Here is a 65555-nt window from a genome sequence, read left to right as displayed (position 1 = left end):
TTTCTCAACAGTCACCTCAACCTGCAGCCTGGGCCAGCTGTCCCTCGGCTTCTCCTTGTCACAGGTGCGCCCTGCCCGCTGCCCCCGACAGCTGGGAGCTGGCTTTCCATCGGAGTCTACCCTCGCTTGCAGAGCTCCTCTTGTGTCCCTGGGCGGTGGTCTCAGCTAACAACCACAGGAAAAGGACACTATCTTTCTCCTTCATCTCCATCAGTGATGGGGAGAACCGTGTGGCTGGGCTGTGGAGCCTGGGGCCACCCTTTCACAGAGCGCAAGGCAGCCGTCTCGCCAGAGGGCACCGCTGGGCCGCTGCGGGGCTGCGGTCCCACCCGCATCCGCACCCAGGCCTGAGCAGGGTCAACAGCCAGTCCTCGTGGACGAGAGGGGGGAAGGGGAGGAAAGAAGTGGGGAGGGGGAGGCAGGGGGGAAGGGGGAAATGAAAAAAAAAACAGAGGAAAGAAAGGAGGATTCGGGATCGGGTGATGCTCTCAGCTCGGGGATATCGCCTGTGCCTTCTCCGCAGACATCCATTCGCGGTTGGCGCAGCCGCTCATCTGAAGACACATTGAGCTCTCTGGGGCACCGAGCTTCCCGTCTTGCACTAGCTTCTTGAACTCGCCAAGTTTCGTGATCCTTGCAGCACTAAGTTCTCACACCTTGAGGGTGAAGTCCTCCTCTTCAGAACTCCTGACGAGGCTGCGACACCAATAATCCCATCCACACTCCTCCCGGAGAAGGGAGAAGAGATGGTTTAAGGACATTTTCCCGAGTGTGCAAACGGTGTTTCCATTTCTATCTCTGGGGGAATTTTTGTCACTTGACCACATACAGAGACCTTCAAAGGAGTCTGAAAATTATGATTTCTTTTTTTAAAACTGAAGTAGAGTTGATTTACAATATTGTGTTAGTTTCAGGCATACAGCATAGTGATTCCGTTTACTGGGCTTTTTCCTTACAGATTATATTTCATTCTGGGTTATTACAAGATATTGGGTATAATTCCCCATGCTGCACAGTAATTTCTCATTGCTTATCCATTTTATGTTCGGTAGTTTGTGTCTGTTAACCCCATATGCCTAATTTGCATCCCCCTTTTTGGTAACCATAAATCTGTTTTCTATGTGAGTCTCTTTCTGTTTTGTATATAGTTTCATTTCTATTATTTTTTAGATTCCACATGTAAGTGATATCATGTAGTATTTGTCATATAGTGTTTGTCTTTCTCTGTCTTAAACTGGGTGTACTGAGACTTGTATTTGAGATTCAGATTCTAAAGGTGAGGTGAGACTAGTTCAGAAAGAGCAGTCTTAAACACGCCCAGCAAAGAGCATTCCTTACATCATATGTTCTGGTTACCTATGGCTGCGTGTTAAACCATCTCAAAGCAATAATCCTCTCTGTGTTCAGGATCTATGGGTCAGGACTTTAGTTAGGACTCAGCTGAGTGATGCTTCTGCTCCTAGGTTTGACTGGGGTCACGCAGTGGCATTCAGCTCGCAGCAGCCAGTCCCTAGTCTGAGAAGGCTTTTTCCACGTGCCCGAGACTCTGGTGGGCACAATACGAAGGTTGGCTGAGTGGGCGTGCTGTCCCTCCCCATGCATTCTCAGGGCTTCTCCACACAGTCTCCCCGGCAGGTAGCTGCTCTCCTACCTGGTGGCTTAGACGCCCAGAGCGGGCGATCCTTGCAAAAGGGGAAACTGTCGGGCTCTTAGCAATCAGACTTTGAAACTGACATGACAAGCCTTCAAATGCAAGAGAGGAGAAACGGCATACAGACGCCCCGTCCTGCTGGAGGGATGGCCAGACAACCGTGGCCATCCTAAACCCGCCCTGCAGGTGGGAGGCTCAGCAGGGTCCTTGTGCTCACTCTTATGAAATCTGAATCACAGTGCTCAAACTGTAAAAGTAAATAAATAAAATTTTAAACCTCAGGTTTAAGAAATACCCTGGAGAGTTTTCCTAGATACAGATGACTTATAAAAAGCTAAGCTATTGGTTGTATCTACATTGAAGGATTTTTCACAATTTAAATTTTAGGTTCTGGAAGTAATTACCAAAGTTTAAAAATATTTAGTGTCCTTTTGAATACAAATAGGCTGTTATCTTCCTCTTGAGTTAGTCTGAGTGAAAAAAAATCTAGGGTCACACCTTTCATAATATAGTTTGGATACCAAGCAACTGGACGTTTGGGGTATATGTTGTGTGTATTTCTAGTTTAGGAAGAGATTAAAAGGACAGGTGAGTTGTCGCACATCAGTGTGTCATTCCTTCTGGGATGAAAATGAAATTTTAGACTTCTAATTTGGTGTTAGATGCAGAAAATAAAATAACCTCAGAATAAACATAGAAGGCTGACCAAGTGTCATCCAAGACCATTACAGCTCCAGAGACACCCCATAAACCATATAATCTTCTTTAGCTAAATACACACCAAAAGAGTTCATTCTTTGCTGACTGGACAAGTCTTTTATTACTTTGTAAGTAATAAAATAAGAAAGAGACCACTTCTGAAAGTTTTATTTGGAGATCCTGAATTTATCTTTAAACTTCCATTCTTAATTAGAGGTCACCTGTACTCTCCAATATTCCACTCCTTAATTTTACTTTGAAATAATTTTAGACTTTCAAAAAGGGTAAAATATTACAAATATTGTCCATATAGCCTTTACCCAGCTCCTCCAAAGACGAATGTCTTATAAAGTCATGGTGCAGTCATCAAGCCCTGGGAAGTTAACAGTAACAAGACGTCACTAACTAACCTACAGGCTTTATTCAAGTTTCACCCTTCATTCCACCAGTGTCCCTTCTCTGGTCCAGGACACACACTGGGTTTAGTCATCAGCTGTCCTCCGTGTCCTCCAATCTGTGGCGGTTCCCAGCCCTCCTGTCCTTCACGAACTTGACACTTTGGAAGAAGAAAGGCCATTTTGTCTATTTTCCCTCATTTGGGTTTGTCTGACTTTTCCTCAGTTTTATGTTTAAATTGTCTTTTTTTTTTTTTTTTTGCAAAAACACCAGAGAAATGGCTCTGTGCCCTCCTCAGTGCCTTATATTGAGGCGTATATGACATTAATATGTCTCATTATTGGTGGTGTTAAATGAAAACTTGACTAAAATTATATCCAGTAGGTTTTTTCACTATAAAATTAGCTTTTCTATTTATAATTATAAAGTATTTTGGGGGGAGACACAAACATGTGCAAATATCCTTCTTCCCATTATACAGAAGTTTTGGCCACAAATTTTGGCATCCATTGATGGTTTTTTTCCTGCAGAAGTTATTACAGTGGTATATGCCAAAAAAGATTTTCTACTTCCATTATTTTTATATATGTATTAATTGGAAATATTACTAATTGCTTAAAGGAATTCTGGATTTTATTTCCCACCCTACTGTGGCTTGATGATAACAATGATTATATACGAAAATAATACTGAGTTTTAGGTTTTGTTTCCCCTCTGTTTTGGGGTAGCTATTATTAGCCTTACTTTGATCTATCTGTTATTAAGGCCATTTTGTAGGGAAGTATTAAGGCTATTCCATCTTCTTTCTACCTGTCTTTTCCTCTTTGTCTCTAAAACTTAATTTTTTAAAACCATACTACCTTTTTATTTTCCACTTTTTTTCTCTATCATCTATTTCATGTGGAAGATATTAACCATAATGTAGAAGCTTTGGATGTGATATCATTTGAAGAGAAATAAATTAATTAATAGAAGAGAAGAAAACAGTATTTTATGTTGGTTTCATTTTTTGAGCCAGAAAATTGACACATTAGCGAGATGAGAGAAAGCAGCTTGGCATGACCAGAATGATCAATAACTTCCACAGCCCCTAGGAAACAGGTCGGAGGCAAAATTCAAACAAACCAAGGGGCCAGTAGGAAAGAAATTAAGTACACAAGTTCAAAACAGAATAACTGGCCCCTGGAGGATTTTTAAAACAGTAGAATTTTAACTGAATCTTGAAATGTTTCTGACATTCTTTGAACAAGAGGAGACGTAGCCCTCAGGCCACAGACGGAGTGTTTTGGGGAGACTGGGAGACGTCCGTCTGGAATTCCACTGCCAAGAGCAGAGTGAGGCCGGGGTGCTTGTGAAGACGTGGATCTGGCTTGACTGGGACTCAAAGGATGGTGGTGGAAGAATGGTTTCAATTAAAAGAGGAAAAAGACCTGTAAAGTATGTTTATTTTCATCTGAAGAAGAGTTGAGGACATGTATCTAACTAACTAACTAACTAACAAACTAACTAACTAACTCACTAAATAAATAAATAGAACAACAACAACAACAACAACAAAAGCAATGAATATATGTATGTTCACGTATAGCTGAAAATTTGTGCTCTACCCTGGAAATTGACACAACATTGTAAACTGATTATAACAAGAAAAAAGAAAGAAAGAAAAGAAAAGAAAAAAGACAGGACAGGACATGTGTCACATGATGGTATCACCAGTCAAGCTCATCTCAAGGGAGAAAACAAACAATTTTGAGGAAGCAGTCCTTCTGTATCATCATTTTTTCATGGGTAGATGGTAGGAATGATTTATTTTATAATCTTTCTGATGAAGGCAAACAGCTCATAAGCTAAGTCATAGCTGAATGTTTGCCCCATTCTTCACCTCAACATACTTCTGGTCATCCATCTGCACAATCTAAAACACAAATGATTGGCACACAAACTGGCCCCCCTCTGCAAAGAGTTCCAGGCTCCCAGGATAAACTTCAGCCCACACAAGGGTGGTGGATGCAGGAAGTCTCAGCTCCTGAAGCCTGCTGCTCCAGTGCCTTCAAACTGTGCAGCTCTCAGTGGACCAGCCCTGACCCAGCCTTGGGTAGGAGAGACCAGCAAGCTCTGGGAGGAAGAAAGGGGGCTTTGGATCGTGCTCTCAACCATGTGCATTTTATTTTATTTTTGCTAGCATATTCAAAATTATTGAAACTTCAACTGAGAAGAAATTATATTATATAGTGGTCCATTTTACCATAAATAATGCAAAAATAGACTACAGCACAGAAATGAGATAATTCATGGACAAATTTAAAATGTCTCCTGAGTTCCAACTCAACTTTGTTTGAGTGTGACCCTAAACTTCACATTTATGAAGCTGACATCACTTTCTTCCATAAACTTATCTTCCCTTACCCAACTTCTTATTTTTTATTAATTGTATGGATCTTAAGTTTTAGAGTGTTCTGAGCGTTAGAGTCAACTTCAATTATTCTTTCTCCATGATACTCCACTTTTCACTGGTCACAAAGTTCTGTCAGTTCTTCATTTAAAATATATTTCAGATTATGTTTTATGTAAGATTGCATTGAAAGAAAGTGTTGCTGTTTTTCAATTAGCAATAATCATGCCTTGGATAAACCTCACCGGCTATGATACTGCCACTGTGCAAAGCTTAAGTGTTGCTGTTTTTAAAAGTCTGTAAATGGTGGTATAATAGAAGGGGTGATTGGCTTTGGAGTCAGCCTCCAAGGCACATCATAGCTCTACTACTTTGGACAAATTAATATTTTAATGTCTTCATCCTTTAAATGAAGATAACTTCTTTGTAACATTGTTGTGGATTAAGGTAATTTGCAAATTGAATGGCATTTAGTAGAAGTTCAATATATTTAATTTTTGTTCTGACTTTCCTAAAGAGCACAGACTGGCAAATACTCATTTTTTTCTTCCAGTTTTATTGAGTTATAATTTACACTATATAAGGTTAAGATGTACAGCATAATGATTTGACTTCAATATATCATGAAGTGATCACCACAGCAAGTTTAGTGAACATGTATTATCTCATATAGATACAAAATTAAAGAAATAGAAATTTTTTTTTCCTTGTGAGAACTCTTAGGATTTACTCTCTTAACAACTTTTATTATATAACATACAGCAGTGTTAATTATACTTATCATGTTGTACATTACATCCCTAGTACCTATAACTGGACATTTATACCTTTTGAATGCCTTTATCCAATTTCCCCTCTTCTCACTCTCCACCTCTGGTAACCATAAATCTGATCTTTTTTTCTATGAGTTTGTTTTTGAAGTATAATTGACCTACAACACTTTGTGAGTTCCTGTTGAAAAACATAGTGATTCAATATTTCTACATATTTCAAAATGATCACCATGGTAAGTCTGGTTTCCATCTGTCACCAAACAGGTATCAGCTAATTACTAACTATATTCGCCACACTGTACATTTCATACCCATGACTCATTTATTTTGCAACTGCAAGTTTGTACCTCTTAATCTCCCTCACTTATTTCTCTCCTCCCTTTATCCCCCTCCCTTTTGGTAACCTTCTGTTTGTTCTTTGTATCTATGACTCTGTTACTGTCTTGTTATGTTCATTCATTTGTTTGTTAGATTCCACATGAAAGTAAAATCAAATAGTATTTGTCTTTTTCTCTCTGATGTATTTCACCTAACCTAATACCTTTCAGGTCCGTCCATGTTGTCTCAAATGGCAAGATTTCATTCTTTTTTATAGCTGAGTAGTATTTCATTGCACATATGTGCCACATCTTCTTTATCCATTCATCTATTGATGGCCATTTAGGTTGCTCCCATATCTTGGCTATTATAAATAATGCTGCCATGAATGTTGGGGTGCATGTATCTTTTTGAATTAGTATTTCTGTTTTCTTCAGATAAATACCCAGGAATAGAATTACTGGATCCTATGATAGTTCTTTTTTTAATTTTTGAAGAACCTCCATGTTTTTCTTAGTGACTGCACCAATATACATTCTCACCACTGCTCGAGGGTTCCCTTTCCTCCACATGCTTGCCAACACTTGTTATTTCTTGTCTCTTTGACAACAGCCATTCTGACAGTTGTGAGATAAATAGCTCATTGTGGTTTTGATTTGCATTTCCCTGATGATTAGTGATATTGGAAGTCTTTTCATGTGATATTGGCCATCTGTATGTTTCCTTGGGAAAAATATCTATTCATATCCTCTGCCCATTTTTTAATTGGGTTTTTTGTTTGTTTGTTTGTTTTGATGTTAAATTGTGTGAGTTCTTTGTATGTTTTGGATATTAATCTTTAATTGGATATAGCATTTGCAAATATCTCCTCCCATTTAGTAGGTGTGCTTTTAATTTTGTTGATAGTTTCCTTTGCTGTGCAAAAGCTTTTCAGTTTGATGTAATCTCAATTGTTTATTTTTGCTTTTGTTTCCCTTGCCAGGGGAAACATAATCTAGAAAAATATTAATTAGACTAATGTCAAAGAGATACTGCCTATGTTTTCTTCTAGAAGTTTTATGATTTCAAGTCTTACATTTAAGTCTTTAAATCATTTTAAATTTATTTTTCTGCATGGCATGAGAAAATAGTCCAGTTTATTTATTTATTTATTTATTTTTGCATGTAGCTGTCCTGTTTTCCCAGCACTATTTATTGAAGAGGCCGTCCATTGCCCAGTGTATATTCTTGCCTCCTTTGTTGTAGACTAATTGCCCATGTAAATGTGGGTTCACTTCTGGGCTTTCTGCTCTGTCCCTTTGATCTGTGTGTCTGTTTGGGGCCAGCACTATGCTGTAGCTTTGTAGTGTGATTTGAAATCAGGGAGCATGATACCTCCAGCTTTTTCTTCTTTCTCAAAACTTTTGGCTACAAAGATCTTTTCTGTTTCCACGCAAATTTTGTAATTTTTGTTCTACTTCTGTGAAAAATGCTATTGGTATTTTGATAGAGATTGCACTACAGGATCTGTAGATTACCTTGAGTGGTGTGGGAAAATAACAGTACTAATTCTTCCAGTCCGTGAGTGTGTTACATCTTTCCAACTATTTCTGTTGTCTTCAGGTTCTTTCATAAGCGTCTTACACTTTTCTGTGTACAGGTCTTTTACCGCCTTAGATTTATTCCTGGGTATTCTTTTTGCTGCAACTCTAAAAGAGATTGTTTTCTTAATTTCTCTTTCTAATAGTTTGTTGTTAGTGTATAGAAATACAACAGATTTCTATATGTTGATTTTGTATCCTGCAACTTTTCTGAATTCATTGATGAGTTCTGGTAGTTTTCTGAATGTATTTTTAGGATTTTCTATGTATATATTATGTCATCTGTCAACAGTGACAGTTTTACTTCTTTCTTTCCAATTTGGATTCCTTTTATTCTTTTCCTTGTCTGGTTGCTGTGGCTAGGACTTAAATAGTATGTTAAATAAAAGTAGTGAGATTGGGCATCCTTGTCTTGTTCCTGATCTAAGAGGAAATGCTATTAGCTTTTCATGATTGAGTATGATGCTAGCTGTGGGCTTGTCATAAATGGTCTTCATTATGTTGAGGTGTGTTCCCTCTGTACCCACTTTGTTGAGAGTTTTTATCATAAAAAGGATGTTAAATTTTGTCAAAACCTTTTTCTGCATCTATTGAGATGACTATTTTATTTTTTTATTTTATTTTTATTCATCAGGTTGTTAATATGGTGTATCACATTGACTGATTTGCAGATACTCAACCATCCTTGCATCCCTGGATAAACCCCACGTGATCATGGTGTCTGATCTTTTTACTGTATTTAATATTTTGTTGAGGATTATTGCATCTGTCTTCATCAGTGATATTGACCTGTTTTTTTTTTTTCTGATATTTTCATTGGGTTTTGTGTCAGGGTGATGCTGGCTTCTTAGAATGTGTTCAGAAGTGTTCCTTCCTGTGCAGGTTCTGAAATGGTTTGAAAAGGATAGGTGTTAACCTCTCCAAATATTTGGTAGAATTCACTTGTGAAAGTCTTTTGGTCCTGGACTTTTGTTTGTTAGGAGTTTTTTGTTTTTGTTTTTGTTTTTGTTTTTCAGGTTTTTTTTTTTTTTTTACTAATTCAGTTTCATTAGTTATAATTGATCTGTCCATATTTTTCTCCTGGTTCAGTTTTGGGAGATTGCACATTTCTAGAAATGTTTTCATTTCTTCTAGGTTGTCCATGTTATTGGTATATAGTTGTCGGCAGGAGTTTCTTGTGATCCTTTGTATTTCTGTGGTGTTGTAATTTCCTTTTCATTTCTGACTTTATTGATTTGGGCTCCCTCTTTCTCTCTCTCTCTCTTTCTTTTTTTTGATAATTCTGGCTAAAGGTTTATCAGTTTTGTTTATCTTCTCAAAGAACCAGCTCTTAGTTTCATTGATTTTTTTTTCCATTTTTCTAGTCTTTATTTTGTTTCTGCTCTGTAAATACTAAATTTTTTTTAATCTCCTCAAGTATATCTTCCCAGCTTTAAGGAGGTGTTAAAATTCAAACTTTGTATTTCTTGAGTACTTATTAATTGACATTCTGATTAAACATTAACAATGTTCTTTGGCTGGTCATTTTTATACTTACCATCAGTTGTATAAGCTGCTTTTATTTTCTAGTTACTACTGAGTCTTCTGCATTTCTCTCCCTGCTCAGAATATCAAAATCACAGGTATCAAAATCTTGGCATATCACTTTTGGAATGTTTTACATTCCTGTTTAGGATATTATTAATATTTTATTTTTAACTTTTTTATTGAGTTACAGTCATTTTACAATGTTGTGTCAAATTGTTTATACTTTAAACAGAAGCTTTTGTTTTTATTTTTGTCCTTGGGTCATTTGGTCTCTGTTGCAAAGATTCAGTGTTAGTGGGAAGCAGGCATTTCTTCACTATTATAGTCTTCTGTCCCTAGTTTTAATGAACAACCAAAATATTTTATTGGCTAAGATTCAAGAAATGAATATATAACTGAGTTTGCTTGTGAATAAGTCAGTTAAAATATTTGCATTTTTGTTGTTCCACTTCTAAAAATCTGAATAGATGTCATTTCCTATTTCAGATGTTTGAAGCAAGACATGGTAGGCATTTGTTATTTGGAAATTTCAAGAGTAAGCCCTGAAATCGTCTCTTTGCAGAAATCTAGAATTGAGAATGTATTTCCCGAATACATATACTTGTTAGTGCCTTGGTTCCTTATTTTGACAACTTTATAGTAGGACTACTGCATTGACCAGAAAAGAATAAGCTGTTTGTTTGGGGGATTTTCTGGTGAATATACTTCTGCAGTGAATCTGCCTAGAGTAAAAGAATGTATAGGTCTCATTTTATTTACAAAACACTGTTAGGTGTAAATGGGACTTTCCAATTGGTTTGACAGTTGTTCAGAACATAAATATTCAGTGTATATAAATTAATTGTTTAAATATTTGACCTTCAAAGTTGTACTCAAACACCTTGATAAAATATTATTAAATAGCAGTTAAAATCACCTAATTCAGGGATCAACAGACTTCTCCTGTAAAGAATCAGACAGTAAATATTTTAGGTATTGTGGGCCATACGCTCTCTGTTGCAAAGACCCAGCTGTGCTATTATAGTGCAAAAGCAGCCAAAGACAGTACATAAACAAATGAGAGTGACACTCAATAAAAGTTTATTTAGAAAAACAAGCAAGAGACTATAATTTGCCAATGAGTTTCAGTTTTAAAATACACTATATATGGGAACTCTGTACTTTCTGTTCAATTTTTCTGTAAACCTAAAACTACTCAAAAAAAAAAAGTATTACTATTTTTAAAAAGTCCCAGAAAATAAAAATAATTGGGAATCAAGATTAAAACTTCCATGGCATTGCTTGGTTTTCACTGAATGATAATCTACTGGATGATTAACTCACAAGTCCTGACTGGCACATATGCTCTCAGAGGGTCTCATACTATTCTGTTTTACAGGGATCATTTTTAGGACTTACTTTATTCATTGATTAAAACAAACAAAAAATTGTGACATACTGTTTCCTTATGAACCATAGCATCAATGCCCAGAGCACCTTCTTTGATGCATGGGGGACTTGTTAGAGAAATTGATCATTTAAAATATGTCCTTGGTTGAACAGAAAATCATTCCTGAAGAGTTTTTAATTATACTGCTATTCTCCAGTCATTTATATGTTAATTACTTTGAGTTTCGACCCTACAGTATCTATTTTCTTCTATTCTATGAATATAGCAAGGAGTATGTGTTTCAGTAAGTCAGCTAAAATATTTACAGTCATTGGCTGTAATACCTAGATAACTCATTTGACAATTAATTTGAAAAATTCATTTAAACTAATGTGTTGTAGCTGAACTAACTTTTGAAACTTAAATATGACTATAATATATGTATTTACTTTTAACCTTTCTATTGTGACATACAGCACATACAGAAATGTGCATGAGACAGAGATGTCCAGTTTAACAAGTTATCATGAAGCAAACAGTGGAACTAGCAGGCAAGTCAGGATATGGAGCATAGCCACCATCTCAGAGACTTCTTGTATGCCCCAGTCCAACCATAACTCCTTCCCTAAATCCTAGGGCTAACTACAGTTGTGATTTTTATAGTAGCCCTTTCCTTTTCTTTATATGTGTACAGCTCTAAACAGTATAGTTTAATTTTGCCTCTTTTTAAATTTTAAATTTGGACTCATATAGTATGAATCCTTCAGTTTATGAGTAATCCTTTGTACTGTATTCATTTTAGCTATTCAACAGTATAAATGGCCATGGTAGACTGAAATGATGAAATACTGAGCTGTGTTCAAGGCTGTGTTCAGTAGAACTGCTCCCATGAGTGACCTGTCAAATTGTTGGTGTCTCTTCCTGCCCTTTAATTGCATTTTCTACCATGCAGGACACTGTTGCAGGCACCTAATGATGACCAGGGTGGGTGGTGAAAGGCGCACCTTTCACCTTTTATCACCCTAAGTTTTACGGTGATAGGATTGACTTTGTTGTGTTAAAGACTGGTTATAAAGATCTTAAAAATGTGAATGTTGTATACATATAGTAGATACACATAGCACACGTACAAACTTGTGTTTCTGACTGAAGAAACACTTTAATAACCAAAACATTTGATTTTACATAAAAAATATTTTGTTTTTCAGGTGAAATTTCCACCGACAATGGAAATCATAACTGCTGAGCAACTGATGGAATATTTAGGTTAGTGTTGAAAAGTGAATGATTTTTAGATCTTTTAATATAAAACAAAGTTTTCAAAACTTACAAATATATTATCAAATTTCACCTTTTGAAGTGCTATTATGTGAGCTATTTTTAAATTATAATTTTTAATCTCTTACTTTAAAAAATTTATCAGTATATTAATGTCTTGGATGTTCAAGCCTTCTTTCTGACCAGCATTAAAATTTTGTAATGTAAATATGGAGACTGGTGACATCTGGAAAGTAACAAGATATGTATTAATTCCAATAAATTGCAGAATGGAAAATGGCACAGAAACTCTAACACTTCATGCAGAAAGTGTTTAAAAATATTCAGTAGACTTGAATTAAAACCCGGGAAGCACTTTAGAACAGTGCTACCCTAAATATAATTCACTGATCTCTGCCTGTCTATAAAATGCTAGTTACTAGTCTGCAGTGAGACAGAGGCTTGTATTAGAATGTAGAGCATTTAAATTAGTAAGCACACTATTTAGTCCATCTGAAATTTTTTCAGAGCAAAATTTTCTTGATGAAGGAAACAGTATATTAAATTGCATTCTTACAAAAGCTTCTTATTTCAAAACAGACCAGTAATGCACAGTTTGCAGACCAGTTGCATTGAGTAGAACTTGTTTACGGAGCAGGTAGTTATATATCACACTGAAATATTTTATGATTTAGCAAATAAAAATTTTTATGTTAATACTGTTACCAAATAGGAAATCTTAATCCATATTTACAGCTTTTTTAGTAATTAAATTTTTATTTAAAAAAATCTCTTTAGTTGATTAGTTTGTCTGTGCCATTCCAGACAACTAGCTAACTGATTTTTTGTGAGACGTAGGTCTAGTGAAGTAATTAAGATTGCATCTTTTCAAAGACCTTTTTCTTTATGTAAGTAATATCATTTAATCCCATTCACCAGCCAGGGAAACTCATAGTTAACTGTTGACTATTTTGAATACCTAGATATCTGGAAATAGAATTTCTGTTTATAACCTTTTTAGTCTAGCTTGGTGGTGATTCTTTTTTCTTTCTCCCTTCCTTCCTTCCTACTTTCCTACCTTCCTTCCTTTTTTCTTTTTTCTTTTCTTTCTTTTCTTTTCTTTCTTTCTTTCTTTCTTTTTTCTTTTCTTTCTTTTCTTTTCTTTCTTTCTTTCTTCCTTCCTTCCTTCCTTTCTTTCTTTCTTTCTTTCTTTCTTTCTTTCTTTCTTTCTTTCTTTCTTTCTTTCTTTCTTTCTTTCTTTCTTTCTTTTTCTTCTTTCTTTTTTGCATCTAGCAGAAAACAAATAATTTATTTTTTTGTTTTCAGTTTATAACCTTTAAAGTTTCTTAATTTAACTAGGGCAAACATATTTACATAAAGCCACCAGAACAAGGATCACTTAAAGAGCTGGATGTAAAAAATATGATTGCAGTATACTACAAATATGGAATCTTTTTATATGAACTACAAAAAGCAGCATTTATGTTTATAGAGTTCAGTGCGATTGTTTACATTAAAAAATCCTGTAAATTAAGAAGGCAACAACGTGACAGAAGAAAATACAACCGCTGGACACACGAGCTCCTCTCTGGGGAAGCACGTGGGCAACTCTGTCCTGCAGAGCTTCTATTCATGACACGATCTTCTTTTCTGGGATATGCAGGTGTCTCTTCTGGGGTGACGGACACGAGGACAACAGTGCCAAATGTGTGACTCTTTGTGTGGGAAGTGGATCGAATGACAGCCTGAGTGGCATCTAATTCCAGGTCAGACCCCCTTTCCAACTCACTCTGGATAAATAAGGTCACCAAGGTCAAAGACACTGAGAAGACAGGACAAGATAGACAACCCACCAGCCAGAAAGGAGAAAAATGTTTTAAAATTTATAGCTAGAAGTGCAGAGTATAAAAAGTAGATGGAGGAGGGGAATATTTCAACTTGACAGTTGGGCGGTGTTGCTGCAGAGGGGCGGGTAGCACTTCCTGGTGCGCTGTAGCTTAGGAACACAGGCGAGGGAGGGGCAAACAGAAAGGGGAAAGGGAACAAAATCCCTTTTGGGGATAGCAGTAGATTTTAGAGTGAACCCTTTAGAGTAAACCCAAAGCAAACCTCAAATCTAAAACCACCCCTGCAAGTCATAATTCAATTCTTTGGCTGTCAGACAGCCCATCCCAGCTTTTACTTGCTGGTATTAATGGCTCAACACTCCCAAAGGAAGAGTTATGGGCCACCTTCCCTGGCCCTACCTGGACTTCTATCCCTCAGCTCATGTGCCCTGGCTGGGGTGGTGTTGCAGGTCCTGACCTGAGAAGATGGGGCGAAGCAGTGGGTGAAGGTGGGGGTGGTGGCAGCTGCTGCGGCAGGCCACGAGGCAAGCAGGGCCAGGTAGAGTGCAGCAGGTGGGACGGGGTGGAAGGTGAAAGGCCCAGGATGGACCGCTGTGGCGGGAAAGATGTGGATGGGATGGCTAGTGAGAAAGGTGGCAGGGTGGCCAGGGATGATTGCGTGAGTAAGGTGGGACAAGGAAATGAGGATCAGGTGAGGATGGGGAGTATGATGTACTGGGGCAAGGGCTGGGGTGAGGGTAGGGGTGGATGCCGATGGCGGCGGCAGCTGCTGCGGCGTGATGCTGTAAGACACAGGCTGAGCGGCTGTGCCGGAGGTGGCAGAGGCTGTGGCTGGCTGCTGAGTGTGGACGGGCTGCCAGGCTGGAGCGGCTGGGCCGGGGCAGCAGAGGCTGGGCAGGCATTTGCTCGCTGGGCCAGCAGCTGCTCTGGGTGTGTGCTGTGCGGCCTGCTGGAGCTTGCTGTGATTCTCCAGCCCCTGGGGAGCTAGGGAAGCACCTCGGTCCATCAGCTGAGTCAGTCCTAGGCTTCCCCCCGACCCCGGAGGTGCATAACTGGGGAAGTGCTCCAGGTCTGACGCTGTAGGCAGCAAGCCGGGTTCCACAGGGCCTGGTTGGCTGCCACTCTCCGAGGACTCGAGGGTGTCCCCAGCACTGGCGTCAGGGAGAAGTTATGGGTGATGGTTGGGTCCCCAGGATAGCAGTCAGAGTGCACTGGGGAGCCTAGCGGAGCCACAGGGTGATTAGCAGTGGCTTCTTCAGACTCTGGCTCTTCTGGGGGCAGGTCTGATAAGGGGCTGGCTGTTTCCTCTGAGGGGAGCTGATGTCCAGATGGGGCATCTCTGCTCCCTGGAGGCCCTTCTCCTGCCTCTGACTGTTCTTGCTCTTCCCCCTTTCTCAGCCAGACTCTTCACATTTCTTGGGGCTAGGCTTTCAGGAAGCTGGGAGCTTTCCTATTGGTGGAAGAACAGGCTTACTGCTAAGAGAAGGTGGGAGCTTGGGCCCAAACTGACCTTGTGGAGAGTCCTTGAGCTTCAGCCAGCTTTACTAGGGGTGGCCAGCATCTCCTCACTCACACTGGGTTTCCTCTCCACTTTCCTCGACTGAATCTTCTCCAGTAGTTTGGCAGTGACAGTTCTTGTCTTCAGGGCTGCAGTCACCTTCTGACCCTTTTCCTGCACCGATGTTGCTGTTCTGGGAAGGTGGGCCTACCCCTCTGCCATCTTCTTCTTCTCCCCGGGGCCTTCTCCCCAACCCGATCGAAAACAGTGGGGCGACCGGGAGCGGTAGATTTTAAAGCGAATGAAGTCTCGACAACCAGACCGCCTGTCCTCGGGGCTCTCGTGACCCCATGATCCCTTCCTGGAGCCTGACCTCTGGGAGGGGCTCCAGGTGTGCGGCCGCGGCCCCTGCTGCAGCTCCGGCTCCGCCGCCGGCTGTGGGACCTCGATCGCCCCTTCGTGCGACTCTGAGACAGGCACCGGGACTGGCCGCAGCTGGGGCTGTGGTCATCACAAGAAGATGAGTATTTGTGCGCTTTGGACCGGTGCTTGGAATTGGCGTAGTCTGAGTCATCCGAGTCATGGGAGCTATTGGAGTGCCTTGGTGATCGGTCACTATAGCCACTGTAGCTGTCACCAGAGGAACTGCGAGGCCTACTCTGGCAGCTCTGGTCTGAAGACGCGTCTGAGCTACTTGAGTAAGAAGGCCGGGGAGGAGCGGTGTGAGGAGCGGCGCCGACCAGGCCGTGAGCGGCTGCGGGAGTGCTCGCTGCCCGGCTCCTCCACCCCCTGCTCCCCCCTCCTCCCTCCTCCTCACTGTACTGGGGTGGGGACTTCAGGTGCAGCCGGCGTGACGAAGCACCATCACTATCCTCATCTCCTTTGCTGGGTCGACTCCGATGGCTGGAGCGGCTGCTCCGTTTGGTGCTAGCTCCTCGCTGGCAGGATGAAGCTGGAGGCTCATCTTTGTGTTTCCTCTCACCGTGATCTTGGGAGGTGCCACCGGCCCCAACTTCATCCTTCTTGCCGCTATTTCCTTCTTCAGCTAGAAGGGGTCTCCGCTGGGAACCGTCCTGAGCTCGCCGCGTCTTCGTGGTGGTGCAGGGCTACCACTCCCAGCGGTTCTGGTTTAGGCCCCAGCTCAGAAGCTTCTGGGGCTGATGACTTATTTTTCTTTTGTTTTCATTTCTTGCGCTTCTTAGACTGCTCCCCAGACTCTGCCTTAGAGCTTTTCTCTTCTGGGTCAGCTTTGTGTTTCCATTTGTGTTTGCTGGATTTTTTGTGTTGCTTTTTCGTTTTGTGTCTGTGGGACTTACCAGATCATTCTTTCTTGCTAGGAAGGCTTCTCCATGTGTCTTCTGTCTCTGACCCATGGCTGCCTCTGGATTCTTGCTTATTCAGGCTGCTACAGGCAGACCCTGAAGCAGGGGCATCCAATCCACCTCCTGAAGAATGCTCTACATTATCCCCCTCTTCCTTGCTTTTATTTGGCTCACCAGGATCACAGCCTTGGAGACGGTCCTTTGAGGAGCCTCCTATGTCCTTTGGCTTTTCTGTCCCTTTAGCTCTGGCATCGTTGTTCTTTGAAAGCTTAAAGTCAAAGTACAAAGAGTTACAACTGTATGAAATGGAGGGTTCTGCCTTCGTGAAAATTAATAGTTCTGATGGCCAGTGGAGGGCAGTGCTTTCATCTTTGCTCAAAACTGGAAAGAAGGGACCAGTAGGATGTTTAGGCCCCTCCCGGCTTTCTTTCCCTGGTGGAGGGGCCTGAGGGGGTTCTTTAGAAGGGTTAGACTCTCTGAATCCTTCTGACTGACTTTCTAAGCTTTGTTCACTTTCATCCCCTCCTGAGGTCGTCTTTGTCTCAGCTTTGCTCCTACGCTCTGAGGGCTCAGCCACACTGGTTTCCGTCGGTCTTTTCTAATCCTTGGCTTGCTGCCAGCTTGACGCAGCCCTTAGGCTTGGGAGAACTACTTGTTTTGCTCTCTGGGGGATTCTTTGGGTGTGTACTATTATCACCTTCCCTTTGTTCACTGGCTGTCATGAAGAGTAGGAAAGGAAGATTAGGTTTTACTTCACACTGTGCTGGGGGGATGTAGTGGTAGTATTCTGGCTCTGCAGCCCCAGCTCCTTCTTCTTACTTCATTCTTTTTAACTTAGATAATGTTGAGACAAGGGACCCTCCATCCTGAGGGTGTTCATCCTCTTTTTTACCATCAAGATTACTGCTACCATCAGAATCTCCCACCTTCTGAAGTCCTTAGTCAGAAGCCTTCTCAGCAGCTTTTGTTCCATCTTCAGAGGCCCCTTCCTCTGCCTGGTCACTGAAAACTGATGCTATTGATTCAAGTTTGACAGGACCCTTCTTGGCAAAGGAAAATGACAGCCCCAGTTTTTGCAGTGGGGTCCCCAGATTATTCTTAATGCCAAAGCTGATGCCTTGAGAGGCTAGCCAGTGAGCCTGTGCCAGTCCAGTGGTATTAGTGATTTGTATTGCAGTGAAAGGGCCTCCTTTATCTGTGGAGAATTCAGATCCCAGGCCGCAAGTAGCGGGCCACTTCCAGGTGCACATTCAGCTTGTTTTCTTTGCTCTGCCAGCTCATGGAGCCACCGTAGGGCTTTCTCCTGTTTCCCCTCATCCTTGCGGGATTTTGAAGATACATTTCAAGCAAACTCTCTCTGCTTAAGATCCTTCCATCTCTGCTTGTGTGCATGACCATAGGAGTTGATATGGTTGTCAAATTCCTGGTGTTTCTGATATTGCTTATCACGGAGTTCACAGTAAAAGCTGGCTCTGAGATCTTCCAATGCTTTGGCAATAGCCTTTTCTTTGTCAACATAATCCCTGTACTTATGTCTCAGTTCTTCTGTGTCTTCTTTTTCCACTTCTAGGACACGGTGCCGTACCGCAGCATCTTCAGCATAAGCAAGCTCCATTTCCATGCAAACCCATGCCCATGACATCATACTTGACAACAATCAGAATGGGATCAGTTTTCCCCTGAAGAGATTTTCCCCAATGCCTGGCCCAGCTTCCACCCATGTGTCTGGAGTAAGTGATGTCTAATACTCTCCAGTTCTATAGGCTTGTCAAGTGATGCTTGTTCAATTTCCAAATGTCTTTCTTCATACTGATCAAAGTGATTACCCTGAAAATCTTGGTCCTTGTTGAAGTGGGAGAAGCAGTCTGCCCTCTTGCCGCCTTCACTCCTCTCAGGATGATGTTCTCCGGTTCACTCCTTCCCTCCCATGACACCTGCCCCTTGCTCCCCTCTTGGTGATTCTTAAACTTTGTGATTTCTGAATTACATTTCATGGAGAAGGCTGAAATATGCTTGGTGCTTTTGAGGAACAGCCAGTATGACTGCCAAGGACTATGCCAAGGGAAGGTATTAGGAGATGAAATTAGTGAGGTAATAGTGTAATATCATATAGGGCGCTAGGCTATTGTAGCAACTTTGACTTTTGCTGTGAGTGATCTGGGAAGCCATTCAAGGATTTTGGACAGAGGATTGACATGATCTGACTTTGAGTTTCACTAGAATTCTCTGGCTGTTATGTTGAAAATAGAAGTTGGTAGGGGGTAAAGACAGAAGCAGGGAGATCAGTCAGGAAGCTGTTACACTGGCAAAAGATGGTGGTTCTTCAAACAGGGTGGTAGAAGTGGAGATTATAAACTGTGCTCAGATTCTGGATACAGGGCTGACGGAATTTGCTGATCAGTTGAATGTGCAGTGTGAGTGAAGTCAAGGGTTAGTTACCCTGTAGTTTTTGGTTTGAACAACCAGAAAGTTGGAGTTAATATCAATTGAAACAGGAAAAAAATGGAAGGAACATGTTTAGGGAGGAACCTGAGGAGCTTGGTTTTGAGATGTTTACTGACATCCAAGTGAAGATACCAGGGAGGCAGCGGGGTGTAGAGTTCAGAAAAGAAGTGTAAATCATCACTGTACAATAAGACTTCCTGTGTTGATGGACATGTTCTGTTTCTGTGCTCACCAGTTTTGTAGTGGTAGTTAGACTGAGTGAGATCACGAATAGAATAAATGTAGATAGAGGAGGGAGGAGATGAGTGGACTGAATCTGGGACATGCCAGTGATTAGAAGCTGAAGAAGAGGAAGTATAGGGGTGTTCAGCTCTGTCGAGGACAAACAGGAGACTGATTGCCCAGAATCTAAATGAAGAGTTTCAAAGAAAAGTGAGAGATTAGCTGAATCAGACGCTGCTAATAGGTTTTGCAGGATGAAGACTGAAAAAATGACCATTGATCGAGCTGTAGGGAAGTAATCAGTAACCTTGACAAGTACGTGGGATGAGTACCTGACTAGAATGGGCACAAGAGAAAATCAGAAGCCCTCAGACATAGCCAGCAGTAATGTAACACAGTGCAGCCACTGTGGGAAATGATTTATCAGTTCCTTAAAAAGGTAAATACAAGCCAAAACATGGAAACAGCCTAAATGTCCATCAACAGGTGACTGGATAAAGAAGATGTGGTATATTTATACAATGGAATACTACTCAGCCTTAAAAACTGACAACATAATGCCATTTGCAGCACCATGGATGCTCCTGGAGAATGTCATTCTAAGCGAAGTAAGCCAGAAAGAGAAAGAAAAATACCATATGAGATTGCTCATATGTGGAATCTAAAAAAAAAAAACAAAAGCAAACAAACAAAAACAAAGCATAAATAAAGGACAGAAATAGACTCACAGAGAATACAGACTTGTGGTTACCAGGGGGGTGGAGGATGGGAAGGGATAGACTGGGATTTCAAAATTGTAGAATAGACTACACTGTATAGCACAGGGAAATATACACAAAATGTTATGATAACTCACAGAGAAAAAAATGTGACAATGAGTGTGTATATGTCCATGAATAACTGATAAATTGTGCTGAACACTTGAATTTGACACAACATTGTAAAATGATTATAAATCAATAAAAAATGTTAAAAAAAAAGGTAAATACAGAATTACCATAGGAACCTACAGTTTCACCCAAGAGAAGTAAAAATACATGTCCATACAAAAACCTGTACTGAAATATTCATAGCAACATTATTCATAATAGCCAAAACATAGAAACAGCCCAGCTATCCATGAATTTATGAATGGGTAAGCAAACATGGTGTAGCCATACGCTGAGTCATTATTCAGCCTTAAAAAGGGATGTACTGATACATGCTAAGGTATGGAAAAGCTTTAAAGGTATGATAAGTCAAAGAAGCCAAGTCACAGAAGACCACATATTATGTGATTCCATTTATACGAAGTGTCCAGAACGGGCAAATGTATACAGACAGAGAGTAGGTCAGTGGTTGCTTAGAACTGGGGGAGGTAGGAGGGAAGTAGAGACTGACTGCTAATAGGTATAGAATTTCTTTTAGTTGGGGAGACAAATTTTTAAAATTAGATCATGTTAATTTCACAATCCTGTTAATATACTTTAAAAACATTGATACTTTAAATGGGTTAATTATATGGTATGTGAATTGTATTACAATAAAGCTGTTTTTAAAAAGAGAAAGGTAAGGAATTGACAAGAGTACTTGAGACGAATAGAAGAATTAGTCTTAGGTAGTACAGCTAGTTCATCCTTAGCAACAGGAGGGAAGATAAGATGTATTAAAAATAGATGCAGGTAAGTGGGTAGATGGTGGTTGTGGTAGCTTTTTGGAAGGTCTTTTGACTGGTTTTTTTTCTCTCAGTGAAATGGGAAACCAGACGATCAGCTGAGAGTGAGGATGAAGGAGGAGCTGTTGAGGATGGGAAGGAAGGTGTAACACAGACGAGTGAGGAGGGAGGTGCAGGACGATTCCTCAGCATCACCTGTGAGGTTGGTGAGACCAGCCAGCAGGGCTTCTCCAGTCACATTCCGCTGCACAAGGGCAGGTCTGAATAGCGGGATTTAACCAGAGCTGGGTTTTTGCCAAGTGAGCACGTTGAAGAGTCTACAAAATTGAAGATATGTGTAGAGAGTGATTATAAACATGAGCCATAGAATTTAAGTTGCATTAAGAGACAATAAGGCTATAAATATGTGGAAGGAAGATGTGATTGGGTTAATGGATGGTAGGCTCTGATAGAGCTGAAGAATTTTTGGAACCTGATAATAACAAACCCATGTGACCATAAGATCTGAGATAAGGTGAAATAGAAGATTTTTGTTGGAGAAGATGTCAATTAACAAAGGCCAGGGTATCAGATGAGTTATCTCTATGAATATTGAAATTACTGAAATTTATGGCAAGGTTTGTGACAGAAAGAGAGCTGGAAATGAGGAGATTCAGTGAGAACATCTCAAGACCAGTCAGAAGTTGGTGGAGGACTATAGTCAGGCGGGTGGATAATGGGTAGTATTAGATGATGGCACGGGTATTGCAACTTGGCATTTCAGGGAGAAGAGGGAGAAGGAATGACAATGAGGAGCAATAGATACCTGATCTACCTCCAGGCTCACTGGTAAGAATGTATGAGAGAAAAGAGCTTTCACTAGAGAGGGTGGGAGTATCATCAAAGGACAAATTTAATTTAGGCAAGAAGGTAAAGGACAAATTAAGAAAACAAAATACTTGGAAAATTTTGTTGTTGAGAGACCATGAGTTCCAGGGGACACTGAAATTCAAGATAAGAATTTAGGAGTCATTCATATAAAAATAGTATTTAAATCTTTGGAAATTGGTGAGATCATGAAGAGAGGAAGTATAGAGAGAGAACAGAAGTGGGTCCAGGATTGTCCCCTGAAGCTTCCCAGCATGCCAAGATTTGGGTAAAGCAGTGTTTCTCACCTTTTTTTTCATTGTTCCCCAAGGAGCCTTTGTAGACATTTGTGTCCTAATCATGCACTCCAGGAAATTTTAACACCACAGATACACTGTTTGTCTCTTCATGTACTGTGACCCTTTGAAGGCCACAAACCATTATAATATCTGAGATAATTTCCCCCCACCTTCCAAGAAGCATTTTTTGCTCCTTTGGGGGCAAGGTTGCCTCCACTGAACTGCATGGGTCACAGGATAGAGAAGTGAGGGGAGGAGTAACCACTAAGACAGGAGAAAAGCCAGGAGAGGGTGACATAGTGAAGCCAGGAGAAGGAGCGTGTGAGAAGGGACAAGAAAGGGTCCTGAATACTGGAGAGTACTTTCCACATGATTTGGCAACGTGGAGGTTACTGTGACCGTCACAGAAGCAGCGTCAGCACACTGACGGGCCAGAAATGCAGCGGTGAGTGAAGAGCATCTAAGAGGCGAGTAAATGAAGGCTCAAGTGAGGGTGGCTTTGAGAAGCTTGTCTGTAGATGAGTATGAGGAGTCGGCGAAGAGCAGGAGGAGGCTTAATGGGGAACATGAGCCTTGCTGTCAGTTGTGTGATACAGTTAGACTCTAAACCCTTACAAAGAAGCAGAAAGAATGTTTTGGTAGGTGGAAACTATTTTAAGCTCAAGCTAGAGGTGAAAACATGTAAGACGTATTTGGAAGAATGGTGAAGGAGTACAATTTGCCTGTGGTATTTAGCTGTGTGTCACACTGTTTTAGGGATGGAGACTGTATTAGTAGGCTGCAGCTAAACTCAAGAGTCTTGGGAGCTAAGCAGGACAGTTTGGGTTTACTATGGTAGGCTGCTTAATTTATCTTAGTTTCTTACGTGGAGTAAATAACATGTTAAGTGCAATGTTTAGGGTGGTCTGGTTGAGACCAAACAGGAAACAGTAGTTCACATGTAGTCAAATATTAACAGATTTTTGAATGCCTACTCTATATAGAAAATGTGTATTTTTGAGCCCAGTTTCCTATTCATCTCTTCCATTATCCAACCACTGTCTGCCCTACTTTTTTTGTTCTCATATCGTGACCATAGTCACCTAAACATGCACTGTCCAGTATAGCAGTCACTAGCCACGGGTGGATATTGAGCGCTTGAAATATTGCCAGGGTGAACTGAGATGTTCTCGAAGTGTAAAATACACCCTGGATTTCAAAGATTTAGCCCACACAAAAAAGAATATAAAATATCAATAATTATTTAAAATGATTATGTGTTGAAATTAAATATTTATAATATACTAGGCTAAATAAAATGTTATTTATTAATTTCACCTGTTTCTTTTTACTTTTTTTAATGTGGCTACTAAAAATTTAAAGTTACACATAGACTCGCATTTGTGGTTTGCATTATATTCCTACTGGACAGCACTAACCTAAATCATGCCGCCACGCCACAGCTGCTAACTGCTTTCTAGCTCTGCTCTCTGTGCTGTCAGAGGCTGATGCCACCTAACTGCCCTCCACCCTGCTAGTTAATGCCATCACTCTACTTGTCTTTGTCTACACTGCCCGGTGAGAAAATGAGCTCATTTGCTGTTAGTTCCCATAACTAAAGAACACGTAGTGGCAGAGACCCATGAGCAGAGGCAGAGGGTGTCTGAGTGGAGGAACTAATGGTAGAAAAGGGTAGGACTGGAGTGGAAATAAAAGCATTGTCAGTTGTAATGCCTCATCATTTACAGATGAGGTGAGCTCAGAAAGGTGAGATAACGAGCTGTCTCTATCTGGACAACTTCTTGTCAGATTTTTAAAAATCTCAAAAATATATCCCCTTTTCCTCTCCACCCCTCAAAAGTGTTTTTAGTATATTTTAAATTCCTATACTTTTCTTTTTCTTCTCCTCTCCCTTTTTTCTTATCCAGCAAGCACTGACTTATGTACTGCGGACAGCTTATTTGAAGGTGTCAGCAATACAGTCAGTGCGACTACATAAACGTACTTTACAATGAAAACGTTAACATGGTATTTTTCTTGAAAAGAAAGTAACTTGGTATATTAAATTTATCTAGCTAGCAAAGTCCTGAGGAAATAGGACACATAATAGAGAATTTTTTTAATTAGGGAAAAAGAAAAATCAATGAAAGCTATCCAGATCCGGGGTACCTAAAGAGGCCTGAACATCCTTAATGAGGGGGCTCAGCTGCCAGGGACGTCGTGAGAGTAGTATGATCCTAATGGGAGGGGGGAGGAGCGAGCCAGCATGATGTGAGGAAAGAGATTCTGAAAACTCGGCCTCACCAAAAGTGAACTTTATTCAAGGCCAATCCTGCCAGAACAAATGGTTTAATTTTCTAAGCTCTGTGGATTTTCTCCTCTTGAGCTTACTCCAGTTCTCTGGAGAAACCAGAGATACTTTTGCATTAATAAGCAAACAATAGAAGAAAGATTGCAAAAGACTGTAAAATTAATTGCTTCCCTAGCACCTAGCTGAGGAACCACAGGGAATGGGGATTTTGGCTGGCAAAGGTTAGAGGAGGAGTGAATTTTAATTTGGAAATTTCTGTTCCTAGAGTGTTAGAGCAGGGCCAGAGCTGGGCTCAGCTTGTTGGAGGCTCTAGCGTGGGGAGAGGAACACGGCAAGCTGGGGTACCTAGGAAGCGCTGGGGGATCTCAGTAATAAGGTGAGGAGGAGGTGAAGGTGGAAAGCAGAAAATGGGTAGGAAGACAAAGTAAAAAAGCATAGCACAAACTAGAATGTGCAGCGTGACTTTAACCACGCAGGCCAGTCTGTGTGATGGTGAGACTAGCACTGTGTGTCACAGTCAGGAAAATAGTTATTGAGATGGTGGTGCTGTCTGACTTTTCAAAAGATAACTTATGTTCATCTTTTGAAAACAAATACAATAAAAGGAGGTCAGTGTGGAAACATTTTAATTTTGTTCAGAGTTGACTGTCTCTCCTTTTTTCCAAATGCTCACCTGGGGCTTCTGCCAAGCCTTCTCTTCCATTTTTGGCTTAATGTAGCTAGCTGCAGGTTTTTGTTCCTTGATTTCTCTTTGTCTAGAATATCCCATTAGTAGCAAAGTCTGATGGATCCTTTCTCTGAAATCCTTTCCTCTCTCTGTGTGCTGGTGCTTCACAGCAGGGTTTACTGCAGACTCTTTTGTTTCCTCTCCTCTCCAAATTAGCTTATGTACCATTGTTACCTTCCTAAGCACCAATTTCATCCTTCACTTGTCTGCTTTATTAAAAGCATAAAGATCCCTTATGATTTTTCACAAATAGCCAAACTTATTAATGTATTATTTATGATTTTCTATAATCTGATCAAGTTTGCCCATCCAGCCATATTTCCCACCACTCTGCAACATAATCTTATGTATAAACCTTCTTATAATCTGTCCATATGGCATGATGTTTCTTATGTGTGTTTATTCCATCACTTGTTCTCCCTCAAAGAATGCTGCTTCTCTCACTACCTTGGCAAGTTCTGTCCATTTTTCTGAATCTGGTTTAGATATGATCCTCTCCAAAGGATATTTCTAAGTGCTACAGGATTTATCAACATCTCTTTTCAAACTCATTCGGTGCTTAAGGCATTTATTACATTTTACACTTTATTATACTTTATCATTATCTTAATCTCTGTTTCCTGTATATTCTTTGCCCAACTGGATTATTAGCTTCTTTAAGGGAACAGGCATTTCCAAACAAGTTATTTGCTTTAACCTGTTACTAAACACAGAATAGATTCTCAATATTTTTGATTGAAATAGTGTTGTTGACCAATTGTGATAGAAAGGTTAGATAAGCGAGATAAAGCAGCATCCGTAAGCGATGATTTACTTAGATATCTGAAGCTGAAAGCTGCTCCCTTAGAAACTCAAACTCAGTCTTGTAAAAAATCTAACTCTCTATTATAAGTTTTCCTAAAAATATAGATATCTATTGCTGCATAACATATCAGCTGAAAATTTGGTTGCTTAAAATAATGAACCTTTGTTATCTCATGTAGGTCAGGAAGCTGGGTGCAGGTGAGTGATTCTGGCTTAAGGTCTCTCTCTCTCTCATGAAGTTGCATTCAGTGTGTCAGCTAGGATGCAGTCTCATCTCCAGCCCAACTCAGGAGGATCTGCTTTCAAGCTTATGTGGTTATTGGCAGGATTCAGCTCCTCACAGGTTGTTGGATTGAGGTCCTCAGTTCCTCACTGTGCCCAGAGGCCTCCTTCAGCTCCTTTCCATGCAGGTCTCTCCAGGACAGCTCAAAATATGGCAGCTGGCATTCCTCAGAGGGAGCAAATGAGGGAGCACCATGCCCAAAGCCACAATAGTTTGTATTCTTATTTTGCAAGTGGTATCTCATTAATTCTGTCATTTTATTCACTAGAAGGGAGTCCAATCCACACTCAAGGGAAGGGGGTTATAAAAAGGTATGACTGTCAGGAGATGGGGATGATTGAGGTCCATTGAAGAGGCTACCTCTATCAACTAGGCTATTCTCTTGTCCATAGAGGTTTTCTGACATCAGAAAAAGAGGAGTTCTTAACTGGATTTTTTTCCAAAATTATTCTATTCTTAGCACTTAAGTTTTTAATCAATGATAGCCTTTCTAGAGTCATTTTAATATTGAATAATATAGTGTTCTGCATCTTGACCCTTCTAAAGTGTTAGGAAAGCATATACTACAGTCTGTTATCAGGATCAATACAGAACTTTAATGAAATACAGGATACAAGTATAGCAAATATGCTCTCAATCATTTGAATAAATAATGTATAAAACTTACTCAAAACATAATTTTCAGTTAAATGTATTAAAACCTCAACATATAAATATATAATGTGCCATGTATGATAAGGACACAAACATATTTGTTAAGTGTGTGTGTGTGTGTGTGTGTGTGTGTGTGTGTATGTATATCATATATATTTCTATGAATCAATTAGTTTAATGCTTTTAGGGCTATATAATTCTATGAATCAGTTAATTTAATGCTGTTAGGGCTATATATTTCTGTGAATCAATTAATTTAGTGCTTTTAGAGTTCCTGTGCCTATGGTGGAATAAAATTACTACTAGATTTTGCTCTTAAAGTTCTAATTAAAAGCATAAATAATAATATATTGATGCTCATAGGAATTCTTTCATTATCAGAGTTGGAAAGATTAAGAGAATACTTGATGCAGTCTTTAGAAGTTTATATTAAATTAGAAAATAAAGATTATATTAACAGTTTCATCAACATGTTAGTGACTTGGGAGGCTGGATGAGAAGTTGGTTCCATATGTTACTGTTTATATCAAAATAAATTCCAGGTAAGTTAAAGATTTAAACATTAAAAAAAGCAAACATAAAATTACATGAAGAATGCATTTGGAAATGTTTGTAGACTCTGAAAAGGTGAATATCTTTCTAAACATGACATCCAACCCAGAAGCCATTATAGGAGAACTGACTGTATTAAAACTAATTATTTCTGAATGGTGAAAATAGGCAAAAAATGGGGAAAATAAATATTTACCACACATATAACAGGAAATGTTCTAATTCGTCTAATAGAAAAATAACTTTTATAATTCAACAAGAAAAGAGTAAAACTTGTATAGGCAAGTGATTCAAAGAAAAAAGTGTATATAGTTAATACATAGTTAAAAAGGCAAAACATAGATTAAAAAGGTACTTCATATATTAAAATAGTGCTACATATGTTTAAAAGGTGCCACATACACTAAAAGTCATATATGTATTAAAAATGTGATCCACAAATGATAAATGCTAGAGAGAATGTGGAGAAAAGGGAACCCTCCTACACTGTTGGTGGGAATGTAGTTTGCTGCTGCCATTATGGAAAACAGTATGGAGATTCCTCAAAAAACTAAACATAGACTTACCCTATGATCCAGCAATCCCACTCAGCATATATCCAGAGGGAACTCTGATTTTAAAAGATATGTGCACTCCAATGTTCATAGCAGCACTATATACAATAGCTAAGACATGGAAACAACTTAAATGTCCATCAACAGATGACTAGAAAAAGAAGCTGTGATGTATTTGTACAATGGAATACTACTCAGCCATAAAAAATAATAAAATAATGCAATTTGCAATATCAGTGGACTTGGAGGTCGTTATTCTAAGTGAAGTAAGCCAGAAAAAGAAAGAAAAATACCATATGATATCACTCATATGTGGAATCTAAAAAAAGAAAAAAGACACAAATGAACTTATTTACAAAACAGAAACAGACTTACAGACATAGATGACAAACTTATGGTTACTGGGGGATAGGAGGTGGGAAGTGATAAATTGGGAGTTTGTGCTTTGGAAATATTAACTACTATATATAAAATAGATGAACAGGTTTCTTCTGTACAGCACAGGGAACTATATTCAATATCTTGTAGTAATCTATAATAAAAAATATGAAAATTAATATATGTATGTATATGTATGACTGGCACATTATGCTATACACCAGAAATTGACACAGTGTAAACTGACTATACTTAAATAAAATTAATTAATTAATTAATTAAAAGGTGATACCAATAAAAGTACATGTATAAAAACTATTAAACTTTTTGAAGTATAGTTGCTTTACAATATTATATTAGTTTTAGATATACAGTATAGTGATTCAGTATTTTTATAGATTATCCTCTGTTAAAAATTATTACAAGATAATGGTTATAATTCCAAGTGCTGTACAGTATATCATTGTTTGTATCTTTCAGTTCCATACCCCTGTGTTGCCCCTCCTCCTTCCCTCTCTCCACAGGTAATCGCTAAGATATCAGTTTTTTTAATGTAAGGAGAAGTTTGTTTATGTCTAAGAATGGCAGACATTTAGAAGAGTGGTAACGCTTGTTCTTGGAAAAGTGTGAAGATAATGTTTATACTTGTTGATGAAACTTGGTTAAACCTTTTAGAGCTTTATTGTAGTGACATGGCAAGATGCTCAAATATATTGTAAAGGGTAAGAAAAAATTCCAAAGCATTGTAGGATGTACACTGGAAAAATTTATGTGAGACTGTGACTAACAGTTAACATTGATTTTCTCTGAATGGGATTGAGGAGTCACTTTTGTATGTCGCATGTTGCTATAATTTATCATTAAAATATATTACCTTCGTAATTAGAAAGAAAACATTTCTAAAAGGCAATTTTACAATTTCTCTTTACAGGAGATTACATGCTTGATACAAAGCCAAAAGAAATGCCAGAAATTCAACATTTAAACTATGAGCAGGTAATTGACACAATTTTTGTTATATTAAAATATGTAATTTTAACTTATGGATGTATTCTTTGATCCCTATCAGTGGCTTTTCAGGTATATTCTTTGATTTCTTTATTTTGAACACCCTTTCAAAAATATAAAAAACATCCTTTTTGTAAATGAGGATAAGGAATTTTTATTATTTTTTAAATGTGATGATGTATGGTGGTTTTATTTTTAAAGCCCTATCATCTAGATATGTGTACTGAAGTATTTATGGATGATATAAATATGTCTGGGCTTTGCTTCAAAATAATACAGACGAGGGGAAGTGGGTGGGGGTAAGGGTGAGGCGTGCTTAGCCAGGGGCACATGGGATTATTATAATTGTCTACTTTTGTGTCTGCTCAAAATTCCCTACAATAAAAAATAATCATAAAAGAAATGCAAATCAGATCAGTCTCTCCCCTCAAAAGCTTCCTCAGCTCCGCAGTTACTTAGGGTAAAATCCAAATATTTTCCTGTGTGGTTGGGACCCCACCACCTTCTGCAGGCTTCTCTCTGTCCCTCAGAAACCCCAAGCTCCTTCCCACCGCTGGGCATTCGCATCACCTGCCACCTGCCCCCTCTACCTGGAGCCCCCCACCACCTTATCAACACACCTTATCAACCCTCCCTCACCCCCCAGGTCTCAGCTTAGACATATTTCTTAAGGCACTTTTATCAACCACCAAACCACAGGGGGCCCCATTAGACTCCCTTGTGGCACGGCATCCTGTGTTCTTCCTTCAGGAGGCTTATCCCAGCTGTGAGGGCAGGAATGTGTTTGGAACTTTCTCCCCACAGGACGGCCAGCTCTGCGAGGGCCTGCCGCCCCCAGGACTCAGGCAGTGCCTGTCCCAGAACGCCCTCCCCTGCCAGTCATCTAATTCAGGTCCCAGCCTGGCCCTTTGCCCTGGATCTGAAGCCTGACCAAGGAAGGCCAGAGAAACAGGGAGAAGGTGGGCCAGGGTTGCCCCCAGAACCAAAGGTGGGTTTGCCACCTGCCCAGCCCTCATCCAGACACGAATTTCAAAGCAGCCCAGGAAGTTTCTCCTCTAGAGCATGGGAACATCATCCCCACAGCCTTCTCCTCCCTCCCCCGTGTCTCCCTGAGCCCCCACCTCCTTGCTGATCCCACCCAATCCCAGCTTCCCAGGACCTGAGTGTGTCTCCCTGGCCCAGACTCAGCCCCACTCCCCCAGCCCCAGCCTGGCTCCAGGCTCCAGGGATGAGGGGACATGATTCTGAACAGGCAACTTAGGGGTGAGGACCACGGCAGAGCCCCCACTGATGCTGAGGATAGGCATGAGGGGCTGGGAGGAGATGAAGTCCAGGATCTGGGCCACAGCCTCAGTGCCGAAGTTGCCCTCAGAGATGATGCCTTGGACACCGGAAGCACCCAGCAGCCCGCAGATCTGGGTGAGAAGACTGCTGGGGTTGGTGGTGTTGACCCCCACGGTGAGTGGTTGGATCTCTAGGAGCAGGTCCAGGAAGCTCTGGGGGATGAGGCGGGTATGGGCCTGGGCCTGCAATGGCCCTGAGCTGCCGAACACCACGGCCACCGTCACAGCCTGCTCGCCCTGCCCGGGGCCCAGCCCTGCCCAGGCATCAAGGAGTGAGGTGAGCAGCACGGCTGGCCACAGAACCCCCCACCATGTCCACCAGAGGGTCCTGCAGAGAGACCAGGGTAGGCATGGGGAGGGAGGCAGAGGCACGAGGAGAAAAGAGAGACAGAGAGGAGGCGAAGGCCAGCGTCACAGGGGCACACATCCAGAGGATGAAAGAGAAGAGGCGGAGCCTCCTTCCTCAAAGAGAGGCAGAGAGAGAGGGAGACAGACAGACACAGACAGACAAAGAAAAAGAGACAGAGGTTAGCTGAGCATCCAAGCGCAGCCCAGAGGGTGGGGGCTGGGAAGAAGATGCCAGGCTAGGTGCTCATTACTTCCGTTTTATGGGTGAACACCATGCTTGGAAACTCATCCATCTGGGTTCTGCCCCAGGAAGGTACACAGCAAATGCTAATCTGGTGCCAAGTGCATGGGTTTGTGTGGAGAGGCTTGAGTTCAAGTCCCAGTTCTGCCACTTACTAATTGTGTGATCTTGGGGAAGTTGCCTAGCCTCTCTGAGCCATGTTTTCTTGCCTGCAACAATCACAGGACCTACTTCACAATGGTGTGAGGGGTGCCCGCTCTTATCAGCATCCTTATCCTACAGGTGACAGCCCCACAGCCAGGGGAAAGCAGGCAGCTCTGTCACACACACACACACACACACACACACACACACACACACACACACCATTCTCCATCCTAAACTGGACCTAACATCTCCAAGGAACCTCCTCTGCATAACCCTGCCTGTCTCAGAGCCCCCTCCTCCTGGGCACTGGACATCCCTACCCTCCCCCCATTGCCTCAGTTAGTAGCCGCTCTTCCACAGCAGGTGTGTGACCCAGTTGATTTGTTCGGAGCTCAGAGTGACCTGAAACCCTGAGGTATCTCACATATGAGCTGCCTCCCTAGGCCATCACTGATGGGAGGGGATTTTTACCATAACCCAAGGGCCTGATGTGTATCCCTGCTAAATGAGCATCATGGCTTTGGACTGGGACCAACAGCCACACTGGTGAGTGGTGCCCATGCATGCAGTTCTCCCTCCCAGCCAGCCATCAGCCACAGCTTTACCCCCTCTCCATCTCCATGACATCCCCAAAAAACTTCCGAAGAGGGGAGAGTGGAAGTGCGACCAGGCCGGGCCTGGTTGAATTCAGGAGGAGGAGACGGGAGTTTTGACTGGTGAGGGAATACTGTGCTCACTTTTCTGCCCTTGCAACTCCCCCTGTGTGTGATTTCCTCGTACACTGACTTCCAATGTCAGCCTGGAGGCGCGTGTGCGTCTTGTGTGCGAGCCTGAGCGTGCTGTGCCCGCAGCTAGCTCCAACCAGAGGTTTCAAATTACACCTGAAAAGGGCACTGCCGTGCTTGTTCCACACTTTGCAAGGCCTCTCTGTGCTCCTCTCTGCCCATCCCTGTAGGTTCCCCACCCTCTGGGAAGCCCAAAGCTTCCCCCACCTCTGCCTCCCAGCTCTGAGCTCCAGATCTCTGCTGCCCAGAACAGCAGCCTCCAGTCACGTGTGACTATCGGGCACTTAAATGTGTCTCGTCGGAATTGTGGTGTGTCGTGTCAAATACACACTGGCTATTTAAGACTTAGTGTTCAAAAAGGAAAATATCTCAATATTTTTATATGGATTACATGACAAAAGAACATTTTAGATACATAGAGTTAAACACAATATAGCCTTAGAATTCATTTCACCTTTCTTTTTACTTTTTCTACTGTGCCTTCGTGAGCTCTCATGTGGTTTCTTTTGGAAAACGTGGCTGTAGATGAAGGTCCCAGGTCCTCCCTCAGCTCCAACGGGGCGCTGTCCCCCGAGACTCTCTGATGGGAACGTGTCCTCCAGGACTGGAGTTGAGGAGAGGAAGCTGAGGGAGGTCTTGCCTCTCACAGAAACGGATCTCAGGATGCCTCTGGAGGGAGGGGTCCCAATCAGGCAAGTCTTTGAACTTAAAATAGCAATGGGCAGACTCAAAGAGATGTAGACTCCAGAATGTTAGCACCACATGGCATCCAACCTCCCACAAAGGCAGGAGAGGGGGACCCACTGGCCTGAAACACTCCTCTGGCCACTGCAACCCTCAAACAGCACAGCTGCTCCCTGGTGCCCACAAATTAAGCCCAGACACTGGGTCTCATGGACAGAGCCCCACACACTCTGACCCCAACCAACTGTCCTCCCCTCCGTGGACCACACACTCTTGTCACTTAGGGGTGACCCTACTACCCTCGTCTCTTGGCTTTTGCTCTGCTGTTCCCTCAGGCTAGAATGTCCTCTTCCCACCACCTCTCTCTTGTCTGCACAACAGATCCCCGAATTTTCAGAGCCCAACCTCAATCCCTCTCCCACAGAGCACCTGCCTTAGTTCATCCAGGCTCTGGAAACATGCGTGAGAAGACAGAGGGTCTGGGTCTGGCTCTAGGCCGGTTGCCCTTCCCCCCAACCCACACCCCCACTTCTCCTGGGTTGGGGAGCTCCTCTGCCAGGGTTTCCCTTATTTTGCTCCGTGGCAGGTTATTTGCCAGCCCAAGATGCCCCCGACCCACACTGGACTATTGTCTTACAGACCTCTGCCCACCCAATTGGGGTCCACCCCTTTCACAAGTGGGCTGTTAATATTTTATTAACACCCGGGCCCCAAAAAGGGTCCAGGGAGAGGATGGCAATGGTCAGTCTTCCAGGACCCTCAGCATCACCTTGAACCGCCTGAGCATCTCCATGTGCTCGCCCAATCTCAGGCAGGCTCCCACACACGGATATGCACACACACTCAAACTCCAGACATCTGATGGCTGCCCCCTCTCCCAGGCCAGAAGCCTTGGTCCCAGGAGTTGGCCCCACCCACCAGCCACGCTGTCTCTGGGGGAGCCGAGGGACCGAGGCTCGGTGGCTCCTCTGGATCCACTTCCCTCCGAGTGAGCGGACTCTGCTTTACCGTCGGGTTTTCCTCCCTCCCTTTGGCTGAGCTAAAACCCAAACCCAGGTGTCAGGGGAGACAACCATTTCTCCATCATGACCCCACTGACGCGGGCACGGAGGTCTCCCTCCTCCAAGACTAACTCCCCCCTCCCCGCTGATTCCCCCCAACCCCCAGGGAACCTCTTACTCTTGGCCTGTGAAGTTCGGGGTATTTTTAGGCCAGCGATAAATAATTCATAGGGAAAGTGGCATCAGGCTACCCCCACGTGAGGAAGGGGTGTGTGCGGCGAGAGCCACCATCACCCGCGGCTCAGGGACACTGGCGTTGCGGCAGAGGCAGCAGCGGCGACTCCTAGTAACGGGACCAGCGCCACGCCTCCTGGCGGCCAAGCTGGGCACCACGCACTCCGAGCCCCTCGCCTCACAGCTACCCTCTGCGGGGGGGGCGTGTCCTCGCTGCCAGGCCCCCTTCCCCACTGCCCCAAGCTGGTCGCCACCCCAAGCCCCGAGGGTGGGGGTTGCGGAGCTCGCCTGACAGGCAGAGCTGTGGGCGGGTACCACCCCGGGCCTGCCCTGGGGGCAAACCCAGGGGTCTGGACCCCTGCTGACCCAATCCCCTGAACAATGCTATTGGAGTTTCTAGTATTGGCACAGCCAGAAACTACATGGGTTCCAAACTAGAATCTGCTGAGTCCCCTCCAAGTTCCTCAGTTTCTTCATGGCCTGGATCAGGACCAAGCCAGGGCAGTGCCCCCATCGGAGGGCTGGGACCCGAGCCAGAAGTCCTATCGGGTGAGCAGGGCTAGGGCTAGTGGAGTGAGCTCAGGGCCCAGTGGGGATTCCCCTTCGCTCACCCAGCAGGATCTTTGGGTGGTGCGCACCTTTTGGAATTTTTTGGCTGCTGGGTGCCTTTGCCTTCTCATGGCCCTGGCCCTGCCCGCTTAGGCCTAGGCACCAACAGCCTTCCGCAGCAGGAGGCTCGGGGTTTCCCTTCCCCGCCGTCAGGGATCCTGATGGAAGACCCGGCAGACCAGAGCCAACCCACTGGTGCGGCAGCCAGGGCCCAGAGCACAGGGGCTCATGGCTCTCTCGGGTCCTCTTTGCCCACCGGTCCTTTCCTATCCTCGGAGCCTGGGTCCGCCTGGCAGCGAGGTCAGCACTTGGGAAGATCCCACAAAAGGTGAAGCCCAGGCTTATTACCTGAGGTCAGAGGAGGGAGCGGTATGCGGAGCAGCGGAGAAAAGGAAGAGCTGGAAGGGGAGGACCTGGGGGGAATCACGGCGGGTGAAAGGGCAGGGGTGTGAAGGCAGATGCGCGCAGTAGGTGCTCAGTAAACCTCTGGAAGCAGGGGACCAGGCTTCTGGAGCCGCCGACAGCCCTCTTCGTCCTCTCTGCTCTGTGCCCTCTCCAGCTTGCTTCTGTCTGGCAAATCCGGCCATGGCCCCAGCTTACAGCCCCGTTCCCTCCACACCCACCCCCCACCCCCCGGCTTCCAGCAGCAACGGTTGCGGGGCCGGCAGCCCAGACTCCCGCGTCCAGCACCGCCCCATCCCCCGCGGTGCCGTGTCGCCGGGAGGAGCTGGAGGGCCGTGTGCCTGTCACCTGGGTCTCTCTTCTTCACCTCCTCTCTGCCCGCCCCGGTCCAAACCCAAGGCCCAGACCCCGAGAGTCTCGGTCCCCCGACCGCCCCCTCCTCGGGGTCGCTGCGCTGGCCAGATTCTCCCTGGTGTCCCGCGTCTGCCTCCATTGTCCTTGCCCGAGAGGCGCCTGAGCCCAGCCCCAAGTTTGCGGCGCAGCTGGCGCCCCCAGCTAGCCGCCCTGCCACTCATCGAAGGGAAAAGGCGCTGCGCCGGCGCCCAGATCCCGCACCGGCCGCCTCCCGCGCGGTGCACGTCCCGGCACCTTAGCTCCACGAGCTGGCGCACTCTGTCCTAGCTCGGCGGGCACCTGAGCCCGGGCGCCCCGGGGCCAGTGCCCGTGGCCCGTCCTGGCGGGCTGGGCCGGGCCCACCCCCGCGCCTCATGCCCCGCTCCGTGCTCTCCTCCTGTGGGCGGCTAGGCGCCCGGCTCCATCCCGGGGTGGGCTGCACCCGGCATGTCTGGCTCCCCGGGCCAGACAGCCAGCCAGCTGTGGGAAGCGCTGGCAGCCACCCGCGGGGGCCCGCCCGGTAACAACCATTCTTAACTCAGCCGTATTTATCACATGCCATGTTTTGCTGATCTGTTTTATATGAATATATATAATACATATATAATTAAATATAGATATCATTCTACACACCTATGTAGAATGGTAACCTGGTAATTTCCTTGAAAAAATTGACTTTCAAGTGAATTTGTCATTGATTCATCTTTACTCATTTATTTGTGTTTTACAATTAAGTTGCATTTAGAAAATAGTTCAGCAGATGATGTCTGGGGTATGGCATTAGGACAACACCAGCTGTTCCATAGTTTCAGTGTGTCTGCATTTCTTGGCATGTTCCTTAGAGACACTAGTCTGTAATATACGAGGGAACACTGCGTTCTAAACTACTGACGCTGGAAGAAAGCAAGTAGAGCTTCATTTTCTTAAGTTTTCTTTTTGACAACAGAAGGCAAGAAGAAATCAGATTCTTACAGTGGAAGAAAGTATCAGCCAATGCAGAAACAGACATCAGTGGAAACTTTATATTTATTTTCAAAGTAACTTTTTCTACATACCTTCACCAGTATCCAAATGGCAAAAAAGAAAACTCACTTCAGTATTGCAAAATTTCTTGAATTTGAATGTTCTATAATCTAGTCCTAACAAAATCTAAAAGCCATTATATTACTGAAAGACATTTCCAGTGTGGGGGTGGGGAAGACCTAATTACTTGCTTTTTATTGGAGAAACACACTACACAGCAAACCTGAGTTAAAAGTAAAGGATAGAAAAACATATACCATGAAAACACTAATCATAAAAATGTAGGGCTGGCTGTATTACTTCTTTCAGAAGATGTAACAATCCTAAATGTATATTCACTTAATAACAGGGCTTCAAAATACACAAAGGGAAGACAGAACTGAAGGAATAAATTTAAAATTTCACAATTATAGCTGGAGATTTCAACATTTTTCTCTAAGTAGTTGGTGCAACAAATAGAAAGAAAATAAGCATATCGGAGGGGCTTCAAGAGGGTGGAATAGAAGAACATGGAACTCAAAAAATATGTACTGAATTCTGGTAGAAGATCATATACAAGTGGAGCTACAGGAAAAGTCTTCACATAGCTGTGTAGGAAGAAAAAAGAAAAGGAATCAGGATCAGACCTGTGCCCAGAAAGGGAGTGGTGGAAGGGGAAAAGTGGCCTCACCCTGGAAAGCCCCCTCTGCAGAGAGAAGGTCAGCTGGGACAGAAGAGCTTCAGAGGCTCAGAGTGCAGCACCTGCTCTGTGATGGACGGAGTAGGGAGAGACCAGCACAGATGGTCCCTGTAGTCCTCAGCCCAGATGGGAGCCTGCTGGTGTGTGCCAGGACTGGGTGCTGGAACTTGAGCTGCAGAGGACAGACCCAGGGAGGGGGCTGGGGCTGGCTGCACAGAGGCAACCTTGGGGGGCTGGGGTGTGGCCTGGGCTGAGGCTGGGAGTGTGTGTAGGGAATCCTGGGTGTGCCATCGAGGGCTCCAGTGTTGGTACATGTGAAGGGAGGTGCAGGACTGAGCCACAGCAGCCTACTTCTCAACTTGCTCTGGAAAATAGAATAATGGAAATCACCCAATCAAAACAGCAGATAGAAAAACAAATTTAAAAAAGAATGAAAGCAATATAAGAGACCTATCAGGTAATATAAACAACCTAACCTACTACCTAAAAGAATTAGAAAAAGAAGAATAAACAAAACCTAAAGTCAGCAGAAGGAAGGAAATAACAGAGGTCAGGGAGGAAATAAATAAAAATAGAGATTTAGAAAATGATAGAAAAAAATCAACAAAACCAAGAGCTAGTTTTTTTTGACAGAGTAAACAAAATTGACAAACCTCTGGCTAGGCTCACCAACAAGAAAAGATGACCCAAATTAACAAAATAAGAAATGAAAAGAAGAAATTACAACCTATACCACAGAAATATAAAAAAATCACAAAAGAATATTATGAATAATTATATGCCAACAAATTGGATAACCTAGAAGTGGACAAGTTTTTACAAACATATAGTCCACCAAAAGTGAATCAAGACAAGATAGGTAATTTGAACAGACTGATTACGATTACTAGAAGTGAAATAGTGTCTGTAATTTTAAAAATGTTCCCTGCAAACAGGAGTCCAGGACTGGATAGCTTCACTGGGGAATTCTACCAAACAAAGAACTTTCACCAATCCTTTTCAAACTCTTCCAATAATTGAAGAGGAGGGAACACTCCCACAGTCATTCTGTGAAGCCATTACCCTGATACCAAAACCAGACAACGATATCACCAAAAAAAGTTATAGACCAATATCTTTTATGAATATAAATGCAAAAATCCTTAATAAAAATATTAGCAAATGAAATCCAACACCACATAAAAAAGATCCTATACTACTATCAAGTCAGATTCATCCCAAGATCACAGGGATGGTTCAGTATATACAAATAAATCAATGTATTACACCATGTCAATAAAAGAAATAGCCTGAAATATAGAGGAGAGCCTGTTCCCAAGGCTCTGACCTTTAAGGACATTAACACATTTCTATTCACATAAAGATAACAAATTGCAGAATACAAAATAACATTTCTTTTGTTAGAGGTTTACAGGGGCACCATGACCTGACCTACGTGGACAGCTGCAAGAACACAGGATTCCAAGAACAAAGAATTCTTATGTTAAGAAGTTTGCAACAACCAAGCAAGTAGGAAAGAAGCCTGAATTCTGACTTGGGGAAGATGGTTCTCCAGGACCTTAATCTGCTATCTTCTTGGTCTGCCGGCTTTCTGAATGGTTTTCTAAATAAAGTAACTGTTCATTGCCCCAAGGCCCTGTCTTCTAATTTACTGGCCTTTGTGCAGTGAGCAGAATGAGTTTGGACTTGGTGACATTTGTACCTTCTTTTTTTCTGTTTTTGGCCCATCTTTCTGCAGTGAGGAAACTGGATGGAGCCACAGTGGGTAGACGGGCTGGTTTCTGGAACTCTCTGTAAGCAAGGAGGTAGAGACTAGGTGTTTCCAGAAGATCAGGATGAGGCAAAGCAAAGCCTAGACCCAGCTCAGCACCTGGCTTGAGCTGAAAGGGGCTCAGACAGTGAGATTTGTGGCAATCTGTGCTTAGATGCTCTGGTTTATTAACCTCTTTAAAATTAAGAGTCTGATGAAAACCAAGGACCTTTGTGAATCTAATGAAACTCTGAACTGTTTCACCACACCTGGCCTAATGCCTGGCAGATAGTCTGTGCTTAATTCTGCAGAATTCTTGAAACCCAGAAAAATACGTGTATATGTTGATACACAAGTTTTGTGTTCTGTGTGTGTGTGAGGGGTGGCTGGCATGCTCATGGGTCTGTTCCTTAAAACGCCATGCTCCGTGTAAGCTCAGAATGGCAGGCAGAGGGTCTGGACAATTCTCAGTAACTCTAGGGCTGTGTGTCCTGCAAAATCAGTACTATCTCATTTGCAGTAAATGCTGTCACCTCTGATGTGGTAGCACTTTCTCTGGATGTCCCTGGAGTAAAACTGCTTCTTATTGGCATGCTCAAGGCTTAGGCTACTACTGTCAAAGGAGAAAAAGGTAATGAGACAGAAGAGAGGGTGGGGAGGAAATGAAGGTGAAGCTCGTGCTGGAGATCACCAAACCTGTCCTGCCTGCCTGTCAGGTCAAGATGCATCACACAGAACAAATGTCTGACTTCTACAGGACACATACATTTTCTCCCAATTTTAAGTCAAATTTTTTTTCAATCTTAGGGCATTGGCAATTAATGCCCAATTCATATTTCTGAATATAATATCAAAAGTAGCCAATATTATCTACTGAAAAACATTACAGAAAATGAAAGAAAAATGGGACAGTTTCTAAGGAAACATTGCTATAACATTAGTCATAGGCAACACGCATTAACTGGTTAATGTGTGTGGAGGGCATTCAGGTTGGCCTGCGCTGTCTTTTTTATGATTTAAATATATATATTTCCTAATGTGGCTTTAATGTCACACAAGTGGCTTTCAAGTGTAAAGCAAGAGAAAACAGGTAGCCAAAGAAAGCCCACCAGGCCTCTGTTCTCCGAGCCCATGGAAGGCCCCGCCGGCCCATCCAAGCCCTGACCAGTGGGTTTGGCAGCAGCTGTGACAATGGCCCCGTGTCCCTCAGGGGACAGCCAGGGCGTAGGCCCTGCACTCTCAGAAGCCTGGTTTCCTATGGGGCCGTGGGCCCCTCTGGGCCCCTGGCTCACTACACCAGTGAAAACCCCCCTAATCCGCAGTCTTTCAACTCTGACTAGGGAAGGGGGGCGCCGGCAGGCACAATCAAGAATCAGCCTGCCTTTGCTGCAGGGAGCCAGGAGATGAGGCGCTGTCTTATCTTAATTTCACAACCACTCCTATGAGACAGGTACTGTCAGTCTCATTCCCATTTCACAGATGGGAAAACTGGCTCAGAGGGGGGATGTGACTTGCCTAAGGCTGCACAGCAGGTAGTGAAGCCAAGCCTAAAACCAGACTCTGAATCCAGAGCCCATGCTCTTAACCACTTTAATTCTGCCCATGACAAATGTGCAGACCAGTCAAATGATTACTTCCTCATATTGCCAGAATTCCCATTACCTGTTACATGGACACAAATATTTTTAAATGCCTTATTCTGAAAACCAAAGGATCTCATAGTAAACTCATTATGTGCTGAAGAACCCTACCTGTTGACATCCCTAACAAGTGTCTCTTGTTCCTATTTGTTTTTTTGATTTGCTTTAATTTTTCCTCAGTGGCAGAAACCGATGTTTCCTCAAAAGGCAACCTACCTTTGTTTCTTGTTTGACTCTTCAAAGCTACTTCACTAAGAAAATGCAGAAATTATTTTATTTGGGAAAGGAAATGATAAAGTGAGGAAATATAAAAGAAAACACAAGGTGTACAGACCTAGAACTGTCTTGTAATCACACTGGAATTAGTTTAACACCAGCGACAGTTAATTCATTACAGGATGTTTTGTGCTGATGGTTCTGAGGATGGAATTAACTCAGAAATGCTACACAGTGTCATTCTCTGAACTTAGCCCTTCTACAGCAATCTTTCTGAAACTCTGTCTTCCTTGAAGGTCACCACCGTGAACTACGGGATTTATTTTCAAAAAGGACTGCCAACAAGAGAAGGATCAATATGAGCCAGTTTAAATTCTGATTTTTCCCCAGGGCTTTGATTTAGGCTCTTCTGTTGGGAGGCACTCTCGGGAACCAAGTCACTGGCAGCAAATGCACCAAGTCAAAGAGCCACAGGGACAGAGGGTGACAATGCATTTAGCAGGGAGTACTAGCTCTTTTCCCATAAATAAAAGGAAGAGTAGGACAATGTGTCTAGTACCTTGGCTCGAAGGATATAATTGTCTTGACTTAGTTGGAATAGTTCCTTCTCCTGCTGTCTCTGTAGTTCCTCCATCTTATCTTCCAAAGCTCTCGCTCTTTTTCTTAGAATGTGACTGTAATCCACTCCACGAGGGCCTGTGCCCCTCTGCATTTTTCCTCTGCTTCCTGAACTCTTTCAAACATAGTCAGTTTTGCTTCCTTGTCCCCACCACTGTATCCTGAAGAATCCTTTTAAGGAAAAGCATTACTTTGGTGTCGAGAGTTATATATTAGATTTGAACACAGTGGTTAGGGGAAAAAAAAATGAAAATGACATGGTTAACAATGTTCTATTACACAAGAAAATCCCTAAATGTTCAGTAAGAGTGAGGGAGTGCAGTATCACTCAGTGCAGAAGAAATTTCATTATTTATAATTTAATTTTAACATATAATTATAGACCATACAACCATTTTGAATATTACTGTGAAATTCAACATCTAGATTCAGAAACCTAACACAGGCATCAGTTTCTGAGGGGCCCTCAGACTTCTCGGGGAGACATGCAGCTTTCCCCGTGGGAAGCTGGAGCTGCGGGCTTGGTGACTCCCACTCCAGATATTCCTAAATGTCATAAACAATGGATAAAAGCACCACAAATACAAACTATGCTGAATGTGCATTTGGCAATTATGTAACAAGAAGCACTAATGCAACGGGAGCGCTGAGACAAGTGAGGATCTCACAGCAGGCAGGTGCATAACAAGCGCCCTCACACAGCCGTCCCCCTGCACGCAGGGCCCTGCACGCGGGACCCCTGCCCGGAATCGGCCTCTAATCCATCTGACGTGGAGGCCGACTGACCCAAGGCTCATGTCCAATGACACATGGAGCTAAATACATGCGAAGAGAATGTGGATCGGGATAATTTCAGGTTTTGTCACTTTTAAATAAATTACTCTTTCAAATGTTCACAGAAATAACTAAGAATATCTAAAAGAGGAATCAAAGAGCAGCTGATAACTCTATGAAGCATTTTAGTTCAGATTAAGTGGGCTTTAAAGAACATTTTTCTATATAAAGTATATCAAGGTATAATATCACTGGAATAATATAAATTGCATGGAAAGTAACAACTAGTTTAAGTTTGATTAAAGAAATAAATGATAATCCTGCTCTAATACTGTGATATCATACATCACATTAGAAAAAATGTTATTCATGTATATTTTGGTCAAATTTTTGGCTTTTAAGGTACCTCATAAATCCCCAAACAGCAGAAATATTTCTAAGACCAATAATTATTCAGTTAATAATACAAAAATAAAGTTTCAGGGAACTCCCTAGAAGAGATTCGGAGGCCTGTACTCAAACCCTGCAGGTCCTGAACTGACTCCTAGGGAATGTTTCCCTGACTGCCTTTGAGGTAAGTGAAGAATTAAAATTTTATATTTTTAATATAATTTCTTTAGAGTGTTAACTTTTTAAATGCAAAGTTTACTTCTTTCATTAAAAGTGAAATAAGTGGTTCTTAAAGATTTGGAAACTACAGAAAAGTCAAAAGAAGAAACAAGTCCCCAAAGGTACCTCATCCCAAGATTTCCTTCAAATCTCTTCCAGGTTTTTTTCCTTATAGAGTAGTAATCACATTTAATTGGACAGTTTGATGTAGAAGGTTTTCTGTAGAAACCTCTTAAAGCATTCATAAAGGATTTGTTTGAGTCATTGTAAAATCAGGCCATTAATCCCTCCAAGTCACTGGAGGACCAGTAACGTGGCCAGTGAAGGGGTCAGACCAGCCAGCACTGTGATTCTCCCCGGGACGGGGCGGCGGGAGTGTGGCGGGGGTTCTTGTTCCAGCTGCAGTCAGACAGTGCTTTTAAACCAGAATTCTCCCTTCCTGAGTTCTTCATTTTGATTTCTCGATAAGTTGTTATTTTTCAGTAATAATACATGGACAGTATCTTTTCCTTTTATACAGAAAAGAAAAGTTGCTTAGATATGAAATTCAAACATGAAAACACTGCAGAATTTGGGACTTCTGAGCCCTTCTTAAAAAAACAATGGATTAAAAAAATTCAGTCAAATTATAAGGCAATCAAAATAATTCCAGAATGGAGGAGCAATGGCTAATGGACTGGTGAGAAGCGTTCTGGCTCTGTAATAACCAGAACCAAGATCCACTTTCAAACGCTTAAGGGAATTACAGCTGCTGGAGAGAATATAATAAATATATTAATTATAAATAATATAACCATGTGTAAATATATATAATGATATATGACACATACATTATATATAGTATATAAAGTAAAGTTATAAATAATATACTTATTAAGAAATAAATCCAACAAAAATGGGTAGGAGTCATGCAAGTAGGGGATGTGAGAGTTTTACTACATATTTAATAGAAGGGAAAATTGATCGTGTATAAAACTGGAAAAAGCAGTTAAAAATAACAATACAGCTTTGGCAGTCTTTCACACGTTTTCATAATCTATGTTCGTGAAGGGACCTTTTGGGATGTAACATTTCTCAGGATTAAGTTTCTTTTTCTTCTTACAGATTTAAGTAAAATGAAACCTAATGTTTTAATGAAAAGAACTGATAAAGTGTGATCTGTTCTTATAAAATGCTTCTTCCATTTTTATTTGTCCACGTGCCTGCCTGTCTCCTCCCTTCTAGCTCTCATCCCCGCTTCCTTCCATCTGCAGGACACACACATGAGAGGCATAGAATGAGGCTCACCCACTGTGACACCAGCTGTTTCTGGCTAAATTATTGCTTCCTTTTTACTTTTCTGTATTTTTGAATTTAAATAATGAGCAAATATTCCTTTTGTGACAATAAACATACTAATCTAAAAATAAAAACACGAGTCGATAGTCAAAGAAAATTAATTTAGAATAAAAAGGAAAATCACCACATGGCAGACACTGCTAGCTGCCAACCTCCCCTTCCTCCCCACTAAAATTTTGCCCAGTTAAAACACCCCTTTAACTGGCAATGTGCCAGTTAAAAACACCCCTCTCCCTGGACTCCATGCACCTGGGGTTGGGTGGGGGGCAGGGGCACAGGATCAAAGTTCTGACCAGTAAGATGAAAGCAAAAATTTCCAACATGGAGCTTCCAGGACAGCGACTACTTCTCTGATTAAGCTGCTGAGTTAACGGGTGTGCACCTTTTACCCTTCGCCCTCTTCCTCATGACAGGGCTGGAGGTTGTGCAGCCATCTTGTGACAAAGAAGACTGAAGTCACAGACTAGGGATTTTGCAGCAGGAAAGAAGGGGTCTGGTTCCTGGCACAGTTGCACCAGCTCTGAATAAGCTGGCCCAGGCTTCCTGGTTATGTGAAAAAGAGAAGCCTTCGAACTGTGTCAGCCCCAGTAATGAGGGGCTGCTCCCTGGGAACCAGGGCTGATGCCAAGCAGTGAAGTCCCTGAGACTGGATGAGCTGCTCTGCTGGAGACATAACAAGAAGGTTAAAGTCTTTTGAATGTCTGGAATGAGGGAAAGGTGGTGAATGGTGAATCCAGAGGGGAGTGTGGAGGTGGATTATATAGGACCTCATGGTAAAGAATTCGGATTTTATTCTTACATGATGGAAAAGTGCAGGGGGATTTTAAGGGAAATAATGGCACATTCTTTTTTATTTTAAATTACATTTAACCAATAATTACATATGACATAATGCTACTAATGGCACACTCAGAAGTAAGGAAGGTCTGCAATCAGCCAAGATAAGAACCTACTTGCCATGCTCTGACACCTGAGATCCCCCAGTGGAGACAGTTTCGGGGAAGGCTTGCTCCTTCCCACAGAGAAACCTGAAAAGTTGTTATACACCAAATGCCCAGCTTCTGGGGCCCAGAAAGGCTTTCTGACTTCTTGAATCTTTGGATTCTAAAATATAACAAGCAAACAATAAAACCTAACCGTTAAAAAGTTAATACAGAGGCATTAACTAAAGGGCTCCTACTTGACTTGAAAATCAGGTCTTATTCTCAAAGTTGGCAAGGAAATACTACTGAGTTTAAAAGACAATTATTCCTAGTAACCTTTCCTAGCAATTTCCTTTTTTTTTTTTTTTGCTATTTCTATGCATAAATCACATATGAATATTTTCTTTAAATTTAGTGACAATTAAAAAAACATACTTATCAATTGTCTGCTTATTTCACACATTCTGGAAGTCCCTCCACATATTTATTTAAAACAGCACCTTCTCTGGTTTAGTTTTGCATAGTCACCAGCCACCAAAACAATGCATATATAAGAAGTCACTCTTAGTTACTGAGGTTCACATGTGCAAATATTATATGTAAATATATGCCACTGTTGTCTGCAGTAAATGTTTGCCTACTGATCTGAAGTATAAAATTCTTTGTCATCCCACAGGAAGATCAATTTCACCCTCAAGTAACTTAGAAGCAAACTTTAGCATCTGAAAGCTGTTACAAGGTCCCTTAACCTGCATTATTTTATACTTAGCACCACACACTTGAGCATTTAATGTTATTTGGAGGTTTTTTAATTTTCATATTATCATAACAGAGACACTGTTCAGACACTTATTAAACATTATCAGAGACATAAAGATGGATAAAGAGATATTTGTTACAGTCTAAGGACTCACAGTCTAAGTAGGCGAACAGCCCTCAACACAAATACTGAAAATGACAACAGCCATACAACATGGAAATGCAGTGTTAACATGATACATGAAAGTGATAGCACAGGAGAACTTAGCCTGGGATGCTAAGTGGAGCATGGGAGTATGCGGACATTTCATGGAGAAACTGTCAACAAAGCTGACTCTTAATGAATAATTAAAGGGACAAATGGAGTGACTGTAGAAGTTTTTAAGATCCTAGACTAAGTACAATTTGGGTAATTAATAACCACCTAATCTAGACCCTTTATCTTTAACATTAGGACAAAAATAATTGTAGGATGTAGTTGAAGGGGAGCAGAATAAGTCACCCTAAAAAAAGCCTTTTTGACATAAGGATTATTTCAGGCTGATTATTTTTAAGAAACAGCAGACACAGAAAAAAACTCTGAAAACCGAGTAGAAATTACACTTTCATAAGAGAAATTTACACTTATAAGGGAAATTTCCATTTATAAGGGTGTCTACCTTTCTGTACCATGAAAAGGAGGGTGACTAAACCTCTAGCAACTCTATCAATGAAAAGACATGGACTTAAATCTTCATAACAACCACACCTTTGTTCACTGTGCTTTGCCTGAAAACCAGGCTCTCCACACCAAATGCCTTTTTTTGTCTTTAGCTGGAAACAGTATTTAAGGTGGCAGGTTGGGTCATTCTGAGGAGTTAACTCAGTTTTCCTGGGTATCTCCCATGTATACGGAAGGTATACCAGTTATTAAATTTCTATTTGTTTTTCTCCTGTTAATATGTTTTTTATTACAGAAGGATCTTAGCCATGAACCTGGAAGTGTAGAGAGAAAATAACTTTTCCTCCCCCATGTAGTCCTTGCTTAAAAGACAACTTAAAATCTACTTAGGGATGTAAGGTATATAATCCAAAATGTTAATGACATATAGTAAAGTGTAGATTGCAACACAGAGACAATGCATCCATTTATTCAATCAACAAATAATTATTATCTATCTGCTATGGATCATATACTATTCTAGGCCCTGAGAAAATGACAGCCTAGAATGGAAGCCACATTCTAGTGGATAGTAATAGGAGTAAAATATGTGTAATACAAATATAATCTTTAAAAAGACTATCATCATCAGCAACATATTTCAGGTAATGGCATGTTAAATCCTAATTCTCTGAAGCAAGAATATAATGAGACTACACAGCAAGAGGATGCTGTTAGTCCAAAAATGCTGTCAATGGAAAAACCCTCTAGTGTTCATATGACCTCTCTGATGACAAAGAGTGGGAAAGCATTCTCCCTCCTTGCACGATGAACACAATGTCACTCAGCACATATTCTATGCACATATTCTTAGAATATATTCTATATCCTAGGGGCATCAGATTCTATGGCTCTGCTCTGGCACTCGAATATCAGCAGGCTGTGTACTGGCAGCTCTGTCTAAAAGGAGGGAGCTTGGCTGAAAATCCTGGAGGCAGAGCCAAGACCCCTTCACTGGACTATGTGACTATGCAGGAATCGAAGGTATCCGCCACAGATGGGAAAACCACAGGGGGCTAAAACAGAAAAGCAAACAGATGGAGGATGTCATCTGGTGACTGACAGCACTTTGTAAGTACATGTGAAATATCAGCTGGGAACTCTCAAACCAATTGGGAAGACTTTGCAAAGAGGTGGAAACCCTGCAGTGGGTGGAGACATAGGTGAGGAAATCAAAAGTATTACATAATATTCCCTTGCCTTTTAATGAGAGAAATTCCTGATAATTGGCAGGTATGCTGCTTGCTAAGTCAGTTTTTAGAGGCAGCTATGAAAGTTAGAAAGAGGTGAAACAGAATTAATTTGTTCTATTTAAGAAAGGAGAGAAAGGATTCAAGGAAAGATCTGGAAATGGAGGACTGGAACTAGAGAGGTTTAGAGAAGAGTCAAAAGAGAGAGAAAACATGTGGCTCTGTGGCTGTGAGGAACTTGGGAATATAGATCAAGTCCGCAGGTTTGGTGAGAAATGGTGTTTCCTGTCCTGTGAGATAAAAATCCCTCTTATTGTTTTCAGTAAAATATACGCTTGGGGGCAAGAGGCTTCTTTAGAGTGAATGAGAAAAATCATTGGCCCCTACTCCATGTGTAGGAATAACTACCTTCTGGGTTCCTTTGACTGTTGATGTGAACACAAAGTCACCTATTCCATGTTGGTTTCCACACTAGGTGAGAGCCTCCCTCGGGCTGGGGCTGTGCCGGCCATTAGTCGCTCTGTCCCCTTTTCCTGGCACATAGGAGGCAACTGACAAGTATTTGTGATTCAGCTGTCTGGCTGACTCACTCACCTTTATCCTTGATGAAGAGATCTAAAGACAGGAAAGTATTATTCTCTCTTGGAGGTTTTCATGTGCTGATCTTGCCTAGGTCCCAAAACCTTACTTTCTGGAGAGAAACGTAAGAGACTCAGAGTCCACAGATTTCAAAGCAAATCCCAGAAGTGGCAGCGGAACAGAACCTAACACTCCCAGCCACTCACGAGCATTGTTGTGGTTGAAGAACCATTCAAGAAACACTGCAGAAATAATTTTCAGGGTGAGGTTACTTGTTAATTCCACAGTGGAGGTAACTTCTACATGTACCCAAGTTAGAAAAGTAAACAAGCATCTGGAGAAGGTACCCAGCACACGTGCAGATGCCAGCACTCCCTTCCCACCAGGATGGAGGAAGATATCCACTGGAGACCCAGTGTAATGAGATTTTATTACAGGAATACACATATAGACCACTTTGCATCTACTGTCTCCTTTGCTTTTTTCCCTACATTAAGTCTTACTCCCTAGAGGAGAGAAAAACACAATGGCTTCTCTGCCCTAACTTTTCCAAATTCAAGAAAAAATACATATTTTACATGTTCTCCAAAACTCAGAACTAGTATGTATTTGAAAGGAATGGCTGGAATCCCCATTTGAAGACTCTTGTATCCAGCAGCACTTGAGTGGTGGCTAATCCTTGTAGCCAAAGTTGGTAAGTGCCCTCCATTGAGCAGTGGCTTGAAAATACAGGACTTTCTGTGATTTTGCATTTGTGATTAGAAATATGTGACAACCTGTTGTCAGAGATGGGGAGGCGGGGGCGGATCAATCACAAATATTGCAAACTCAGATAAAAATATGGAAATAGGATCCCTGAATTTTTCTAAAATCTACCATTTTTTGATTTTTACTCTTGTATTCATACTCTGTGTTAATCTAATTTTTTCTCTTTCCCCCTGCCAGGATGGATGAACTGTTCTATGGTGGTTAAGGTAGGGGCAGATTGCTTTCTTTTTGTTTTTATTTCTTATTTATGCCATTAAACAAGCTTGGGTTACATTGGAAAAGACATTCAATTGTTCTAAGTTCAGTGTACTCATCCATAAAATGAGGGTGATAATATAGTACCACTTATATAAGGGAGATGTGAAGATTAAATAAGATAATAAATATAGAGTGCTGAGCAAAGTGTCCAGAGCATATCAAGTGCTCTAAATGTTCATTCTTATTGTCTTTAAATGTGAGTTCTCTTTCTTGTGTGCTACCTCTAAACTTGTTTAACTGAATTTTATGACCTAACTCTATTCCCGATCATTTCCTAATTGTTTAAAATCACTTCTGAACCTCTTGAAAATAAGAATATTTAAGAAGTACATTTTCATGTAGGAAGGTAATCATGTTCACAATGATAGTTCGCATAAACAGCTCTGGTTTCCTTGAGGGCAGGGACTTCAGTGGTTTTCCTCACTGCTACATCACCAGCACCTGAAACGGTGAGTGCCTGACACATCAAAGATGCTCAATAAATATTTGTTGAACAAATGAAACAAGATGAAAACAATTTAGTAAAAAAAAATATATATATATACTACTTCACAGAGACAATAGTAGGGCAGATATATAAACCAGTCACATTTGGTAGTACGATGAGAATATTATTCCTTGGAAACCATGGTAGCAATGTGGATGCCATTTATGGCTTCATCACCATGACTTGTTCTCTGACTCATTTCTGGCCAATTCAACTTAGAAGACCTTATTTTCAAGAGCTTCTTTTATGCCTGGTCTTGTGGCATATATCACTCCATTCTGTTTCCTGGATTGGGGAGATAAATTAGCCAGTTTTTGCTTCTGATAAAAAAGAACTGAAACACTCTACTATTAATCTTACATGAAACATACAGCTTGGCATGACTTGCACATAAGCAAAGAAAACTTATTTTATTTATTTTTTTTCCAGTACTAATTTTGCTTCCCTTCAGGATCCAATAAGATTAAGAATCTAGCCATTAAATTACAAAATAAATTCCAGTGCTACATAAAACATGTGAAAATATAATGGCTTGAGCCAGGCTCTTACTTCATAAATTGACAAGAAAGTCTGGTCATATTAATGGCCATCTTAAATGAAGTACCCATTAATCCAAAAATTTACACTTTCTTTTTCACTGAATATGTGTGTTGGTTCTTTCCTCTTTATCTTTCTTTTATAATTAGTAAAATTTTTAAAGGGGAGAATTGCGACAAGTAAAGGAAAGCTGGTATAGAAGATAACCATACATGAATGAAAAATTAGAAGACTGTCATAGCCATTTCATTCTCTACAGCTAAATGTTCCCCTACTTGTGATATATACAGATGGATCATTTTTAGCTCCTGAGGCACCAAACAGCCTGCATATTTTGCAACACGTTTCCCAAATTTGTATCACATTCACCTTCACTGTATTTATCAAAACTGCATACATGCCCCTTATACTATTGTTCACCTAATATTTCCTTACCTCAAATTTTAAGCTTTCTATGTATCTTAGATTTACTTTAAACAAGAGTATCTGGGAAAACAAGCATGTGTGCTTTTTCCTAATGTATATTAAACACTGAATATTAAAATAAGTGCCTGTCCATTCACCACCCATCAAATATTTCATGTCCCCCATGGGATGTGTACCAAACTTTAGGAAACATGACTCAGTGCTATCAGCAGCAGAGTCATCCTTTCCTGAGAACTGAATGAAGAAACACCCCCTGTTAATATGTTTGCAGAAAAGACTATTGTAGATGCTGCTGTGCCTCAAGATCAGTTGGCATCACATCCAGAGCATTTGGGGATGGTTTCCATTCTGTAATCAAATTAAAATTACAAAAAAACAAAAAAGCTTTTGAATAGAGGTGTCTGCACTTACACTGCCAGAGAGCATGTGAAGGACTTCCCTTCATCCCAGCCAGGAAGCCACAGAGGGGGACCGGCAGCCCTGTTTGTAATGCTGTCCACTGACAGAGTGCCCAAGTGAGGGTCTGGAATGGAAACTAATGATTGACCAAGAGTTTCAACATCTCTTCTCTTGATTCTCGCAATGGAAATAATAGTGAAGTTATTTAGTGTCTGAAGAGTAACTCTTCACTCCTTCTCAGTCTTGCATTTAGAAGAGTGTTGCAGAAACAGTAAACAAATTTCTTCTCCAGAGTTGCATTCCCCATGGGGAATTTACATTCCTTCCTGACATACCTCAAAGAACTATAAAAACACATCAGCTCAAAGAGGAAAACGAGAGTTAATATTTAAAGGAGCAGTTAGGAATCAATTACCCCTCAGATTAATAATAGTTAACATTTATTGAGTACCTAAGACATGCCCAGGACTATCTAATCACTGCATTGCATTATCTGTTCTGTTACAATCACAATAATTCAATGTGTAGGAACTCTTATTACCATCACTTTACAGAGGAAAACAAACTTAGAGAAGTTTCAGACAGAACTCAAACCCTGGGTTTTCTGACTCCAGAGATGAAGCTTTTACCCACTACATACAACAGTAAATACCCTCAGTCAGTTCTTTGAGAGCCTCAGCTGAACTCCCAAATTAATTATCTTCTTGATTTTTAACACACACCTCCTTATTTGTTAACCAATAAGAAAGAAGAAAAGAACTTGACAGCCAATTAGAATAAAGGAAAGTTGTAATAGTTGGAAATGAAAGCTATCAAGAAAAGTTAAAGATTCTATTTACTGTATGTCAATCACTTGACATATATTATCAAATTTAACACTTAAAACAAGCATATCATACCCATTTCACAGATGAAGAAAGCAGAGCTTTAAAAAATAAGGAACTGTAAGGTACTGGGTTCAATCCCCAGTACCTCCATTAACAAAAAGAAAAAAGAAAAAGAAAAAAAATAAGAAATTTGACCAAAGTTACATAGAAGAAGGGGCATTTTTAATCAGGCCTTCTGACTGTAAGGCCCATCATCTTAATTAACATGCTAAAGGAAATTCTTCAAAATAGGTAAAAAGAATAATTTTAAAGGTAATTATATGGAGGACTTTGGCCAGTACTCATCGTCACTGAGAGAAAAGGACATTAATTCATTGTCCTCAAAATTGGATCCTGGGCTAGCAGCATCAGCATCATTGGGGATCTTGTTCGTCTCGTAAAACGTCAGGTCCCACCCAGAACCACTGAATCAGAATCCAAAGTGTGGGACCCAGCTTCTTTTTAACAAGTCTTGTAGGGAATTCTGATGCTCATCCAAGTTTGAGAACCACTGGCTTGAATCATTACTCCCTCACCCTGGTAGCATCTTAGGGTCACTTGAGAATTTTACTTAAATAAGATGCTTGGGCTTGTTCCTAAAGACTCTGATTCAGTTGATCTGGGTGGCACCATAGACAAAGGTATTTTAGGAAATGTACTAGGCGGTTCTGACACGCAGCATGGCTGGGAAAGCAATGGCTTCAAATTGAAAGAGCTAACCAGGAAGAAAGGCTATGAAAAGAGCTGGACTGGTTCTGTACAAAGAAAGAGTAAACTTACTTGGCTATGCCTAAAAACATTTCTGGAGAGTTATTTAGTTCTAGGATTAGAAAACAATGACTTTAGTGACTAAAGTGTTATATATTTAATTTCTAAAGCATTTAAGGACACAAAGATGACCACATATTAAATAAACTGAACCCAAGAGGTTAAGCATCTCCATGGTTCACATTGTTTTATTGCTGAAGAACTTTGTCTCCTATTTTATGTTTTTGAAGCCTTTAAAGAATAAAATATTTATGTCTTGATCACTTATGAGAACAATGTTGACTCTCATCTAATAATTTATAATTGCTTTTATGATGACATTTTGTCTCTGATCTCATAAAATGTTCTTACTTGTTCCTCCCAAAATAAGCAGTCAGTGCCTGTGCTATCTCTAAGTGCTCCAATATTTGATTCACCTGGGATGAATGAATGACTAAGAAAACTGCAGTGACAGGTCATCTTTCCCAAATAAATGACAAAACCTTAGAGTTACTGGTTGTAACCCACAGTATATAACCTACATGGATTCTACACCTTCTGCAAGGAAAGCATGGACTACTTTCTTGTATTAAATTGCCACCATATGTCTATAGCAAGACTATTCACAATAGCCAAAATGTGGAAACAACCCAATTGTCCATCAACAGATGAAAGGATAGACGAACCATGGTGCAAGCTTATAATAGAATATTATTCAGTCACAAAAGGAATGAAGTACTGATATATTCCACAACATGGATGAACCTTGAAAACGTTATGCCAAGTGAAAGAAGCATGTGACAAAGGTCCTATATTGTATGATTTCATTTATATGAAATATCCAGAGCAGGTAAATCTGTAGTAGAGACAGCAAGTAGATGACTGGCTTTCCAGGGGCTGCAGGTAGAGGGGAGTAGATAGCGGTAGTGAGTGCTTAATGAGTACAGGGTCTCCTTTCAGGCTGATGAAATGATTTGGACCTAGATAGTGATGATGATTGCACAGCTTTGTGTACTTAAAAGCCCCTGAGCTGTATGCTTTAAAATAGTTATTTTTTAATGTTATGTGATTTCTCCTCAATAAAAAATAGTTTTTCAAAATAAGTGGCACTATATCTCTAAAAAGCATATTTGGCATCTGTATTTTCTTTAGATAACCATGATGCACTGGAATAAAACATGTATTTTTTTTTTTTACTTTTATTTTAAAATATAGATTAAACAGGAAACTGCAAAGGTAGTAATCAAGAGGACCCATATACTCTTCACTCTGTTTCCCCATTGGCTGCATCTTACATAATTATAGTATAATATTATAATCAGGAATTGGACATTGCTACTATATGCATGGATAGTTCTGTGTCATTTTAATTGTGATATTCACTTTATTGTAGTCTGGAATCAAACCCACAATATCTTCAAGGCATGCTCATATTTCTTTCCTCCAGGTGGGACAAACTCTGTGATTCGATTTACACGATTACCCCAGACCTAGACTTAGCTGAAAGCAAGCCTTTACTGGGCTTTTTCCATTTTATTAAGTGTATAGATTTGTATAAGCATGACTGCAATCAAGAAACAGATATATTCCACCAGCACAAATATCTCCCTTATGCTATTTCCTCACAGTCGTGCTCACATTCTCTGCTCAACACCATCCCTAACCCTTGGCAGCCACTAGTCTGTTTCCCTATTTCTATAACTCTGTCATTTCAAGAATGTTATATAAATATGACACAACATTGTAAAATGATTATAAATCAATAAAAAATGTTGTAAAAAAGAATGTTATATAAAGGGAATTATGTTGCATGTGATCTCTTGAGATTGGCTTTTTTCATTCATTGTAATGTCCTTGAAATCCACCCAAGTTGTGCAGGCATTCCTTATCACTACTGAGTAATATTCCATGGTATGGATGTACCACAATTTGTTTAACTCTCACCTCCCAAGGGACAGTTTGGTTGCTTCTAGTTTGGGGCTATTACAAATAAAGCTTCTACAAATAACTCTGTACAGGTTTTTGTGTAGACATAAATTTCCAATAAATGTGCAATAAATGCCCAGAAATACTATTGCTGGATTTTATAATAAATGTATATTTAGTTCTTTTAAGAAACTGCCAAACCAGCAATATATGAGAGATCCACTTGCCCCACGTCCTTCCCAAATGCTGATTTGGTATTGTCACTATTTCTTATTTCAGCTGTTCTAAGAGGTGTGGCTTAATATATCATTGTTATCTAAGTTTGTATTTTGCTAATGGCTAGTGACATTAAACATTTTTTTCATGTACTAATTTGCCATAATGTACTCCTGTCTGTGAAATTTCTCTTCTTCTCTATGCTCATAATCTAATTAGATTATTTGCTACTTTTATATTGATTTTTGAAAGTTCGTTATATATTTTAGATGTGAGTCTGCTGTCAGATATATCACTTGCAAATATTTTCTCTCAGTCTGTAAGTCTTCTTTTGTCTTTTCAATTTTCTTAATAAGGTTTCCTAGAGCAAAAGTCTATAATTTTGATAAAGTTTAATTTATCATTTTTTGTGTGAATAATGCTTTTTGTGTTGTCCTTAATAAATTTTCACTTTAGGTACTGAAAATTTTCTCCTATGTCATCTTCAAAATGTTTATAGTTTTACATTGCACATTTAAACGTATTAATCAGTTTAAGTTAATATTTGTATAACATGTGAGGCTTAGGTTGAAACTTTTTTTTTTTTTTTGCTTGTGGACATCCAATTGCTCCAGCACTGTTTATTAAAAAATTTATTCATTTTTCATCAAATTGCTTTTGCACCTTTAGAAAAAAATCAGTTGACTGTATTTGTCTGGGTTTATTTCTAAGTTCTTTATTCTATCCAAGTGATCTCTGGGCCTCTCCTTTCACCAGTACCACCGCAGTCTTGGTTTCTGTGGTACATCATCATTCTTGAACTCAGGTAGAGTGAGTTCTCCCACTTTATTCTTCTTTTTGAAAATTGTTTAAGCTATTCTAGTTCCTTCACTTTTCAATATAATTTTGTCTACATCTATAAAAAATCTCCCTGAGATATTTATAGGATCTGTATGTTAATTTGGGGAGAATTGACATCTTTGCAATGCTCTACTATGTTGAGTCTTTCAATCAATGGACATGGTTTGTTTCTTCATTTGATTTATTTCATCAGTGTTTTGTAGTTTTCAGCATACAAGTCCTGCATGTTTTATTAAATTTACAACTAACTTTGAATGGATTTAAATGGTATTTTTATATAACTTTGGTTTCTATGTTTTCATTGTTAACACTCAGAAACATAATTGATTTTTGAATGTTTATTTTATATTCTAAATTCCTGAACTCACTTTTTAGTTCTTGAAGTTTTTTGTAGATTTCCTTGAATTTTGTACATAGACTATCATGTTACTTGCAAATAGGGACAGCATATTTCTTCCTTTCTAATTTATGTCTTTTATTTCCCTTTCCTGCCTTCTTTCCCCAGCTAGAACTTCTCCATAATCTCTTCTAGAAAACAGAGGAGGAGGCACCCTTCTCAACTCATTCCATGAAACCACTATTACCCTGAAACTGAAGTAAGACAAAGATAGTACAAAAATTATAACTTCAGACAAATATTCCTCATGAATATACAAGCAAAAATTCTTAACAAAATATTAGAAAATAAAATCCAGGAACATATAAAGAACATGTGGAGTTTATTTCAAGGATACAAGTCTGGCTCAATATTTAAAAATCAATCAGTATAATCCACCATATCAACAGGCTAAAGAAGAGAACTCATCTGATCACATCAACTGATGCTTAAAAAGTATCTGACCAAGTGTGACACCCATTCATGGTACAAACTCTCAGAAAACTCAGAAAACTAGGAATAGAAGGAATTATCTTCAACTTGATATTTATGAAATCAATAAACTATAGATCAAGTGAGATCAACTGAGATCAAATTAGATCATATCCTGTGTTATGAATAAGGCCCTATTATAAGGGCTAAGGATCCACTATGTCACTGTACACATGTGAAAGTCCAGTAAATTCCATTACTTATTATAAGTCCATCAGTAAAAGTAAATTTATAAATTCTACAATCAATCCATGGGGATACTGGCTCAAAATGTATTTCATCCCTTGATTTGGAAAGTCTACCTTAGAAACAAGGTAGGATCCTTGGGTTTTAATCCCCACTCCTTTCATCCATTCGTTCAGCAAGTATCTATTGAGGCTATCCTGAGGCACTGCTCAAGGCGTTGCAGGTAGAGCATGAAACAAACATAAACTTTGGCGACACCACACAGCTTACACTCTGATGAGGGGGGACAGAAAAAAACAATTATTAATATATACCACACTGTATATTATATGATTACTGTTATTAGAACAAAAAAATTGGAATGTAAGAGAGGGAATACTGTGGTAGTGGTGGATCTAAATAGGAAAAGTGATCTATGAGCAAATATTAAAAGAGATGAAAGTGCTAAGCAAAATAATGGCCCTCCTCCCAAAGATATCCACATCCTAATTCCTGGAACCTTAAGTGTGTTTAACTTACATAGCAAAAGGGAATTTGCAGATATTAACAAGGTTACCAACCTTGAGATGAAGAGATTATCCAAGTGGGCCCAATCTAACCACACTGGGTTCTTAAAATCAAAGCACCTTTCCCAGCTATGGTCACAGGGATTTGTGACTATGGAAGATGGATCAGAGAGATGCTATCATTTTTGTTTTGAAGTTGGAGAAAAAGCACCAAAAGCCAATGAATGTGGGTGACCTCTAGAAGCTGGAAAAGGAAAGGAAATGGATTTGCCTCTACAGCCCCCAGAAGAGAATACAGACATCCCAACATATTAATTTTAGCCCAGTGAGACCTGTGTCAGACTTGCGACCTACAAAACTGTAAGATAATAAATTTGTGTTGCTTTAAATCACTAATTTTGTGATAATATTTTACAGCTGCAGTAGAAAATTAATACAGTGAGGGAGTATCTTGCTTATTAAACAAGGAGCAGTGGGGAGGTCTGTGAGTCTGGAGAAGTGCAGTATTAGAAGATGAGGTCAGAGTGAAAGGGTGGAGGTAGAAGATTATGAATGGCCTTGGCGGCCTGTGTAATAACATTGGTTTTAACTCTGAGGTGGGAAGCCATTGTGAATTTTTAATCAGAGGAATGTGATGTCTTACATCTTAAAGGGATAGCTGCTCTGTAGGAGGGCAAGGATAAAAGCCTAGAGCCCACTGAGTAGGGTCTTTCAGTGGCCCAGGCGATGGTGGCTTTGATGAGGGCAAAGGCGATGGGGATGAGTAGTCAGGCAAATATTCTGAAGCTGAGTTCAGAAGTATTTCCTTGGGGCTTGAATGTTGGGTGTGAGAGAGGTCTGAGCAAATGAGAAGTTAAGTTTGTTAAATGAGATGGAGAAAACTATGAACAGACTTAGAAAAGAGAAAGAATAGGAGCTTAGTTTCAGATATGTTAAATTTGAGGAACTTACTGAAGAGACATTTAGTAAGCATCTGAATAGATGACCCTAGTGTTAGTGGAATGACCCATAATGGAAATGTAAATCTGGGTATCATCTGGGAGGTTCAGGAGGTGAGAGACATGAGAAGCAGAAGCTTTGAGAACAGAAGTAACCACCAAGGGAGTGAGGGTAGCTAGGGAAGAGAAAAGATTGGACTCCGAGGAGCCCTAGTGTCAAGAGATTAGGAATATGAGGAGGAGTCCACAAAGCAGCCTGAAGAGAAGAAGTAGCCAATGAAGTCGGAAAGAAGCAGGCAAGTGTGTGTCCTGGAAACCAATGAAGTATGTTTCAAGGAGAAGGATGATCAATGACAAATGTAGCTTTCAGATCAACTAATATGAGGACTAAGAATTGACCAGTGGTTTAAGCAACATGAAGGTGATAGATGCCCTTGAAAAGAGCAATTTCAGAAGAATAGTGGGAATGTAGGCTGCTGATTTGAAACAGAGTTGATTTAAGAAAGATTGGCAAGTGAAGAATTGGCATTAGCAAATGATGATAACCTTCTCAAGAAGATATGCTGCAAATATCTACATAAGTTTCAAAAAGGAAAAACCCATAAAAGTATTTGAAAAGGTCTTGCACTACAGTTTCTGCTAGTGTCACGGGAAAATGAGGGCACAAATTTAGCCTTCCACCAGTGCTGGTATGAAACATGCTAACCTGGAGACATTGAAATTTTAGATATTGGCTGTGATCTTATTTTTATACCTTGTTATGCCAATAGAAGAAAACATATCCTTAGGTTAGAGAAAGCCCTTCTAATTTAAAATCTAGAATCATTTTTAAATTGTAAAAAAAAAAAATAATAATCATTTTGTTTACCAAAAAATATAAGTCTAAATACCAAATTAAAAAGAAACGAGGAGACAGACTGGAACTCGAAATTTGTAGATACTGACAAGTATATATAGAATAGATAAACAAGATTATACTGTATAGCACAGGGAAATATATACAAAATCTTGTGGTAGCTCACAGTGAAAAAGAATGCAACAATGAATATATGTATGTTAATGTATAACTGAAAAATTGTGCTCTACACTGGAAAATGACACAACATTGTAAACTGATTATAACTCAATAAAAAAATTATTGAAAAAGAAAAGAAACAAGTAGCAAAGTCAAAAGACAAATTATAGAGGAAAAAATTAATCTCAATTCATAGTGTAAAAGACAAATGTCAAAACAATCTTGAGAAAGAAGAACAGAGCAGGAGGTATCATACTATCTGACTACATACTATACCACAAAGCTACAGTAATCAAAACAGTATGGTATCTGCACAAAAACAGACACATAGATCAATGGAAGAAAATAGAGAGCTTACATATTAACCCACACATTTATGGTCAACTAATCTATTACAAAGGAGGCAAGAATATGCAGTGGGGAAAAGATAGTCTCTTCAGTAAGTGGCGCTGGGAAAACTGGACAGCTACCTGTAAAAGACTGAAATTAAAACATTCTCTGACAGCACGTACACAACGAAACTCAAAATGGATTAAAGGCCATTCACCATAAAACTACTAAAAGAAAACATAGGCAGAACACTCTTTGATATAAATTGTAGCAATACTTTTTTGGATATGTCTCCCCAGGAAAAGGAAACAAATCAAAAATAAACAAATGGGACCTAAGTAAACTTTAAAATTTTTGCACAGTAAAGGAAACCATCAACAAAATGATAAGTCAACCTATTAAATGAGAGAAAATATTTGCAAATGATATGACCAACAAGGGGTTAGTATCCAAAATATATAAACAGCTCATACAAATCAATATTTAAAAAAACAGATAATTAAAAATTGGACAGAAGATCTGAACATATTTCCAAAGAAGACACACAGATAGCCGACAGACACATGAAATGGTGCTCAACATTGCTAATCAGAGAAAAGTAAATCAAAACCATAATGAGATATCACCTCACAACTGTCAGAATGGTTATCATCAAAAAAGACCACAAATAACAGATGTTGGTGAGGATGTTGAGAAAAGGGAACCCTTGTACACTGTTGGTGGGAATGTAAATTGGTGCAGCCACTGTGGAAAACAGTATGGAGGTTCCTCAAAAAAACTAAAAGTAGAACTGCCATTTGATCCAGAAATTCTACTCCTGGGTATATAAGTAAAGAAAACAAAAACACTAATTGGAAAAGATACATGCACCCCAATGTTTATAGCAGCATTATTTACAATAGCCAAGATATGGCAGCAATGTAAGTGTCCAACAATAAATGAATGGATAAAGAAGGATGTGATTTATATATATATAATGGAATGCTACTCAGCCATAAAAAAGAATGAAATTTTGCCATTTGCAACAACATGGATGGACCTGGAGAGTATTATACTTAGTGAAATAAATCAAACAGAGAAAAATATTGTATGTTATCACTTATATGTGGAATCTAAAAAAATAAAAGCATGAATATAACAAAACAGAAACTGACTCATAGATAAAGAGAACAAACTGGTGGTTACCAGTGGGTAGAGAGAAGGGGGAGGGGAAATTCAGAGATAGGGAACTAAGAGGTACAACTACTATGTATAAAATAAATCAGCTACAAGGGCATATTGTACAGCACAGACAATATAGCCAACACTTTATGATAACTTTAAATGGAGCACAAACTATAAAAATTTAGAATCACTATGTTGTGCACCTGAAATTAATGTAATATTGTAAATCACATATATTTCAATAAAAAATTAAAATCAAAAGGAGAAATTTCCCCAAAAAGGCAAATTAGGGTTACACCAAGCAATTAGCCTAAACAATCATAATGGCATAAATTCAAAGTCAGACAATACCAATTTGCAGGCAATTTTATGAAGAAACTGACGGTCTTACATATTACAGGTGAAAGTGTAAAATAGTGTAACTCGTATGAAGAGAAATTTGGCAATTTTTATTTAATTATAAATGCACTTATCCTCTGACCCAAGACTTTGCTTTGAGGAATTATCCTACAGAAGCATATGTATAAAATGAAATGATGTATGTGCAACTATTCACTAAAACCTTGTTTGTAGTAGAAAAAAACCCAAATGTTATCAAACTCAAACTTATACCCTGTGAACCCTCCACCCAAGGGAGCAGCATACAGCGACACAAAGCAAGGAGGGGGCACTTTGTGCGTGGTCCTGGGAAGCGCTCCAGGATAAATTACTAACTGCATCAAAAAAAAAGTCATAAAAAAGGGTACATAGTATGATATCTTTTATTTATAAAAGGGGGCGTGACTATAGTAGACATGGACAGGTGCTGGAGAGGGACTTCTTAATGCTGTTACAGTTGGATTTTTTAATCATGTGAATGTGTAAACTATCCAAACCAAAAAGAAACATAATAAAATAAAAGCAAAGAAGAACTGGAATCAAACCTTGATTCACTTACAGACTATGTAACCTTGAACAGTAACTTAACCATCATCCTGAGCTTGGTTTCTTAATCCACAAATTTGGAAAAACAAACCTTGTTTATCTCGTAATTTTTTCTTTTTATAAATGATGTAAAACATGTGAAAATGCTTTTGAACCATGGAATGGCATGAAAGGAAAACACATTATTTTTTATTTTCAGTTTTCTTAAAATGAGTTGCTAGCAAACATACAAAACAAGGCATAATCTAACAAGTCAATGGACACAGAGCCCTCTAATATTCAGTGTAATTTCTTTACTCATTCTTCTCACTCATCATTCATTCTTCCAAAATTTTGTTTCACTCGTAAAAGCTTTTCTCGAGGCCTAGATGCAGTTACAGAACAAAACAGGGACAACAGAGTGGAGTCCCTGGAACAACAGCCCCTCCAATTCTTCCCTCTGGGGTGCCCCTCAATTGCCTCGCTTCTCTTGGTGGCTAGGTGCTTATGGAGATACCCCTGGCCTCCTGTCCTGCTGCTGCTCAGAGAATCCCCTGCTACCCGCTGTAGCACCATATTCTTATTTCTGTCTACAACTTTTGCTATCTCTGCTGTCCCCTCCCCAACCAAATTTGCTACTTCCAGGCACCCACCTGTGAGGAAGGCAACCAGGTGCAGGGGTCAGGAATGAGCCATGGGAACAGCTCCTCAGATTGGCCTCCCGCATGCTGAGGCTTCTCCTGCTTCCATTGGTCTCCACCGTGTAGAGTGGGAACTCCTCCTACTGGGGAGGGCCTGGGACTCGTAGTGCCCAGGCACACCAGTGATTATCTCTTGCCATAGCCTGAAGAGTGGGATTTTTCCCTTCAGATCTCCTGCATCTGTTCCCGCAAAGGAACTGCACTTCACATAAGGAAGAAATGTCTATCATCCCCCACCTTATCTTTGGTTAGCAGTGAGCGGGCTTGGTGTCCCCGGTCATCATACCCCCAGCCTCACTCCCTCCCTGTCCTTTCACTTGTGTTCTAATTTCACAGTCGATGGAACCAGGCCTCCCTGTTTTCCTCCTGCAAGTATCACCAGCCTGTGGAACTTTCCTCTACAGACACAGCTCTCAATTCTGGCCAATTCTTCATTTAAAAAGAAAGATTCTGGGACAGCTACAAACACTGTAGACATTTTCTAAGATCACTGCTATGCAAAATTACAATTTCAGAACAGTAATCCCCAGCCTTGGTTGATGAGTATCAGATTTCCCAAAAGACAACATCCTCAAATTGACCAAAATTCCCTCTAAGAATATGTTTTCATTCATTTTAAGGATGATTGTCATATGACACCCTAAGACCCACTATAAGCAAAGTGACAATGTCCCTCAAATTCCACACAGGCACTATTACATATCTTGTAGTTATGGGGTCAGTCAGAAGTGAGAAAGAATGTTCATAAAATGTTTTAAAAATCAAATAAAGGTTTTAACATCAAAATTATTCAAGTCAATTTCTAAAAGGAAAGATCATAAAACCCATAAGATAAACACATTTCTAAACAGCAGAATTTAAAGAAATATACACATTACTTTGATGAATCCTGTACTAAAAAGAGGAAAAACACAGATACACACCGCACCAGACGGCCACACAGCAAGGAAAGGAAAAGCCACAATCTCTAATACCAATGGGATACGACGTGTGATCCAAGGGTACGAGGCTCAGTAATACTTGAGAATTCAGAAATGCACAGCCATCTGCTGAATTACTTTTTGCTTGTCTGGAGCTCAGTTTGGTCAAAGTCTCTGTTTTTCATGTATACCCAAAGTCCCCACTAAGAACTGAGACCAAAGAATTACTGTGGTTTCACTACAAAGTTTCAATGACTGCCACAGAACATTTCTAGATTACACTGGAAATCGTTTGCTATAAATATTTCCTTATGTCTCTGTCTTCCACTCAGCTGAAAAGATCTCTTTTCTCTCTGATCTTTAGCTATTGCTGAAGTGTTACCTGTCCTTATAATGCTTCCCGGATGCTGTGTCCTGTAACCTTGTGCTGTGACCTCAGCATGACAGCTGTTCTGGTGGCTGTTGGCTGAGGCTGTTGAATTTGCTCACCAAAAGCAGCAGGCTGTTGGCGCCCCTCACTTGCTGTGTGCCTGTGTCCCTGGCTGGCGGCCTCCTCACAGGCTGCTCTGTCAGTTTCACTAGGTGTCAGGTCCTGAGGGCCGCTTTTCTAGGCTGCACGATGTTTCTGAAATCTCCTCAGCAAGAGAGCAAGTGTCACTGCCCTGAACCTCCAGACTTCATGCTCATGACCCCCAAATGGATCCATTTTCTACAAATAGCCACGGCAGTGAGGATAATTCTATCCATGTGATTCTAGATGAATTATGAACACAAAATACAGGTTAGGCCCCCTTGTACACTTAGTCCAATCTTCAGATAGTAATTTTTAAAATAAAATATTTAAAAAGAATATTTAGAATATTATTTGAGTCATTTTAGAGGCTCAAAAAACATAACTTTAAACAAGGGAAATTTTAAAAGAACGTAAAATTTGACACAAAATGATCTAAAATAAATCCCTTTATTTTGCAGACGAGGAAACTATAACTCAAGGACTTCCCCAGGTCACAGTGGCTTTCAACTAGAAGTCAGCTGACACACTCTCATAATATTTTCACTGTACTTTTATAATTTGTATGTTGAAGGGCAGGCTCCAAATCAGGATTTCAGTAGCCGAGCACCTAAAGCAAATTTTATTTTTCACTTTTAATCTTTACCGCTGAAGTCTATTTAATAGAATCTTCTCTCACTTACTTTTCTTCACTGTCTTGCCTGATTTTCATAAAAATTACCTTCCAATCCCATGGTAAGGTTGTTTGACACCTTCAGGGGGTTGGAGATCTTCGGGATAAGTTCCTACATGGCAAACCAAGTAAAACATGACTATAAATCATCACGGTTATAAAAGCCAGCCTGCGTGCCCACGGCCTGAGAGGAATCCAAGCAGGAAAAAGAAATTAGGCAGAAGACCCATATGGAGCCAGGCAAGGACGGACGGTAACATGACCTGTTATTCTATTTACATCCCTCTACATCCAGGCTGTGTGTGTGTTTGTGTGTGTGTGTGTGATGGGGAGAACGGTAACTCTATTTTCAGCCATCAGCACTATACTTGTAATTTCTCACCTGAACAATTTGATTCCTGTTAAAAGACATAAAGAATTCATGGACTCTGACTGTGACCCCAGAGACCTGGGTTCGAATCTCCTTTCTGACACAGCTGCTGTGTGCTTGGGGGAAGGCTCTTAATCTCTTCAGACTTGGGTTTCTTCCTCTGTGACAGAGAAGTAACCGTGTCTCCCTCCCAGGGATCATGGTGAGGTGAAATTAGACAGTGCGGGCAGAAGGCCTGTGTTCACGGAGGCCCAGTTCGTGCAGTTCTCATTTGTGTTGATAAAGTTATACTGCATTAATAAACAGGAGGGGAAATACAAACAACACAGAGCAAAGGAGATTGTTGTTTTAGTTTCTTTGCAGGCTAGAGATGTTTAAAAACCCTTTCCAAGGATACTATAAATTCTCCCCAGACTCCAGGTGGAAACCTTTCTAATGCCATTTGAAAGTTCACTGAGTTTAAGAAATTCTCTCTGGGGATGCCATGTCTCATACAAAAGCTAGGAAAAGCATTTTTCTGGCCTGGTTTGTTTTTGACCCCCTATCCTGAGATCCTTTTTCCCCCTCCCTCCTCCATTCTCTCTCCGCTTTTCTCCTTCCTGGCACTGCCCCTGGTAACTCCTGAGGCAAAACTTTCTTGTTGTTAGCCTGTGCCCTTCTCCAGCAGGTT

At 40.7% G+C, this 65555-nt stretch overlaps 2 pseudogenes; both read right to left on the bottom strand.

The window, feature by feature from the left end:
- Positions 1–5279: 5279 nt before the first annotated feature.
- LOC141575738 (U4 spliceosomal RNA) lies at positions 5280–5412 on the bottom strand (annotated as a pseudogene).
- A 7945-nt stretch (positions 5413–13357) lies between these two features.
- Positions 13358–35632, bottom strand: LOC141575684 (G patch domain-containing protein 8 pseudogene; annotated as a pseudogene).
- Positions 35633–65555: the final 29923 nt, after the last annotated feature.

Source organism: Camelus bactrianus, chromosome 31, assembly GCF_048773025.1.
Source record: "Camelus bactrianus isolate YW-2024 breed Bactrian camel chromosome 31, ASM4877302v1, whole genome shotgun sequence".
NCBI classification, from domain to species: Eukaryota; Metazoa; Chordata; class Mammalia; order Artiodactyla; family Camelidae; genus Camelus; species Camelus bactrianus.
This window is presented reverse-complemented; position numbering and strand designations above follow the sequence as displayed.